Genomic DNA, 72,089 nt, shown 5'->3' with positions numbered 1-72,089 from the left:
CAGGCCAGGTCCCCAGCTGGGGGTGCACAAGAGGCAACCACACATTGATGTTTCTCTCACTCCCTTTCTCCCTTTCCTTCTCTCTAAAAATAAATAAATAAAATCTTAAAAAAAATACAAACTGCAGTGGATTAAAAACACATGTACTTAAAGTCAACTCAGAAGTTTTAAAACTGGTAAACAAAGAATCAAGCACTTATCTTGCTTTTCTGTAAAAACTGTACCACTGAGGAACCAAAGAGTAAGCGAAGGGTATCTTCTTTGTTTAAATGCTGCATAAGGGATGATAGGATTATATTGTCACGATCTGATAAGCCCTAAAGTATTAAAGGATCTAGGTATGGAATGTCAACACTTGTCATAAGAAAAAGAGAAACAACCAGACACGAAGAGCCTCCTGCTGGAAGAACACACCACTCCCCAGGAAGTACTATTGCAAAGACATTGAACCCAAATCTGAATCAGCCTCTAGTTCCAACAACCAAATTATAATAAATTGAAAGGAAAAGAGAAAGAAACACATTAAACTATGCCACCATAGAATTGCAATCAGCAAAATCAGAGTGTGAGAAACTTTCCAGGCCAAATGTTCTGCTGTATTCAATAAGCTAATTTCAATGAAAAAAAAATTTAGTGGGGCAGGGTTGTAGGATAGGAGACATAGGGTCTAAGAGATATATCAGTCAATTGCAGTGTTGACTTGATATAGATCCTAACTCAAATAAACCTTTTAAAAGTTATAACTTTAAGAAGTGGTTGGAAATTTGAACTCTGAGTAGATGTTTGATTACATTAAATAATTATTTCTAATTTTTCAGATATAGTCATGGAATTTAGGTGATTTTTTAGAGTCCTTATCTGTTAGAGTATATACTGAAATATTTATGGATAAAATTCTATGCTGTCTGGAATATGCTTCAAAATAATGCAGGAGTGGGATGTGGGTGGGTATAGATGAAATGGGATCGGTCAGATGAATACGCAAAGGTTATTTTTTTTAAAAAATTATTTATTTATTTATTTTGTCTGTTTGTTTATTTATTTTTTAGGGAGAGGGGAAAGGAGAAAGAGAGGAAGAGAAACATCACTGTGTGGTTGCCTCTCACTCTTGCCCCCAACTGGGGACCTGATGTGCAACCTAGTCATCTGCCCTGACTGGGAATCGAACCAGCGACACTTGGCTCACATAAAGGTTCTTTATGCTATCCTGTTTACTTTAGTGTATACTTAAGTTTTCCCATAATAGAAAGGTTAAAAAAAGAATGTGAAGGAACAACAATAAAATTTTAGCAATTATTTCCTCTATGCCCAGCCCCACATCCCCAGCTCAATGCTTTAATATAAAAAGACCCAAAGTAATAGTCCACTTGAGCAAACAAGACTCAGTTTTCAAATTCTTCTTTAATAGAGCTTTCCAGGCACATTTGCAATACAGTATTCCCTCACTTATCGCGGGTATTACTACGTTCTAGACCCCCACGCTCACCCCCCATGATAGGTGAAAATCTGCGAAGTAGGAACCTTACATTCATTTTAGTATTTACATATATTTTAAGGCTTTAAAACCCTTCCCACACACTTATAAACCGTTCCCAGTCTCTTATTAACCTTTCTCACTCCCTTGTTAACCTTTTCCACACTTTTATAAACACTACTTATGTTCTTAAATATATTCTACACTCTTAAACCTACGTAACTTTAACAACATATGTATACAGTACTGTAAAATTTTATATGGATACTCACCAGTGAAGTATACTACAACTTGAATGATGAAGAAGATGAATTAGCTGTGCAGTACTGATGACAATGAAGGTGATGAAGATGAGATGAATGTACTGCACAGCAAAGAAGAGCATTACAGCTCTTCTAAAGGCACCACTTCATCAGGCGCTTCTTCAGGTGAGGCAGTAGTATCTTCGGCCTCGTCCATAACTTCTACTTCTGCTAAAGGCGTAGGCATAACTGACCTCTTCGTTTGAGTGCTGAACATAGTTATGGGGAGTTGCTGGTGCTGCTTCTTCTTCTGATTTAGAATGTTTTTGTAAACTGACATGGCACTGTCAATTGAATTTGTAAACTGCAACAAATGAACCATATGGGGGTCCCATTCTTCAGCCACTTGTTGAAGTTCTTTGGCCATTCTGACCATGGTTGCAAGACAGTCAAATGTTAGGCCAACCTCCTCTTCTTCTTCAACCCTTTGTTCATCTTGTTCTTCGTCCTCTTCTTCAGTTGCTGACTTAGTCAGCTCCTCCAGATCTTCGTCCATCAATGGTTGAGAGTGCACATCGATCAGGATATTTATGGCTCCAGTAGTCATGTCACTGAAGCCCTCTCCTCCCAGTATTTTTGCCAACTCCATGGCCTTATCCACTGCAGAGTGACAGATTTCATCCGGAGAAAATCCCTTGTAATCATGGACCACTTCTGGCCACAGTTTTTTCCAGCTGGCATTCAAAGTCTCACTCTCCATCTCCTTTATGGCCTTTTAAATATTTTGGAGACATGATGTAATTGTGTACTCACACCAGTACGCCTTTAGTGAGAAGTCTTCATTCGAGTCCATAGCTTCAATGAGGTTTTGCAGGGAGTTTTGGGTGTAGAGCGCCTTAAAAGTGTGAATAATGCCTTGATCCATTGACTGAATGAGCGATGTGGTGTTCGGTGGCAAGAAGTCTATCTGGACACCATCATACATCAGGTCGTCAGCATGGCCTCCAGCATTGCCCATTATCAGAAGCACTTTGAAATCAAGGCCTTTCTCTGCCTGATCAACCTTAACCTCCAGGATAAAACATCGATGAAAGCAATCAGTTGTGAGGAGCTTCGTGATCCAGGCCTTAAAGTTGTGCATCCAGTACACAGGCAACAGATTCTTATTTTTGTTTTTTAGGGCCCTTGGGTTCTTGGACTTATAAATAAGCCCTGGCTTTATCATAAAGCCTGCAGCATTCCCACACATGATTAAAGTTACCCTATCTTTTGGGGCCTTGAAATCAGCGGCCTTTGCTTCTTCCTTCATAACGGAAGTGCGAGATGGCATCTGTTTTCAGAATAAGCCCATTTCATCCATGTTGAAAACTTGTTCAGGCTTATAGCTTCCTTCCTCAATGATGTCTTTGAATGTGTTGTTCACGTACTCCTCGGCTCCAGCTTTATCCACAGAGGCAGCCTCTCCATGCAGAGGAATGCTCTTAGGTCCAAAGTGTTTCTGAGATTTGTCAAACCAGCTCTTGCTGGCTCTGAATGGGGTTGGTCTGGTTGGAGAAGCACTTGAAGGTCCTGCTTCAGCATCATCGTCGTCGTTTTCTTCTTCATTCTCATCACCATCGTGATCATCCCTTTTTGCTGCTAAATGATCATATAGTTGCTTGGCTTTCGTCTGGATGGTGTTTGTATCCAGTGAGATATTATTTTTTCTACAATCTTTTATCCACACAGCTAACGTAGACTCCATCTTCACAATGATCTTATTATGGGAAGTAACCACCCTCTTTGCTGTTTTGTTGAAAGGTACTGATGCCGTTGACCTGATATTCTTCTCGTCCTTTATATTGCGAACTGTAGACTCGTTGATCTCATAATGGTGGCCCACAGATGCATAGCTTCTCCCTTCCTTCAACATGTCAAGAAATTCCACTTTATCTTTTATGGTAAGCATCTTCCTCTGGTGCTTGGATTCACTGCCAGAATTTGGGTGGCATCGTAGGGCTCGTAATAAATAAATTCAGTCTTTAAGGAAAATTTCACAAAACACAACACTGTAGAGCAAAACTACGCACAGCAATCGGAGGACGGAGTGAAGTGGACAAGGCGAGATGCTGAACATATGCACACAGTGTGGGAGAACAGACAGACTGATGCTACGGTTACTGAGCCAGTCAGTGCCCAGGATACACAAGACAATGTTCTGGTTGGTTGCCTTCCATCAATCAGCCAATCGTGTGCTGTGTACAATCTCACGTAGGCAAACGAGCTTGAGCGTACATCTCGTTTTCAGCATAATGTATGTGTTCATTTGCAAAAAAAATACATACTGTAAACAGTGTGCAGTATTTTATTTCGATTTAATATTCTTTTTTTTTTTCAGATTTAATGTGTTTTATTGATTAAAATATTACATTTGTGCCAATTTCCCTTCCCTCTGCTCCCCTCCACCCGGTGGCCCCCCTCCCTCCAGTTGTCCCCCCCTTTTAGATTATGTCCATTAGTTGTGCATACAGTTCCTCCCAACCTCTCTCCGTCTATTCCATTCCCTCCTACCTTGATCCCCAATTCCTATATCATCTCCCTCCCTTTCCCCATTCCCCCTCCCTGTTGACCTCCCCCCAATATGCTTCCCGTACCCACGGTTCCTTTTCCACTCTCGTTGCCTATTTAGTTTGCCTTTGTTTCATCTCCTTAGCTTCTGTTTTTTAAACCAGTCCCTTTAACATCTCATATAACAGTGGTTTGGATCTAATGAACTCTTTCAGTTTTATTTTGTCCTGGAAACACTTTCTCTGTCCTTCTATTCTGAATGACAATTTCGCTGGATAGAGTATTCGTGGTTGTAGGTTTTGGATTTTCATTACTTTGAATATTTCTTGCCAGTCCCTTCTTGCCTGTAGGGTTTCCCTTGAGAAGTCTGCTGATAGTCTAATTGGGACCCCTTTGTACATAATTCTTTTCTTCTCTCTTGCTGCTTTTAAGATTCTCTCTTTATCTTTAATTTTTGACATTTTGATTATAATGTGTCTTGGAGTGGTTCTCCCTGGGTCCAGTCTCTTGGGAATTCTCCTTGCTTCCTGGACCTGCAAGTCTATTCCCTTCCCCAAGTCTGGGAAGTTCTCCTTTATTATATTTTCACTCAATTTTTCAAGTTCTAGTTCATCTTCCTCATTCTCTGGCAAACCAATGATTCTTATGTTGGGCCTTTTATAGCTGTCCCAGAGGTTTCTGATCCTCTCATTGTTGCTTCCCATTTCCTCTCACTCCATTGGTTGACTGCTTGTTCCTTCTCCATATTCCAGTTTGTTGAAATGAACTCTGGATTTTTTTTCCTCACCATCTGTCTCGTATGCGGTTTTGTTCCTTTCGTTATGAAAGTTTTTCGCTTCTTTCTTATCTTTTTCCTGCTCTTTTGTGAATTCTGTAAGCCGCCTGATAACAATGGCCCAGAACTGAGCCTCTGACAGGTTTCTTATCTGTTCATCTGTCAGGTTCTCTATCTGCTGCCTGGTGAGCTGTGTCACCGGGATTTCTATAGTTGTCTGCCACATTTTGACAGATGCGTTTTGTTTTCTTGGGCCGGCTGTCGGGGGCAGTGCCTGTGTACTCGTAATGACCCAGCGACCGGCGCCGTTTGGCGTCACAAGTCAGCGACCGGCGCCTGTCTGCGACCTATTTCGCAGCCCTGTGGTGCTTTCTTTCTTTGGGGGCGGGGGTCCAAAATGGATTCACACAGTTATTCAGCTAGGAGACCGGGATCCGTCCTCCCGCCCCCCTGGGCCTCACTGTTCAAGGCGATGCGGTGGCCGCTCTCCCCAGCGCTGGGGTCGCCACTGCCAGGGGCTTGACTGCCACCGGGATTTTTCGCCCCCCCGCCGCTCCGCAAACAGCTTTGCCCTCTTTAACTCTTACCTGCCCGAATGGCACCGCTGGTTTATAACTTCATATGTTGGGCTTCCGTGTAGTTTTATTTTCTGGAATTTCTAGTTATCCTTTGTTTTGAAGTAGTTGTATTCCTCTCTAGTTGTAGAGGGAGACTTAGCGTGTCCGTCTAAGCCTCCATCTTGGCCGGAAGTCCCGATTTAATATTCTTTTAATGTTAGAATCATTTATTATTTTTATATATTTTTTGAAAATTTTTAGGCAAAAATCATTAAAATCATAAATACTACGCATATAAATACGTGTACAGTATCACAAAATCCTGCGATATAGCGAAAGACCCACGATAAATAATTAAATGTAATATTTTAAAAAATCCTCTGATACAGTGAGGCTGCAATAAGTGAACCACGATATAGAGAGGGACTACTGTAATGTTCTATTAATTCTTATGGAAATTAGATAGTCTAGATTTAACTCATCATTCAGATAACTAAACATGACTCTAATAAGTTAATGCTAATTATTTTGATTAAGCTTTTTCTAATTGTCTTATATCATTCCCTGTCATAGGAAATTGAGTTACAACTTAACTTTTTTTTTTGCATTGTACTTGTAATCCAGCCTGGGAGGCAATTTAATTATCTGGTGTTATTAGTGTAATTCAAGCTCTGTGACTTATTCTTTTATTCCATCTGGTGATATTCCTCTTTCCTCCTTCATGTTGTTGGCATGCCCCCTCCCCCATATTCATAACTGTAATCTGCTTACTGCTATTTATTTTACAATCCTCATCACAGTCTAACAGGGTGTCCTGGACCCAGTTAGCACTCAATAACCATTTAGTGAATTGGATTAAACCTGGGAAGAATGGAAGGGAGCCAGAGGAAATCAAATAATTAAGCTTATTAAGTCATTAACCTTAATTTTGCACACATCACTTAAGCAGCTGAGTGGAGTTTGGGACTCCATACCTGAGTTCCAAATGGTTGAGGTTGCCAGGAGTCTGGCTGCTGAATTAAATGGGGGATATGGCTCTATAATATATTAAAAGGTATGTTTGCAGGCACACATAATTGCTGCTAATTGGTACCGCAGGAAGTACAAAAGTAGCAAATTGATAAAGTCATTCTATTTCTACTTCTAATATAAAGAATAGCCCTTGATTACCTTAAGTACAGCCCCTATCTTCATTTTCATTTTGTAGATACCAGTGTATGAAAGTATTATCTGAGAAATTCCAAGGTACTTGTTGAAATCAAAACACATTTTTATAAAAGCAGAAGAAATATTCTGACTAAAACAAAGAATTAGTTAAATTGTGTGGCAGGAAAAAACAACCTATAATCTTCACTTAATTGATCTTTCCTACTAAAACATTTACCCTTTACCTATGAGATATATCTTAAGTGTATCTTTGGTAGACACTCAATTATTTCTCACTAAATATAGTTTTGCTCAGGCATAAAAACTGGAGTCATCTTAGATTCCTCTTGGCATCCAGTTTCATCCATCTCATCTTGTGGATTCAATCCCTTTATAAATCCTACCAATTACCTTTGAATTCCAGTGAAGCTGAAGCTACAGAGCCTGGGCAGGGTGATATGGAGGGTCTGCTGTTGCCCATGCAGCAGACCCCCCCCTCTCTTCGCAGCTGAAGGGTCCAAAGGAAAGACGGAGTCAATACAGCTTGGCTTCAGGTGCGCCGCAGGAGTTGCCAGTGTTGACTACAACGTCAAACCGCCTTAGGGACTCCGGCTCCGGATTTTCTGTCGGGGTTTACTCCCTTAGCCTTTCCCCTGAAGAGGTATGCCGCAAGGCAGCGGAGGTTTTTTGGAGTCAGAGTTTTCCTCCATATCACCCTGCCCAGGCTCTGTAGCTTCAGCTTCACTGGAGAGGACACTCCAGCATCATCGCAAGATGTTGATTCAACACGGGAGGAGACAGATACCGTGTCACTCCCGAGTCGGACTGCACAGCCATTCTCGGTGGTGCAGATAGACACTTAAGAAGCTACACCATCGTCTCTCGAGACGGACGGCTGCCGACGACGATGACGACCTTTGAATTACTTTCAAAATCCATCCGGAATCCAGCCGTCTCAATATGTCCGTTGCTATACCCAATTCCAATCACCACACTCCCTCTCCTGAGCTGAGTTTTAGCTCCTTATCTGGCCTCCTATTTCCACCACTATCTGTTCTGTATCTGTTAGCTGAGGTGATCTGTAAGAAGACAGTCTTATCAATGTTTTTTCCCTCCTCAGTATCTTCCAGTGGCTCCCACGACACAGCAGTCCTCTACTTGTCTACACAACCTGGCCCTTGCCTGCCTCTTGGAACCCATCTCCTCCACTCTCTCTCTCAGCTACTTTGCTCAAATCACATAGGTTTTCTTGATGCTCTTTAACACACAATAAATATTTGCTGAGTAAATGAAATACAATAGTTTCCAAATGAATGAATGAGTTCTATAATAATTAGTATAAACTATTATGTTAGCCGAGCTCAGGGCCAGTTGGTCTAAACTGGTGGCTCTCAGCTTCTACCTGGAATCAGAATCACCTGGAGGGCTTGTTAAAACTCTGATGGCTGGTTCCTACCCTAGAGTTTCTGATTCAGTGGATCTGGAATGGGCCTAAAAATTTGCATTTCTAGTAAATTGCTAAGGAGGCTAATGATGCTGGTCCAGGCACATACTTTGGCCTACATATTCCAACCTGAAAGGCCAGTTGACCATTCTGAGCAGAAATTTGGCAAATTTGACCTGTATTCCTATCTGTTCTTTGGATGAAAAAGATTAAGTGCAGAAAGATATGGAGAAAAAACCCTGAACCTCATTTTTGGACAGTTGGCCACAGGGTGGCCCTCTAGCCCCAGAAATGACTCCATTGGGCCCAAATTACAAGAGCTTTTGTCATTTGGAGAAGTTCTGAACTATTTCTGTGTGTGTGTGTGTGTGTATCTCTGTCTGTCTCTCTCTCTGTCTCTCTCGGTCTCCCTCTCTCTCTCTCTCTCTTAAAAAAGTGAATTTAGCTGCAGGACCAGTAATTTGCTGTTCACAAAAGACTGTCATGGGACATGTGGTGGCTTTGTCAGCAATGTAAGATTCCATGCTCTTTAGAAGTCACTACAGTTGCTCAGATGGAAATGACATGGGGAAAGGAGGTTTGAAAATTGAAAGATGAAAGGAGATCTCGTTGTGGCCAAGAAGGAAGTATACCCAGGATAAACATCCACCTCTGTGTCCATCATGCCATCCTGCACACAACAGACACCACTCACAGCCCTTCACACCCCTCCCAACCCCTCATGAACTGTGTGAGGAGAAGGGGCCCTTTTATTTGGGTGCCAGTTACCCTTCCCCAGCCTCTTCATCTCATGCCCAGGCAGGCAAGGGGCTCGTGCCCAGCAAGAGTGGGGGCAGAGACTGTGGGCTTGGGCATGCCACCTTCTTGGGCATGGCGTCGGTACCAGAAGAGGAGCTGGGCTGGCAGCTGGAGGGCCCGAAGCATGAGCACTGAGGAATGGGGGGACGGGAGGCAACATATGTGGACTTTATGTACGGCTCTTTCCTCTTCTCCCCTGCATACCTGTTCTCTTGCTTCTCTTTCTTTGGTGAGTGAAACCTGGTTTTATACATTAGTGGAGTTGAAGACACATCCAAGTGAGGATGTGCAGAAGTTAAATATTAGGTAAACAAGGTTATAAAATTCCTAATGACACTTTGTACATTAGACACACTTTTCAATAATACAGTTTTAGCAGTTTAAATGTGTTACTTACATGTGAGCAGGCAGTTGTTCTTTCTTTCCAATAAGGGTCTCTTTGAGGCAACAGCTTAACTGCTTTGGGTACTACTGGTAATCTAATCTTTGTTTCAGTTTTATTAAGTTTATGAGACCTGCGCTTCTTATCACAAATATCATTACTCTCATTTCTCTGTTCTCTTCTCATGTGAAAGAAAAAAAATAAAAAAGCAAAGGCAAGTACAATAAAACACTCACATGTCTATAAAACAAATACTGCTGGACTAAAAGGCTGACACCACGAAAACAGGCCCGTTGGCTGGAGTGTGGCAGTATGAGAGGGTTCGAAGTATTCATTCACTCATGGAAGTTTGCATTCGTCACATGACAGGCACTTAGGGAAATCCAGCCCTTGTCTGGAATAGGGGGAGGTGTCCTGTAAATGGGAGCTGTGACAGACCCTAACCGTTGGCACCTCAAGCCCTCGTCTAACTCCTCTACCTTCCTGAGCTATTTAAAGCCTGAAGAGACAGAACCCACTTTTCTGGACTTCCCCGAAGCTCTGAGGAACAGGGGCACCTGTGTGAAACTCAGAAGGTGAGGCTGGGAAGGTAGAAGTCAGGACTATACGGTAGAGCTACATTTCTAGGTCAGGTTGCAGTAGCTTGGCGGAGATTCCCACTACCTGGTTGCTGGCGTCCCAGGTGGTGGTGGGTAGGGGGGGGCGGGGGCGGCATAACAACAATGGGACTTCTGTTAGTCCAGTTCTTCTAGCGCTCAGAACTCTGAGCTGCATTGTTCATGGCTACTAGCAGCCCACCTGTTCCCTTATCCTCAGAAATTCTGTATGTTCCATACTAATACCCAGTAATCAATACTTTTGCTTTTTGTAACTAGAGTGGATTCTATTGTCTGCAACTTGGAATTCTTACTGATAGATTTCTCTCTCCAAATCAAAACTGTTCAGCCTGGGCTCAAGAAGATCTGTTGTGACATTATTCTCTTCAATTCCCCTGAAGTTGAGGCCTGTCTCCCATTATGCTCTCTTCTAGTTACTGTTCACAGGTTTGATCTCTTCTTCCCATGTGCTCTGATGTTTTTCAGTCAGAGGGGTTCCAGCACTCTTTACCTGATGGTTGATTTTGCCCTGATTCCTCATTCAGTTCCTTGAAGGTATTTATTTTAACATCCAGCTTTATACTCTTCTTTGGCATTTTTGTAGGACCAGTGGTTTCCTATTCACAAAAGGCTGCCTCATGGCACTGTGACTTGGATTTTATTTTTTTACAGCTATCACTGTGAGAACACAAACACCATGGGGAAGTAAACACATTGAGTTGCATTAACTCCAAATGGAGAAACAATGCACAAGTGCTCATTGGTGCAGAGCTTACAGCATGGCGTGCCATGAGAGCTCTCATCGGCCAAGGGCATACAATAATACTCCATCTACTGGCTAATGTGTATTGTAGGGGAAAAAATCTGTGTTAACTCTCTTCAATAATGTAACCTCTCATGTGAATGACACTACCAGCTTTAAATATAACAATACTAGGCCGGTATACTTTTATTGTACAAAAAGGCAGATGACAGGAAAGATAAATATAGGTACTGAAAACCACCTACAGATGTACCCACTAGACAGAGAGGAAACACCTGTGCTAAGAAAGGACATAAAGTGGATAATTGCAACTCTCATACCAAATGCCAGTGTGGGTGGGAAACCCCCACACAACCAAGCAATTCTTCAACACTAGCTAGGTGTCCTATGATTCAACGCAATTCTGACACTGCCTGGAGATAGCACCAGAGTCCACAGTTAAGGGCTTAGTCCTACAAGACTGCCTCCACTTAAGATGCCAATTGCAAGCTCAGGTAGGTTGTCACCTGTGCTTCTGACTAATTGACTATAAAACAGGGGTTCTCACAGCCCTCTACTTGGGTTTGATAAATTTACTGGAGTAGCTCACAGAACTCAGAAAGCCTATTTATTCACTAGATTACTGGTTTATTCTAATAGGACATAATTTAGGGACAGCCAGATGGAAGGGATGCAGAGGGCAAGGGCAAGAAGCCTTCACGCTGTCTCTGAAAGTGTTACTCTCCCCACACCTCCATGCGGTCACCAATGTGTTGACTCTGAGCCTCATCCTTTTGGGTTTTTATGAAGGCTTCATTACATAGGCATGATTGATTAAATTATGGTGATTAATTCAACCTCCAGCACCTAACCCAGGAGGTTAGGGGGTGGCACTGAAAGTTCCAACTTTCCAATCATTGTTGGTTTCCATGACAACCAGTCCCCTCTTTAGGTACTTTCTACAAGTCACCTCATTAACATACACTCAGTTATGGTTGAAAGGGGCTGGTTATAAATAACAAGACACCATTTTACCTTTATGGCTCTGAAGCAATTTTAGGAGCTGAGCACAGGAGGCCAAATATTGTAACAAAAGATGCCTCCATTGCTCTTATTGCTCAGGAAATTCCAAGGATTTGGGGAGATGTGAGCCAGGAACTGTGGACAAAGACCAAATATATATGAGAAATATATTTTTCTCATAAATCACAGTGTTGTACTAGCTCAGTGGTCCATAGCCTTGGCTGCACATTAGATTCACCTGGAACTTTAAAAAAAATGCAGATAATCAGGTTACAAACTAGGCTGATTGAATCAGAATCTCTGTGAGTAGGGCTCAGGCATTTTATTTAAACTCAGGTGATTCTACTGAGCCCTCAAGGTTGAGAACCACTCTGTGGGGCTTTCTACATTGTCCTATTTATTCTTGTGGCTATGGCTTTTTCTCCTTTCTCTGTGGGCATCTGAGGATTTAAGATGAAGTAACAACATAGGTTTTTCTAATAAGTAGCATTTGAGGCTGGAGGCCAGCTTCCTGTTCAAAAGCTATCTCTCTTACACAGGTCAGGCCTGTTTGGTGTGAACGGGAGCTGGACAAGGGTATGAACATATGGGGGAGGAACACACTTTCCTCTATCCTCAAGGTTCTTCTGGCTGGTTTAATAATCAAATAGACATGAGACAGATTAGCAAGAGAAAACAACCAAATTTAATATATAAATGTGTATGGGAACTCCACATACATGAGTCAGAAACCCCATATGCAAGAGGGGTTCAGAAATAGAAAAGGGGATTGAGGTATGTAAGAAATCCTGAGCTAGGGATGAGGTAATGTATGTTGGGGGCTTCAAAGGGTCATTGTAAGATGATAAGAACAGACATTTAGTAAATAGAAGTTTGCCATGTCCTGTAGATAGTAGTTAGAGGGAGAAGCCAACTTTGTACTGTGCCTAATGGTTAAGTCAACCCTGACATAGGTGGAGGAGGCCACCCTAACTTGGTCTCTGTCGTTCACAGTGCTTTCCTTTTGGAGCAGTGCCCAAGGGCCATACAAAAACAAGCAGTGGGCTGGACTTGACCCATGGTCTGTGGTTGGCTGATGCTTGTTTGCTTTAGAATCTAAAGTTTAGATGATCAAGATGAAATTAGCTGAGAGAATTTCCAATGGGTCATAGGACACCTAAGAAAAGACATGGTTACCCAAAGTGACTGGTAATCACTACAGAGAGTTAGATCTCCTGCCAGGCCCTGTCCCCCAGCCCCCATTTGTTTTCACTCATGTATGGAAAGGTACCTAAGATGTATGTGTACAATTTAATGAACTATCACTCAGCAAACACTCATCCAGATCAAGAGGTCTTTCTTTCCCCCTCCTAATTGCTGCCCCCTCTATCCCCCTGAAGAAGGTTACTAAATTGACTTCTAACTCTGAAGGCCAATTTTGTTGGTATAAATGAAATAATAGTACATATAGCATTGGGCCTTTGGTGTCTGGCTTCTTTCAGTCATGGCCATTGTTTTCTTGTGTTTCTGAAAGGACTGAAGCAGTGAACCACCGTTCACAAGATCCTGGGGCTTTCTTTTTGTCATGAGATTGGTTCTCTTAGAGTAGCGATTCTCAACATGTGGGTCACGACCCCTTTGGGGGTCGAATGACCCTTTCACAGGGTTGCCTAAGACCATCGGAAAACACATATATAATTACATATTGTTTTTGTGATTAATCACTATGCTTTAGTTATGGTTGGGGGTCACCACAACATGAGGAACTGTATTAAAATGTCATGGCATTAGGAAGGTTGAGAACCACTGTCTTAGAGAGTCTTGGCTGAAGGCAAGGAGGGCCTGTGAGCAATCCAGCCACCCAACCCAGGCTGCTCTGTGTGCTAGAGAGATAAGAAGAGATCCATTGATGCTACAAAGTGCCTAGCAACAAACCCAGATGCCTTATGACAGGCGTGCTCAGGAAAACCAACCTGAGCAGTGAAGTTGATTAAGGAGGTTCCTGTTGACCTCAAATAAACCCATTGCCTCTGAGACTCATTAGCCTCCACCTATTAAAAAGAAAAAAAATTTACAAGGCACATATATTTGAGTGTGAGTCAAGTCTTTTTACCGTAACTTACCTCCAGAACTCGGGGTGCCCTTTGCAGCAGTGAAGGCTGTGCTCTGCACAAGTCCAGGAGCATCACTGGCCCAGAATGCAACATGCACAGTGTTTCACAGGGAAATGCAGTGCAGTCAGCAGGGTGTTAGCTGAATCTGTTGCCTGGACCCAGACCACATTTTAATTTAGCATGTGGTCTAGATACAACAGATCTTCATTGCTTATACATATTTAGGGAGGAGTCTCTTCCAATTATTTAAGTGTTCTGAGTGTCCTGGTTAACCTCCTCTACGCCTTTTTTGACCCAACAGGCTAAAGTGATTGAGTCTGTATTTGGTGATTAATCTTATAGGATGTCTTTTAGGTGTGTAGGAGGAGAATGACTATAGTGGGAAGGTGGGCAGTGATTATTTTTGAACATCAATTCTCTTTATCTAGGATGTACTTATAAAAGGAAATAACTAGATATACATATATGAGATGTCCAGGATAGGCAAATTCATAGACAGAGCGTAGATCAGTGGTTACCAGAGGCCCTGGATTTCTTTTTGGGGTGATGAAACTCTTCTGGAATTACATTGTGGGTGGTTGCACAACTCTGAACACACTAAAAACCACTGAGTTATACATTTTAAAAGAGTGAATTTTGACCCGTCCCGCAGGTCGAGCAACGAGGACCCTAGAGGGGGAGTGAGGATGAAGAAGGGACAAGAGACACAAGGAGAGGAGACACGACAGTGCTCTGATCAAGTCTCATTTATTCTTAGTCAAAACAGCATTCTTATAGCTCAGGAGAAGAGGAATTTTTCATTCGGGGGGAACGCAGCTGCAGTTTGGGCGTTATCTGGTAGATATGAGTTAAACTGCAGGACAGCAATCCCAGGAACAGAAAGAGGGACGTTGCCCTAGTAAGGAGTAAACAACTATTATGGGATGGTGAGGCCATGCCAAGCAGAACTTTAGGATGTCAGTTAGTAAGACTTCAGTTGAGGAACTTTTTAGTTCCCCACAGGATTTTATGGTGTGTGGATTATATCTCAATAAAGTTATTATCTTAAAAAAAAGTGAAGAGATGGTGGATCTTTACTGACCTCATAATGCCCCTGTAACTATCCTTCCAAAGAAGGAACACTTCTGAGCTTTATGCCTGATTGTCTTTCTCTCTAAAGGCGGAGCCTGGGAACAGTTGTACCCTGGGACCTGATGTAAGTTCACCTGTTACAAACCACCATAGGAATCCCAAAGCTATCATCTTAGTCTCAGGCCTTGCTCTAAATTATCCTAAATCTGCTAAAATCCAGCCCAACACAGATAAATTGTTCCTAAAACAAAAAATTCAGGTTTGAGACCCCGATTTGATAAATTTTAGGATACTTAGCTCCAACTCTCTAAGAAAGATGAAAAACCAGTGAGGAATTATGACTGTTTTCCTTTAAGAGAGGGAAATTTTCTTTCAAGTGATTTAAGATTTTTCCCTTTCATTATGTACCGTCACTTACTGAGAGCCCCAAGTAAAGGGTCCGCAGGTGGAGGGCCCTGAGATTGGAAGGCTGGAAGGAACCACCAACCCCAGACTGACTTGGCCTCTCCTGAGTGTAATCAATAGGGGTTGAGCTTGGGCCAGGGGAGCAGGTTCCTCTCCAGAAGGCAGGGTGTTGCTGGGAGCTGCCTGCATGTTGAGTTGCAAATTGGGAGGATACAGCTAAAGAGACGAAAGCATGAGTGGAGAGCTTCTTTTATGAATAAGAACATTCAGGTGCATCCTGACAATTGCTTACAAGGCCTGGTTAAAGCAGTTGTCCCAACAGTTTTAGAACAAAGGTTCAAAATGTGCCCATTCCTGTACTACATGGCCACAGATCAGCAGAGGAGCCCAGTAGTTGAAATACACCTTCCTCTCCAAGGGGAAAAGGGATCAAACCTGAGCATGCCGCTTGTTGGGCCCGAATGCAAAGGGACACAGGTTGGTTGGGAAACTTTCCTGCCATTATGTGTCTGATTTGAGAGCCAATGGTGACAGCATGCTCCACGTACCAGGTGCTTTTCTGAGCATTTTACATATATTACCTCCTCTACTCTTCACAATATCCTCTGCCATTGGTACGATTATCATCCCTATTTTAAAGATGAGAGACTGAGGTACAGAGAGGTTACTGTGCCCAGGGTCACCAGCAAGAAGTGTCAAGCTGGGGCTGGACCCCACACAGTGTATGCTCCTCCTTGCTACATGGTTTATGCCATTCACAGATGTCATTGGAAGTTTCTCTGAACAGGCTCGGGTGACCCCACAGATCAGTGCTCTAACTGCTCACCTGGAAGAGGCAGCTCACAGAATTGTTCCTGTTGATATGGCTACACAACAGTTCAACACTGAATACTAATCTCAGCCTTCAAACACTGTCCATAGCAGTGAATCAGAGCAGCCACCCTCCAAAGTGGGAACCTAAATATCATTAGTAACAGGTCCCATCAGGCCCTTGATCTGGGCAAACTCCCTCCTCATCCCTTGCCTAGAAATCAAAACCAGTTTCTGTATAATATGAAGAGCTGGAAATGTCCAGGTCAGAAGGGGACTTGTTTCTTCAGAAGCCCCAGAGAGTGGAAACTATTCTCTAGTGTGAGCTTGTCAGATAATTTTATTATAAGAGGCTTCTAAATTCCCTAATTGTGCTGGAATGTAGTGTCACTGAAAATGAGATCATATGAAAGAATGGGCTGGGTGTGGTGTGACAATGGTAGAGGCATGATACAGGAACTTTCTGAATAGTTCTATGGAGCTTGACTCTTGGCTTATAGTAGATGAGAAGTTAAGGCCTGTTGACCTAGTTGTCCTGCCAAGACTTAACTTTATGGAGTATGTGGCAAAACTTCACTTAAAAAAAAATCCTCATCTAAGGATATTTTAAAAAATTGATTTGAGAGAGAGGAAAAGAGAGGGAAAGAGACATCAATTTGAGAGAGAAGCATCAATTGGTTGCCTCCCATATGTGCCCCGACAGGGGATTGAGACTGCAACCTTTTGATATATAGGATGATGCTTCAATTAACTGAGCCATTGGGCCAGGACAAAACTGCTCAGTTTTTTTGCAAGAGCCCTGCTAGTGTTGAATGGGAGATGTCCAGCAACAGCTGGATGTCACCTGATGCAAGCCAAACCAGTGATAACCCCAAAGCAGCTTTGCCTGCCTGAGTGGGCCTACCTTGCTCCAAGGGGTCATGCTGGCTAAAAGCTAGGAAAAAACCCGATTCAATCACCCACAGGTAATTTCCTAGTAAGAACCCCATCAACATATGCCATTTCAAAACTCAAGAAAGGAATAAAGGGACAGTAGATCCTAGTAGAAATACTGTATTCATTTTTGAAGACTGCTATGTTTAAGGCAAATGTCACACATACAAAACAGTCAGAGAGGAACAGTACTTGAACAGTATGTATGATGTGTTACAAGAGAAAAGTGAGGGAGACATATTCAATGAGAAAGTGGGATTTTCCCAAGCTGGGTCTCTCCTGGTATGATTCCTCCTGTGGACTGAGAAACAGGGAGTAAAACAGCACCTTCTCCCTCCCAGGGGAGGGGGAAGTGATCACCAGGGGATTTTATATGGAAGAGTGCTTCTTCAGGCCACGGCACTCTCTGTACTGCATTTCCAGATCCAGCAGGGACCATGTGCAGTCACTGGGTCTTATTGCTTAGCTCTCTGTTCTGCATTTTTTGAAATTTGTCATTAGAAACAGGAACATCTGATGCCAAAGTGACACAACTTGCAGTTAGTTCACCTCTATCCAAACTCAAACTTGCTTGGAGCTAAAACAACACACACACCCATATATGTGCATGTGTGTGCACATACAGCCACATATATGAAGAAGAGGGAAAGATGAAATATATTAAAGCCTGCAAAGTAATGAATGTTCATTTACAGTTGGGAATCAACAGAATTGTCTCCTCCTTTGAAAACAGAAAGGTATCCGCAGGGTCTAGTCAGAGGGTAGACTATTTCCAGGCACCTCTCAGCTCAGTTCCTGGTCACTCCAGTCTCCACAGGAGATGAGACTGGCTTCGCAGGTTTAAAAATTTGGAGGGAGCTGGGTCAGCTCTGTGCCCATGGCTGTTCCCCACCTACCACTTCTGCTCACACACAGGCCCGATTTTTAAACAGAGGAGCTTGACCATCTCTGTCCCATCTGCCCATACTCATTGCAATGGGATTCACATCTTAATGGTGTGTGTCCCCTGCAGAGCCTGGGTGACAGCAAAACCACAGCAACAGAGGAAACAAAGACACGAACGAGGGTGAAATCTGGGAGCTTTGATGGCCTGTGGAGCAGTGGCAGGAACAGTGCCCGGGTCTAGGAGTCACAGGGAAGTTGGGTGCCCAGAAATACAATGAAAGCGAGGTGGTTAATTCATGAACACTTGAAGGACTTCAGGAAGAGCCTGCCTTTGATGCTATCAAGGAACTACAAAAGGAATGGTATGGTCCAAGTGGCTAATGCACACAGAGAACAAAGCCCTGCTCATAAAAGCAGTCTTCACCAGGAGATTGAGGCCTCTGTGGAGAAAGGAATCACTTAGGTAAAAAAGAATAGCATAGGGGTGTTAGCACTTGATATCCAAGAACTGAAATGGCTGTCTTTACATATGCACTCAGTTTGTCTCACCAAATCCCTCTGAGGTAGGTAAGAGGCAGGTGACATCAGACTCATTTTACAGATGGGATAAAGTGAGGCCCGAGGACTCGCTCACTGCAGGCCACACCATGGATCCACACCAACAGCCCGAGTGACATGGACATCTGGTGCCTTGTCTTTCCTGTCACTGGTCACACTGGTCTTCTCTATAAGACCCCTCACTTTGATTCAAACCAAGTTAGTAGGTACCTGGAGGAACATGGACATCTGGCTTATAACTTTAAACTTTGATGTACTGGCAGAAATGAAAACCAAGTCCATGGAGATCAGCCAAAGCCGGGGGATCTGGAGACCTAGGAATGGGGGCAGCCCACCCCAGTTAGTGTGTGGGTTTGCATTTTAAAATTTTTAGTTTTTATTTACTTTTTATTTTTGCCAGAATGCAGTATTTTAAGGAGGGCTAGTTGAATTCAAATTATAGATTGATAAACCAACCAGGGTCCTGAATGTAATGATCACATCACGCCTCCCCAGAGGAAAAGGCTTCTCTCTATCCTGTCACCAAATCAGAGTGGATGGGGATAAAGCTAGAGTGTTGTCAGAGGCCCAGGTCACAGAAGATGAAAACTTCCCCAGGGCTGGGACGAGAATGGGGACAATTGCATGTGTGTGTCCATCCTGGTTAGGTTGCTTCCTCTTTCCCCTGCAGGCTGCATCCCCCCTCCTTTCTTTGAGCTCAGAGTTTACATTGTTACTTAATACCTCTGACCAGAGAACCCAGCAGCGCTAACACCACTAACACCGTCCTGATTATTTCTAACTTGACAAGGTGCAGCGCCTCCAGCTCACCAGCAACTTTGGAACCAGAAGCCAGCAGCACCTAGTTGTGGCACAAATTCTAACACCTTAAGTCCCCTCCCAGAGAACTCCAGCCAAGAATAAGAATTTGGGAATTTTTCCAATTACTACGGCTCACAAGGCAATGTGACAGATGACTGCAAACCCCCCAGGTTTGCCTGGAAAGCAACCAAGCAGAGTGACTGGGTGCAATGAAGGGCACATCTGCATTTTCCCAAGCTTTGACCACCAGGTCCCTGCGAGCCTGTTAGTTCCACCAGCCTGGCAGCTTGAGGGCGTGTTTCAAACAGAGCGTGGTGCACACACAGTTGCAGGATCAAACTGAATGTCAGTGTCCCAGTCCTCAGGACCCAGTACTGGTGGGGAAGCCCAATGCCTCTGCTGAGAAGTGATCCTCTAACCAGTGATTGGGCCAATGCCTTGCCCAGGTGGCTAAAGTCGGTGAGGGTGGTGGGCGCCGCCTTTGTCAGGTGGCTGAGCTGACAGTGGGTACCACCACTGGCGCCCAGCGCAATCACAGAACCGACTCCTTGGATTCCAGCTCTGAGGCACTGGCAGCAGGGCCAGCAGGATACCGATGTGTCACCAGAGGTGATGTCTCCTCTTCTGACTTGCAGTTGGGAATGGCTTCCACTTTCACCTCACATAGTTCCTGCTCCCCTTTCTTCATTGCCCTCTGATTCAGGTGGTGGAGAATGCCTGCACCCAGGGCGTCCCCTTCCACATTCACCACGGTGGTGGTACGGTCCCTGGTGGGAAAGGAAAGGTAGGCGTTATAGCCAGTGCCACTAGAGCTCCCAGGGGGCAGCCCCGTCACAGGAGGCTAAGGGCCACAGAGAAGCCGTGACCCTGAGGGGCCCTGCTGTTTCCTGGAGATCATGCTACTATGGGTATTAGGCCTCACTTTACTCTAAATGGACTTGCTTTCAGTATTTTTTTCTTATGAAAGGAATAGTATTATAGAAAACTTGAGGGGAAAAAGGTGAGTATGAAGAGGAAAAGGAGTCACCCACCCACACTTCACAACCTGAGTGAATCAGTACTAACATTTCTATCATTTCCTTCCAGTCTTCTTTCTAGGCATGTATTTTAGGTATAACAAACACCGTCACTAAAAATCACATAACTGGGATGGATGATAGTATAGGCACAGTTCTGTATGCAGCTTTTCTTCTTTCTTCTCATTTCAACACTGAATCTACTGAATATCAACCTCCATATGCATTCCATGGCCGCTGGCTACACCACCTCACAGAAAATAGCACTGTCCTTTCCAGAAGCTTGTCTTCCCATAGATTAGCTCAATAACCATCCTCCCTCCCTGGAACTCAGAGGAAGTATTGTGCCCATTTTTAAAGACATGGAAAAAATTGTGAACTTGCTGGAGGGCACTGCCATGGAGTCAGAGGCCACAGGGAGATGGAGGGCTCATGTGGCTTCAGGTCTCTCCTGGCAGCCCATCTGGTGCCCTAGTTCCCCATCTGGGCTGAGCACCCCTTAGACACCTGCCTTCCCCATGCAGATGAGCAAGGAGATGGATCCCTGACCCCTGACCCTTGGCTCTGGTCCAGTCCAACTCACCAGCTCAGGAACTGAGTTGTCTCTGATGAGTTGTCTGGACAATGCAGGTCTCCTGCACATTTCACCCTCATTGCTGAGCAGCCATGAGGATTCTGAGAAGCCCCTTCAAGTTTCCAGGGCTTAAGAGAAAAGGTTGGAAGCCACCCACCATTCCGAACCACTGTGGGCAGAGCCGAGCCTGGTGCCGAGCCCCAGTGTTGAGGCTTCCTTGTGCTGAGCCTGGCGAGCAGCATCTTTCTTCACTGATGCTCACTGAATGCTTTCCCATGTGCCTGGAGCTCTTCCACGCGCTGGGCATCTGCGAACTCAGTCTCTATCACAGCTCTGGTGTAGGTTCTATTACCATTCCCATTTCACAAGTGAGCAGACAAAGCACAGAACAGTCCTATCACATGACTAGTAAGTGGCAAAGTTGGGATCTGAACCCAGGTCCCTGGGCTCTAGGGCTCATTTTCTTATCCATATGCTCTACTGTCCAACACTAGTACCTCAGCTGACCTTCCCTGTAAAACAGGTATTGTTCACACCTGAAAAGGGAGTCGTGCAACTCAAGGAATCAACACTCAGACAATGTTTTGTGTCTTTACAGGAGCCCTGCTGAAAGTGATCTGGATTGCACCTTCTTCCTAACATCTCCTCCCCTGAGCCTAAGCCAAGGCATTCCCATTAGCTAGGTTTATCTTCTCTCCCCTCATAGAAATTATTCTTTGGACATTTCAGGTCAAGGACTATCATCCTTGAAGGCTCACAGAAGCAATGGCTATGACTCCCATGTAGACAAGAACTTGCAGATTTTTGTGACCCTTGGGCCTGTGCTGGGGGCCCAGCCTGGGCCTTAGACCCACACTTTCCTGGATGCTCCAAACAAGTTCATGGTAATGATATTTCATGCTCATTCACAGACCTCTGACTGTTATAGTATTTAATTTTTCCTGGCTCTAAATTTTGTCTCTGGCCAGCTCAACTGTGGGCTCCTTCACATGGCAAGGAGCATGTCTGAAGTTTCTCAACATGCCTCAGGTCCAGTGGAGTGCCAAGCTCCTGGGAGCTCAACACTGAGTTTCCTCTGTTTGATGCCCTTAGCACTTGCTACTTACACAATCCAGTCCACAGCCAGGATCAGAGAGAGATCATTAGTGGGCAGCCCAATGGCCTCCAGGATAATGGCGATGGTGAGGACCCCTCCCGCTGGCACGCCTGCTGCTCCAACACTGGACGCCGTGGCCGTCACTCTAGGGGAAGGCACAGCAGGGTCAGCCCTTAGCACGGTGCAAGGAGGGAGCCACAGAGAAATGCCGAGCGTGGCAGCCAGGGCTTGGGAACCGAAAACCACATAACCCTAATTCTGCCAGATAAGCCACTCTGAGTAATTAACTCATGCTGTCCTCATTTCATAAACGAGACGCCAGAGTCCTAGTGAAACTGGTGATTATGAGGTTTTTCAAAGGAAATCACAAGAAACATCTCGAGTTTTGACCCAGTCCTAAAGAGGAAAGAAAGAGTAATGAACTTACAGAATCGTGAAGATCTGTCCTGCTTTCAAATCTACGTTGTTGAGCTGGGCAATGAACACTGCGGCCACACACTGGAAGATGGCTGCCCCGTCCATGTTCATGGTGGCCCCGATGGGGAGAATGAACCTGCTGATCCTCTTGTCTACACCATTGTTTTCTTCAATACACTTTATCATAGAGGGAAGGGTGGCTGAGCTAGAAATGGAAAAACAGCCAACTGTGAAAACAGTCCTTCCAAGGGTAACCTCTTACTCAGCTCAGACCCCAGAAGAGAACTATGGGCACCATTCTAGTTTCTGTTTCTCCCCTTGAAAGAAAAGAAAAATCAGAATTCTTTCAAAATTTCTGTCACACATGGGGTTTTGTCAATTCCTAAGATATTCAAAATCTGACTCTCTAGATTTACCTGCTATGTTATTTGCCTGGATATACCTGTTCCAAATTTCTCAAGAACCACACATTGCCTTGTGGTACAAGATGCTCTCAAGAAAACAAAGAGCTACTGATGCCATATGTGCATGTCCCATAATTTCCCCCCTCAAAAGTATGAGGCAAACTATTATTTTTTTTCCCCTTTTAGGCCAAGAATCAGAAATGGCTCTGAGAATTTGGAAGGAGTAACTGTGTTCATAGATAACTGAATAAAAGAGACCTGTTCTTTCCAGTTGCCTCTGTGGGCTTCACAGAGGGTGACTAGTGCAGCTGAGAAGTAGGTTTGTTTCTGCCTAAGGCAAAGAAATTGATGTCCCTAATTCTTTTTACCACCACTACCTCATCATATGAATACCCCTACAGGATGTGAGGGAACATGCAGCAGAGAGGCAAAATCTAAACGTGAGAATGAAACAATGTGCTGCCATCCTTTGAAAGTTTTTTTTTTTTAAGTATATTTTATTAATTATATTGTTACAATGGTTTCAATCTTCCTCCTTTGCTCCCCTCCCCCAACAACCCCCCCCCCAAAAGTTTTCTTTAATGTATTTGGAAAGCCCATTTTGGAGGAAAGATTTCCAATAACACCATGGTGCATCTTTTGTGCTAAATTAGAAAATCCTGGAGAGCTGGACGTGTATCCCTCGCCATGATGCCTTGGTCTTATTTTCTAATTCATGCATCCAGAGGGAGAACTGAATAGGTATCATTCTAGAAACTTCCCTACAATGTGATTTGAGTTAAGTGGCTGCCTCCTTTTACTCAGGCAAAGGTCTTATAAATTAGGGTGAAGACCCACAGTTCCTATGAGCTAAATAATGATCAGGTTTACCACCAAGGAGATGAGGTAATTCCTCATTCTGACCACCTTGGGAATCTGTTTTTGTAAGAGCTATGGGGCTGGTAATACAAAACATAAGGTAAGACCAATTTAGAGTTTTCAAAGAATTAAAATATGTTAAGATTCCAGTTGTGTATCTACCATTGGGCTCACATGGTTTCATATGAACATAGCTCGGAGATGTCAAGGGCACCCGAAACCCACTCACCTGGAACAGGTGGCAAATGCTGTCGCAAATGGTGTGAGGAGGCCCAGGAGGAACCTGAATGGGTTTTTTCGTGTGAAAACAAAATAAGTAAGTGGTAGAACAATTCCTCCATGAATAAAATGGCCCAATATAGATGTGAGGATATATTTCCCAAGGCTGGTCACCAGCACGATGATGTCCTTCATTTCCACGATCTTGCTTCCAACCAGGAACATGATGCCCACGGGTACATACCTAGGGCATGAGCACAGGGTCCTTGTCAGTAAGAGTGATGTGATGAAGGGGCTGGGAGGTGCAGGCCCTTCATGACCTAACACAGCCACTTTCTTCTAGGCAGTCTTCATCTCCCCCTAGGATGACCCTAAGGAATAGAAAGGGATGGGACCATTTTACAGGCAATGAACTCAGTAAAATTAACATGATACATTACCATGGGTAATGGAGTCAAGACCAGAACTCAGACTTCTTTCCCCTTGGATATATTATGTTCTTAAGAGATGGATGCCACCAACCACATGGGCTCCCAAGAGAAAGGGCAAAGAACCGTTCAAGATCAAAGCCTCTGGGAATGCATTTTGTTCTGAGAACTTAGAAACACAAGACTAACACCTATTTTGCAGAACTGAGACAATGCTGGGACTTTGTGAGGTTTTAAATTCTTTGTGATTTGGAAAATATGATTCCATGGGAAAAAGTCATTAACAATGACCCTCTGGGAACACTCCTGGAGAGTGATGATTTTTTTTAAATGGCAGGATGAAAAGAAGGAAGGGAGGGAGTAAACTAGAGGGACTACAAAGAACTAAAGTCAGTTGTTTTGAAGTTAATATATATATTGAGGAAGAATTTTTAACCATTGACTTCTGGGATAAATTTTAATTATATAGATACTACTGTCACATAGTTCAAATTTCAAAGGTACACAGGGTGAGTAGTGTAAAGTCTCCCTTTCACCTGTCCCCCAACCACCAACCAATCTCCTTCCCTGGAGAAGGCCAATGTCACAGCTTTCTTGAGTTTTCTCATCAGCATTACTAATTTATTAAGTTTTCTTTTCTGTATTATTAATTTTAAGTTCCATAGTAACACATGAATATATTCTCCTTTCAAAAAATTAAAACATTATTGATTAGGACAAAATCCTATTTTTACATACTACCCTCAAGCCAGACCCCTCCTCAGATAACCATTCCTACTTTCTATGCATTTATTCATTTTTAAAATTGATTTGAGAGAGAGAAAAGCAGAGATTTGTTTCATTATTTATGGATTCATTGGTTGACTTTCTCTTTCTTTCTTTCTTTCTTTCTTTCTTTCTTTCTTTCTTTCTTTCTTTCTTTGTCTTTCTTTCTTTCTTTCTTTCTTTCTTTCTTTCTTTCTTTCTTTCAGGTTTTTAGAAAGAGGAGAAGGGAGGGAGAAAGAGAAGAGAAATATTGATCGACTGTCTCTTGCACACACCAAGCTGGGACATGGCCCACAACCCAGGGCATGTGCCCCACCCAGGAATTGAACTAGAGACCTTTCAGTTCACAGGCAGATGCTCAATTCACTGAGCCACACCAGCCAGGACAATTGGTTGATTTTTATATATGCCCTGACCAGGGGTCAAACCTGCAAGCTTGGTGTATTGGGATGACACTCTGAACAACTGAGCTACCTGGTCAGGGCACACTTAATATGCATTTAGACACATAGGTATGCACTTAAATCTGTATGTCTATTTTTAACCTCACATTATGTCTTTTGAGATATTTTCATATAAATAATAGACATCTACATTAGTATGTTTTTTATCAAGGTAAAATGAAGAACATACAATTTGTAATTTTAATCATTTTAAGTGTACATTTTTAGTGGCATTAAGTACTTTCATATTATTATATAACTATCACCACTATCCATCTCCAGAACATTTTTATCATCTCAAACCAAAACCTTGTATTTATTAAACAATAACCCCCACAACCACCCACCCCTGTCCTGGTAACCACTGTTATACTTCCTGTCTCTATGAATTTGACTATTACAGGTATTGCTTATAAATGGAATTATATAATAATATTTGCATTTTTGTGTTTGGCTTATTTCACTTAGCATGTCTGAGATTCATTCATGTTGTAGCACGTGTCAGAATCTCATTCCTTCTTATAGCTGAATAATATTCCATTGTGTGTATATACCACATTTTGTTTATCTATTTGTCAATGGACATTTTGCTATTTCTACTTTTACTTTATTACTTTAAAATATTATCCTCAGAACCAAAATACTATAGTTTTTTTGCTATTGCCCTGCTGATGGTCATTAAAATTGCTCCTAGAATTTCATCATTAAAAACAAGGCTGCACACAGGCCTCTTTGTGCCCACAGGCCTTTGTGTTCTAGGGAGAGACATCAAAAAGTGGAAGTGCTGAGTTCTAAAGTGTGCATATTTTACATTTTAGCAGATACTAACAAACGGTTCTCTAAAGTGTCTGTTCCAATTCACATTCCCACTAGCTGTCCAAAAGAATAATCCTTTCTCGTCCAGGCATGACTTTGCCCCCAGGGATATGTGGCAAAGTCTGGACATAATTTTGTTGTCATAGCTTTGGGCAGGGGGTGCCACTGGGATACCACTAAATATTCTACAGTGCACAAGATAGCCCTCCACAACAAAGAATGATCCAGCCCACAATGCCATAGTTCTGCTGTTGGGAAACTCTACCCTCATCCTTACCAGTGCCTGATAAAACCAAAATTTTCATGTCCCTGAATAACCTGGTTATTTAGGTTTCCTCTTTTATAAATTGCCTGCTCACATACTTTTTCTAGTTTCTAATAGTTCATCAGTCTTTTTTCTTTTTCAGTAACCAGAACTCTATATTAGTGTTTCTCAAACTATCTTTGGTAGAGATTTTATGTATTTATATTTAAAGAGAGGAGGAGGGAGGGAGAAAGAGAGGAAGAGAAACATCGATGTGTGAGATACACATCTATCAGTTGCCAATCACATACTCCAAACTGGGGACCTCACCCACAACCTGGGCATGTGACCTGACTGGGAATTGACTGGTGACCTTTTGGTTCGCAGGCTGACGCTCAATCTACTGAGCCACACCAGCCAGGGTATGAACCAATAGTCTTATAAAAGACAATAAAAATAAAATATTAGAATAATGATCACATGTTTGGGTGTTGCAGCAATATAAAATTGCTACAAAAGTTTCTAAATACTTATTCTCAATTTCCCTATAAATATAATTGCAGATAGAAAAACAGTTGGCAAAGCCCTGGCTACTGTGGCTCAGTGGATTGAGCATCGGCCTGCGAGCCAAATGTCGCTGGTTTGATTCCCAGTCAGGGGACACGACTAGGTTGCACGTCAGGTCCCCAGTTGGGGGTGCGAGTGAGAGGCAACCACACAGTGATGTTTCTCTCCCTCTCTTTCTCCTTTCCCCTCTTTCTAAAAATAAATAAATAAATGAATTATTTAAAAAAAGAAAGAAAAGAAAAACAATTGGTGAGCTGGTACCAGTCCTTTGGATACTAATACTTTGAGATTGTGTGTATATGTATATACATATACATACTATATGCAAAACCCTGGCTGGTTTGGCTCAGTGGATTGAGCGTCGGCCTGCGAGTGTCGCTGGTTCGATCTTCCAGTCAGGGCACATCAGAGAAGGAAAACTCTGACTCCAAAAAACCTCCGCTGCCTTGCGGCATACCTCTTCAGGGGAAAGGCTAAGGGAGTAAACCCCGACAGAAAATCCGGAGCCGGAGTCCCTAAGGCGGTTTGACGTTGTAGTCAACACCGGCAACTCCTGCGGCGCACCTGAAGCCAAGCTGTATTGACTCCGTCTTTCCCTTGGACCCTTCAGCTGCGAAGAGAGGGGGGATCTGCTGCATGGGCAACAGCAGACCCTCCATATTACCCTGCCCAGGCTCTGTAGCTTCAGCTTCACTGGAGAGGACACTCCAGCGTCATCGTAAGATGTCGATTCAACACGGGAGGAGACAGATACCGTGTCACTCCCGAGTTGGACTGCACAGCCATTCTTGGCGGTGCAGATAGACTCTTAAGAAGCTACACCATCGTCTCTCGAGACGGACGGCTGCCGACGACTATATGCAAATACATATAATTTTCCCCACAAAGTGTCTTGTTTTTTGACTATGTTCAAGGTATCTTTGCATACAAATATTTTATATTTTGATGTAGTTAAATTTAGCAGCTTTATGTGGCTTTCAATTTTTGTGTTTTGTTTAGGAAGTCCTTCTCTACCCCAATATTTTCTTCTAATACTTTTAGAGGACTCCTTCCTTCTTTCTGCTTCCTCCCTAGAGAGTTCAATACATGGGCTGGCACTATGAGTTTTACTGGAACATAGCCAGACTCATTCAATTACAAATTGTCTATGGTTGCTTCTGTCCTATAATAGCCGACAGAGTTAGGTAGTTGCGAGAGAGACTATATAGCCTGCAAAGTTTTCTGACCCTGTATTTAATCCACTGAGAAGTTATTTCTGTGAATAGTGCAGGTGAGGCTGGTGCTTTGATATTGAAGTAGGTAGTTAGTGAAGGAAAGAAAAAAAAGCAAAAAGAGCTACTGCTGAAGATCCCTCCCAACCTGGTTGAGATCCTTTAACCAGTTAACATTTTAAACCCCAGTTATGTATGAGATGCACATTCTGGGCAACAGATCTCCCACTGCAGTTAGACACTCAGCAGGGGATTTTATTAATTAATTCATTTAACTACTCACCCAAAAATATGTTTATTGATTTTAGAGAGAGAGGAATGGGGAGAGGGGAAGAGAAAGAAACATTAATGTGAGAAACATCGATTGGTTGCCTCCTCTACATGCCCTGATCAGAGATCGAACACACAACCTTTTGGTTTAAGGGATGATGCTCCAACCTACTGAGCCACCAGGTCAGGGCTCAGCAGGGAATCTTGGACTGAAAAAATAAGCCAGGAAAAGAACATGGACTGTGATGAAAATATTTTTTCCTTTCTGTAACTATTTCTCTCCCAAGAACAACAGTCATATGAATGGAGTTTCATGTTTGCAATGGTTAAGTCAGACTCTGGAATGTTTGGTTGAGCAAAATAAACACCAACAGTGGGGGCTTTGGACCTGGCCTCCCACTTAATTACAAACTTTCCTACCAAATTTCAGGCTTCTCTCCCAAAATCAGTCCAGGTGCCATTCCAGTACCACCAAGAAAGAGAAGTTCTGAGATATTTAAGAGTTGACAACGAGGAAAATGTGTTGTACATGAAAGGATAACCTAGTTTCTCAGCAATGAATAGGTTTGGCCACAGAAGTTTGGCCTGAGTGAAACAGCAGGATGAAGCTAATGACGAACTGCTGCTGGAATTGGTATGATTTTTGAGAGGTTACTTTGAGGGATCAGGTCAAATTTTTGCCAAAAATCAATGTAATAATTTTTTTATTAAACAATTATACTTCCATTGCTATTACATACAGAAACATTTATGTTAACAAAAAGAAAAGGCAATTCCAAGATTATATGCCCAGGGTGAAGATGGATCTATATTCCATGTTGTGAAATATGATTGTAAGAGGCCCTTTGAAGCTCAAAGTCTATTGTTTTTAAGATAAATAAGCCTATTTTACATAGCAGATAACAAATGTATGGAATTCATTGCTTGAATTGGGCATCACATTTATAATGGGATGATAGTGGGGACCCACATATAGATCTCTGATGACAGAATCATAAGTGGTCACTGTGAATGCTGAGGGGATAACTGGTAACTGTGGTATATGCCTGAGGTCCTGGACAAGAGGAGAAACTGCCTCCACCTCCATCACACCCTGTACCAGGACTGACCTGTGGTGCATCAACCACATATAGAGCCCTGGGCTAAGTGGTGACCTAGAACATCAGAGTCAGACTCTTTTATGGATGGCAGGAGAAATAAGAGGGAGAATAGGCGGTGGGGAGGGGGGCACTACTCACCACATAATCCACGACACCAGCACCATCGTAGCCTCGTTGAAGGCATTGAAGAAACGAATAAGCTCTTCTCCTTCAGAGCCCAATTTCTTTAGGGCCACTCCTAACACCAGGGCAAAAAGGACCAGCCCTAAAATGTTCATCCCTTCGATCTCGGTGCCAATGGGGATCTGCAGGATCAGAGTAAACATAGGGTCCAAGTTTACAACAGACGATAGAGAACTAAAGATGCATTTCCTTTGTGCCTCCACCAGGCTGAAACACTATGCCTAGAATGAGAAAAGGTTCATATTTTCTTTAACCTTCAGCGATTTCACAAATCAAGGAGTAGGAAAGTCAAGAGGAGATGGAGTCTAAGGATATAAGAAGCCATCAAAAATTTTACCTAGTTGTTAATCTAAAAGCTATTCAAAACTGGTTTAGGTTGAAGAAGAAAGCAGTGAGCTCCCTGATACTGAATATATTCAAGTAGAGGTTGGACAATCACTTCAAAGGGTTGCTTTTAAAAGAAGAGCTGGTTGGTGAAAAGAACCTTCAGATCAAGAGTCAATGATCGTAACTTCACCTCCTAAATGTCAACAGGTGCTTTGTTGCTAGGCTGTTATGATGGCTTCTTAGCTGACAAATTTCCTAAAAGATGTTTCAGGATTAACATAGATATTTTCAGGATATTTGTCCCTAAATCACTGACTTTAAATGTATAGATAAAATGTATTCTTTATTTTTTCCAGTACTGCTGAATCTTACTACTGAGAGCATAAATTAGATGGTCACTTTATTCCATCAAAATACATTATGAACAGGAAACATATGTCAGCGTGGTAGAAACAGAAAGAGCATTTTCACCATAGTTCTAGTCCCAGCTCTGATATTAAATAACTTCTCTGAGCTTCAGGTTCTTCAACTGCCAGATGAAGTGATCTGGACTAAATTAGTAGATTTTTCTGTTGTGGAACTTTTCCTTCAATCAAAGAACGACTGACAGCACTCAGAGCCTGTCAGTCCTGGGGTGGTATACGTGTGGGGGTGGGAAAAGAGCAAAGTGCTGCCTTTTTCCCACAACAGTTCTGTGGCTGGGCTGAATAATCCTTGAGGTCCCTCGTTCCTTCCTGCTCTCATGACCTAGCCCAGTGTCTGGCAAACAACCGGTACTCAAAAAAAAAAAAAAAAAAAAAAAAAAAAGGTGTGAATGAATACTGTCTAGAATAAGTTAAGCCCCTAAAACAATTTCTATGTGTAGGGGTAGGTTAAATCACCTGTGAATTATATATCAGGATTGCAGAAGGTATGTTATAAAATATCTTTGAAGAAAGGGGACATTAGTTCCACTTCAATGAAATAGATCCACTAAAGATTCCCAAACTACAGACACTGGCCTTTTGCCATGTTGGTGAATAACCAGAGAAGCACATCCAACATGTGTACTTCAAACAGTCCACACGAACCCCAAGTTTTCAGCCCTGCTGAGAGAAAGGTGCACCATGTATGCTTCAATTAAGAAGCATTATTTGCTTTATACATATTTGTCACAAGTGATCTTACAAAGAACTTTACCTTTTCCACAGTTATGTTCCCAGTGTTGTTGCCGTGGGGCCTCTCTTTATAATCAGTTGCATACTGTGAACGAGAGAAAGAAAAACCTACTGTCAGTTCACAGGGGAACCGAGAGGACTGCTGGGCCTCTTGCTGTCCTGTCATTATTCACTCCGAGTGTTGGGGGCATTGATCTATTGGCTGGCCTGGCGAGAACTCTGAAAACTGTACAACAGTAACTTAAAACCAAGGCAGCATATACTCCAAGAGGCCTCTGGGTTATTTAGGGACCCAAGGACACAGGGAGAATTTATGTCTTTTGGACAATGGTTTGTAGGTCTGCCCAATTTCATGCTGATAGTTTGATATTTCAAACAGCTGATGGAGCATATTATTTGGAGAACCTAAGTATTAATTCCATAATGCCCAAATTCACTTTTCTATGTGTCATTTTATTTTTATCCATTTATTTATGCTCCACTTTGTTCCAGAACTTGTTTGAGCATTGACTGCTTTTCAGAATCGGTTTCAAATTGGCTCAAGCCTCCACTCTCCAAAGCCAAGGATGTCAGGGAAGATGGAGTTTCCTGCCTGAGTCTTGTGGGAGACCCACCTCTCAGAAAACACTCTCCAGCCTCGGCTCTACAGTTCACTTCACACATTTCCGCACAATGCACACAGGTGTCTCCCTGTGCCAGCATGCACTATGGAGCGCAATCTGTTACGGAACACCATTCCTGACCTCTTCTATGGACACTTGGCTTCTGAACTGTGAAGAGCAGCCCATTAGGAGGTACAGACCTGGAGGCCTGCTTTGTGAGAGCCTTTGAGGAGCCTGGGTCTCCTTCAGCTTTGATTTACCAAACTTTCAGACAGGCACAGGGGTTTAGTGGGGCTGTGATCAAAGGTGGCAGGAAAAACAAAACCCACCTCACATGTGACACGCACTGAAACCTCATAAACCTGTTCTTTAAAAAAAATTTTTTTTCTTTATTGTTTGATTTTAGAGAGGTGGTGGTGGGGAGGAAAGATACACACACACGCACACACACAATTAATTTATCTTTCCACTTATTTACGCACTCATTGGTTGATTCTCGTATGTGCCCTGATGGGGGATGGCACCCACAACCCTGGTGTATGGGGACCATGATCTGACCAACTGAGCTACCTGGTCAGGGCTTTTCAAAAAAATTTTATTGATTGATTTGAGAGAGAGAGAGTAACCTTTTCTTTTTCTCCTACCTCATATTATATATACAAGCCACAGCTGTGCTTACATGCAGATTTGTTTCTTTTTTTAAAGAGGCTGTAAGTAGAAACAGAAAAGTCTGCTTTAAAAGAACAATCAGATTAGTCAATTTAATCTAGCCTTTATATTTCTTCTCTGTGTAAAGCATAGCCACAGGATGTTACTTGCTAAAATCAGGGAAAACTAGAAACTACCTGAATGTCCATCAATAAGAGACCAATGTAGTAAAATTATGGTACACTCATACAGTGGAATACAGGCAATGACATTGTGCAGAGGATATTTCCTAACATAAGAAAATCTTCACAATATATTGCTTTAAAAAAAGTTTGCAAATGGTATGTGAAGTATGTGTACATACTAACAATATGTGTAGCATAATGATTTTTAAAACGTGAGCATGCATAGAAAAAACAGATATGAAGGATATATACTAAAATGTTCATGGGTAGCTCTGGGTGGTGAATATGGGTAAGTTTTATTTTATTTTCCTCTACTTTTTGTACTTTAGTTTTTATTTTTTTGCAATGAGCATATATTACCTTTGTAATCAGGAAAAATAATTGTACTTGAAATATTCTAAAATATTTGAGAGCCCCAAAATGTGATTTGAGGGTACTTCTCAGGTGATGTAAAAAAGATATTAGAACCACTAGGATATTTTTTTTAAATGTTGAATTTTTTGTTTTATTTCATCCCAGAGGCCCATCTATAAAACTTAGACTAATGTTACCAAGTTTCGTTAACAACACTATCTCTCCCTGTTCCACCTTACCTAATTCTAGAGCAATAATTTATACATCCCTACCCCCATCAAAGTTTCACATTTTTAGCAAAGCATCAAGCCTTACCGTTCGGAAAGCTGCAACCACAAGATTTGAGGGAAACAGGTTTCTGTTGGAAAAGGAAGCATTTCATCAGTATTCTTAAAATTCAGCACTCAAAGTACCCACTTTAAGATGTCCATTCCTGACAGCCTAACACACGGTATTCTTCCTCTCTCTGCCTCTAGCAATTATTGTGGTCTTCTGCTTGTCCAAACACCCCAATATGCCTTGGCTCCTGGGTAACAGTAGATACTTGAGTGTACCAATTCTCATCTCTTCTCCATCCTGGTACTCCTTGATATTTGGACTTACCTGTGGTTCCACAAATCAGAATAACTGCCGCACTTTCCTTTCCCTAAATTAAGCCCTATTCCCGTGGTTTCCAATGGGAAGTGGTGCTGCCCCCTAGTGAAATCCATGGGAGTATTTTTGTTGTGGCAGTAATGTGGAGGGGGGAATTCCAGGGGAAAGTGCCAGCCAGGTCCCAGCCATTCATTCTGCTAAGTGAAGCCAGGTCCTGTACAATAAATGGTCTCAAGGCCCTCATGCTTTCCAATCTCCTATATGACATACCTGCAGATGAAACCTTATAATTATCCGAGCCTAAACTAACACCCAAACAAGGTAGTTTTTGCATAATTTAAACATATAGTCATACCTCGGTACTCGTAGGCTTCAGAACTCATCAAACCCTGTACTCATCGCATTTTGACGAGAAAAAGTGTTTCAGCACTGGGCGCTTGCTCAGGACTCGTTGCACTTGTTAGGACTTGTATGAGTCATGACGCTGCCCCACAAGACAAAATGGTTCCTTGTTCGGTACTCATCAATTTCGGCACTCGTCACAAGTTCCAGAATGAATTAATGCCAAGTACCCAGGTACCACTGTATACTGAGTTTTCTAGGAATGCAACTACTGTGTAAAATATGTGATAATTATTTTTGGTTTTGTTCAGAATATTTCCAAGAACTGGTCATCTTCCTGGAAAAATCATAGCACCCACAGAAAATTGTAGGATTTGAGTCCTTAATTGCACACATGGTATTAAGTATCAGTCTGTATTTATAGTTGTGTCATTAACACTGAGTCTAAATTCAGAAGCAAGTACCTAACCACTTTGTTTTAGAGCATTTACATATTAAAATGCATTAGTCATAAACTACTCTGTCTTTTATATTAAAGTCATTAATGTTTTGAAATTATGCATGTAGGTAAATTCTATTTATTAATTTCATTTCATGATGAAGGATATAAAATAGTTGTTAAAAAGCAGGGCAACAGAGCTGATCAAGTTAAGCTATGTTTTAAAACCAAAGTCTATTCATGCAAACAGTTTTTACTGAGGGCTTCCTTTGGGTCAGGCTTTGTGCAGAGTTCTTAATATAAGAGAAAATCCCACTGACAGTCCATTTATTCTACCCACTTCCTGTAAGAATAAGTCTAGAAGAGAAAATGGCTCTGGATCATCCTTTATAATTTGTGCAAAGTATATGCACTAATTCTTACTTCTGTGGCTGAGTTATTTTCCTAACGTTAGAATCTCTAGGCAACTATTGGCAGTATGTATGGTTTCAGAGGGAGGCAAGTCTGAACTGTAACCCATCTTGGCAAGCAGAGTCTAAGATGGCCTGCTGGAAGCCACACCTTTGTGTAATACCCTCCCCTTGAGTGTGTGTGGGACCTCTGCCTTGCTTAATTTAGCCAGAAGAATAGAGCTAAGGGCCCGGACTGCTGTGGCTCAGTTGGAGTGGCAACCCATAACCTGAAGGTTGCAAGTTTTGATTCCTGGTCAGGGCACATAACTAGGTTGCAAGTTTGATCCCCTCTCTAAAAGCAACGAAAAAAAAATGTCCCATGAGGATAAGGAAAAAAAAAAAAGAGAGAGAGAGAGAGAGAATAGAGCCAAGGTAATGGAATGTCACTTGCTTGTACCTTTGAGAAGACTCCCTTTACTGCCTTCTGGGCTTGCATGTTTGATGAAACAAGCTGCTATGCTGGGCAGGCCCATGTGGCAAGAAACTGCGTGTGGCCTCTCGCCAGCAGCCAACTAGGAAGTGAGGCACCAGCGTAAGCCTCAAGGACCCAAATTCTGCCAATAACTGTGTGACCTCAGAAGTAAATCCATCCCAGGCGAGCCTTTGGAGGAGACCCCAGCTGTGGCCAACACCTTGATGGCAGCTTTGCAAGAGATTCTGAAGCAGAAGATTCAGCTAAGCCATGCCAAGATTCATGATCTTTTGTGAGATAATTAATGTGTGTGATTTTAAGCTGCTAAATTGTTGGCAAGTCATTAAATTTACACATTAGATACCTAATATACCAGCCAACAGGGTTAATGAGACCAAAAACAACTTGATTACACTCAGGGTGCATCCACAAGACAGCCAGCATGCAGAGACTGCAACACAGCATTTTCCAAACCTACTTTGCCTATGAAACCAGAATGGCTTTGAACATATAAAGAGAATACCAGCTAGTACACACCTGCATTTAAAGCAGACAAACTGCAATCTTCCGTTGAATTAACCATTACAAAATAGTGACCAGATATTTGAGTCCTATTTACATTTTTTTAAAAAAGTAATAAAAGACTAGCAACATGTATTGACTATTCCTTAGAGTACATAGATGAGTAGCAACTTTTATTTGCCTATTATTTCCATTACAAAGCACCTTTCTTACATGTGTCAAACTTGTGAGGTAGGTTTGGCATCTCATTTCCATTTGCTATACTAGTTAGGAGCAGAAATAGGTTCTGAGCCAAGGTTTCCCTGTTCAACATGCATCACATGACAACTCTCAACAGTTAAGGACTGAGCTGGCCACCAGGTTCTCTTCCTAAGAGGGCAGGGAACTTAAGGAAGGAGCTGGGTTAAAAGGCCTCCGTGTTCTGCGTGAGGAACAACTTCCCCTGGAAGTACCTTGTATCGTTCAGGGATTAGCAATATCCTCAGTCGGTGCAAGCACAGCCTTGCCCACAGCCTTGAAATGTACTCTCTTCCAAAGAGCACACACTATTTGTTTAAACCCTGCTAGCTGGCCTGCCTGATCTCTTTAGCATGAGCAATAGCCCAGTACTATCTCATGCAGAAGGAACACTGACCCTAACCCAGAACTTCTAGACCAAACAGCCATTGACAAACTGACCTGTTTTCAGACAGTCTAAGCATCTAGTCTACAAAATCCAGTGGGAACAGAGAGGTACAGACAGTACTAGAGGCAAAACAACAACTCCTGCCAAAAACATCAACTTCCTAAGAAGAAAACGATGTGTTCTGGCAGTTTCTTATAAAGTTAAACATACATTTACCATATGACCCAGCAATTCCATTCCTGGATATTTACCCAAGAGAAATGAAAATACATGTCTGCAAAAAGGGCCAGTATGCTTAACAGTCTTATTCATAATAGCCCCAAACTCAAATGTCTGCAAACAGATGAATGGATACATTATGATAAGTCCACACAATGGAATCCTACCAGGCAATAAAAAGAAATCAGCTACTGATATGTGCAACCCAGATAATCTCGACAACATTGTGCTGAGCAAAAGAAGCCAGACAAAGAAAAGTACATGCCGAATGATTTCATTAATATGAAACTAGCAAAAGCAAAACTAATCTATAGTCATAGAAAGGAAAACTTTCTATCCAAAACTTCCTGGGGTTAGGGGTGGAGAGTGGGGCATGCTGAGAAGGGTCATGGGTGACAGAAATGTTTAGTATCTGGATTGTGGTGATGGTTAAATGAGTTATCTATTTGTCAAAACTCACTGAACTTTATACCTAAAATGGGTGCATTTCACTGTATGTGAATCATAAGTCAAAATCCTTAAAAGGTTAAAAAATTACAGTGCTCACTGCAAAGGAGATCTTACAATTAAAAAAAAAAAACACATTCAGTGAGATGACTGAACTTTCTTTAGGTTATACAGCTCAGCTCTCGGATAGTAATCCCTAGGAAGGGATTGCGTGGGGGCAGTGAGTTGAAGCTCATGCACCCACAAAATCATTTTCCTTTCCCTTGATCCCTCTGGTTGTCACAGACCAGGGATAGGAGCAGTCCCCTATCCCTGTCCATACCAAGAGGCAAGAAATTGAGGCTGTGGGATTAAAGCAAAACATCTGACAGATCGTGTCTTTGGTATTATATCTAAAAAGTCATTGCCGTATCTGAAGTCACCTAGGTTTTTTCCTATGCTATCTTCTAGTTTTATAGTTTTGTATTTTATATTTAGGTCTGTGATCCATCTTGAGTTAATTTTTGTGAAGGGTGCAAGGTCTGTATCCAGATTCATCTTTTTTGTACATGGACATCCAACTGTTCTGGCACCATTTATAGAAAAGATAATCTTTGTGCCATTGTATTGCCTTTACTCCTTTGTCAAAGATCAGTTGACTATATTCACAAGAGTCTATTCTTGGCTCTCTCTTCTGTTCCATTGATCTATTTGCCTCTTCTTTTGCCAATAGCACACTGTCTGGATTATGATGGCTTTCTCATAAGTCTTATTATAGTCAGGGAGTGTCATTCCTACAACGTTGTTCTCTCTGCACTCTTCTTGTCCCTCTCTACTTTAACCAGAGATGCTGTTGTGAAATCTGGATTTTTCTCACTCCTGAGCTCTCTTGTATCCAGGGATCAGCTGCTTGTGATGCAAGCAGTTTTGCTCCCCAGTGCTCTGCCTTCGGGCATTTTCCCCCAATGCCTTACATTCACACAAAAACTTTGTGGGCTTTCAAAATAAGGAATATTTGAGCTGGAAGGAATCTTAGTGGTGACAAAGTTCAACCCCCTCATTTAGCACATGGTGATGCCAAGGCCCAGAGACATTAAGTTGAGACATCTGCCATTCATGCTCCAGTTAGACCAATACCATCAGAGAGAACTTTCTATATTTGTGCTAATACAGTAGTCATATGGCTATTGAGCACTTGAAATATGGCTAGTGTTCTGGAGGATCTGAATTAAAAAAAAATTTTCATTGAAAATGTAAGTTATATATTTAAATTTAAATAGCCACTTGTGGCTAGTGTCTGTCATATTAGACAGTGCTGATCTGCAGCCCTGAAACCCAGCGTCTGGAAATCAGAAAGCCCAAATGCTACTGTTGCAGAGCACTCAACTTCACTGGCTGTTAGGGTGCTTTTAACTACTGAGATCTTTATCTTCTTCAAATTCTCAGATATTTCCTCTTTCTGTTATTTGATCCTGAGAAATTTACTTGGATTACATAACACCAGATATACATTAGACCCAAGTTTCTCAAACATTAGTAGTCTGTGAAATTAAATGTATTGGCTCTAACCAGCATTTTATAAAAGATGTAATACATAGGACAGAATGGAAAATGTCAGCGTTTCAAATGTTGTTGTGAGAAACTGGTGTTTCAGGCTGTGTGTGTGGGGTTCAGGGTGCATATGTATGGATGCCATAATTTTAAATGTATTTCTTCTTTCTCGTTCCCCAGGCATCTTGGTGGCTGCTCTTGGTCGCGGGCCAAGCTGCACCTGAGGCAGGAAGATGGTGGCTGCAAAGAAGACGAAAAAGTTGCTGGAATTGATCAATCTAGGCTCCAACTTGTTATGAAGAGTGGAAAGTGTGTGCTAGGGTACCAGCACATTCTGAAGATGATTAGAGAGAGTAAAGTGAGACTGGTCATCCTCGCCAACAACTGCACAGCCTTGAGAAAACCTGAAACAGCTTGCTATGCCATGTTGGCTAAAACTGGTATCCATCACTACCATGCAATAGTAGTTAGTTGGGCCCAGCATGTGGAAAATACTAGAATATTCACACCAGCTGTCATTGATGCAGGTGATTTCTGGTATCGTTAGAAGCATGCCAGAACAGACTGGTGAGAAGTAACTCATGCAAAATTTTTCTTTAAAGAACTGATCAGAACTTGGATTAAAAAAAAAATTTTTTTTTTCTTATAGTGGGTTAAAGTCAAAAACATTTGCAAAAATGCCAAGACCATACTACTGAATCCAGAGATGCAAATCAGAACAAACTGGGAGAGCATGAATGGACATGACTTTCCAGTGCTATAGGAATCTCTGGATACATTACTTAAAGCAAAACAAAACAAAACAAAACAAAAAACCCCTGGTCTGGCCCTGGCTGGTATGGTTCAGAGGGTTGAGGGCCAGCCTGCAAACTGAAACGTCGCTGATTTGATTCCCAGTCAGGGCACATGCCTGGGTTGTGGGCCAGGGCCCAACTTGGAGGTGTGCAAGAGGCAACCGATCGATGTTTCTCTTGCACATCAATGTTTCTCTCCCTCTCTTTCTCCCTCCCTCTCCTTTGCTCTAAAATCTGATATGAGCTGAGGCTGAACTGGCACCAGCAGAGCTTTAGTTAGCAGTACTGTACAGATGCAAGCAGCTCATGGGATGAAAAACTTCATAATGTTCTTTCTTTCCACATCTACTACTATTTATTCTTCTCATTCTATTGTGAAGGGTGGTAGCATTCCCCTATTCTACATGAGAAGAATGTAAAACAATTTACTTTTGCTTAGATATATTTTTTGTTCCAGAGTATTTCCTTTAGGTTCAAAAATTCTTTACTAAATTTATGAAAATTTCAAAGACTTTTCAGAACAGGATATGGCTCACGATATATACACCTGATATTTATTATTCCTTGTGTTTATTTTTAGTCAGTTAACAGGGATGTGCTCCTCCTGATCTTGGGAGCCCCCACAAGGCCGGGAGCTAAGGCAGGGCCGGGATCACACTACTGTAACAGTGGGGAGTGGGGGAGTAATCTACCCTCTTTTGAAGGTCCCTGTGATACAGAGAAAAAGGACAACATTTATTCTCTGTATCGAGTAGTCTGACAGGCTGGGACACATTAGAATGTTAGCAAGATACTCAAATATTAACTCTTTTACTCCTCATAACAAGTCTAGGGGGTAGATATTATAATTAGTCCCATTTTACAGAAAATGAAACAGACACCAAGAGGCTAAATGACCTGTCCATCCAGCTAGTAAGTGGTAGAACTGGATTCAAACCCAGGTAATTGAGTTCAGTGTCTGCTCTTAGTCATGTGGGTACGCTGCCTCTCTGGGTGCATATTCTTCTCCATGCCTGAACTATTCAGGTAGTCTCCTGGGTAGAAGAAGGAATGGTGTCAAGTTAAAACCTTTTTCTTAAAAATTATAATTTAAATTATAAGCTACCATTTTAGTGAGTAGTTTGGCTGAGAAACCTCCATTAATTTGGATCCTTGTCAGATTTGCTAAGAGTCTTCATTTTGCCAAGAGAATAGACAAACACAAGCACAGATCAAACAACCTGCCAAGGCCAGTATTTAAAAGAAATTATTCACTAGTCACTCTCTTGAGTGTGATCTAGGGACAAATATTAGATCTCAGTCTCCAATAGGTTTCTTTGTACCTACTGAAGAAATGTGTGCTTTGCAGCTTCAGAAGGAAAGTCCCTCACGCCTCCCTTGGTGAAGGGAAAGGCTCATAGCATAGTCCACTGCTGATAAAATTAGCACAAGAAAAAACTTCTAGAAAATTGGGCAACAGACAAAACCTCAATTGTGTGTAGGCAGCACATGGCAGCACCCTGCTAGACTTCTGCAAAAGACAATGGCCCAGGGCCATTCTTCCGGTTGCCGGTGCAGCCAGAGCATGGGTCCAGGAACTTTTCCTACCTGCCTCTTTTGCAGGTAAGTCTTTGGTTTTCCATTAGAAAACTACAATTTTTAGCATCCAGATGAATGTTTAGAAGCTGTCTGCTTCAGTCCTTTCCATTTACAGCTGAGGTCACCTCTGGAGACCATAAAAAGGTAATATAGGGAGAAAAGAAACTAGGAGTCACAGAGCACACATGAGAATTTCTGCCCATTTCAGAATGAAAGGCTCTTCTGTGTTTAATTTGGACTTTTCTCCATTTCCAAATTTCCTATAGTGTTGATGATATTAGTTCAAAATAGTCAGTCACTATTCATTTCTTTTTCTCCAGGCTCCTCCACGTGGTTCCCAGTATACCTAAAGACTACATTATCTGCAAGTCACCTGAGTTCCCCAAATATTCTTTTATTCCCCATTTACTCTCATTTTTTCAAACTATAATAATAGGGCTATCCCCATTAGCTGTGAATGGAGAAAACCCCATTCGCTCTGTAACACTGTGCCGTTCATAACAACAACAAGCATATATTGGGCTAGTATGTCCTGTTCTAAGAGCTTTACAGACAAAACTCATTTAACCCCCAAAACAATCCTACTTTCATGATCCCCATTATGCAGATGAAGAAGCCAGGGCACAGAAAGTTATGGGCATGCCGTAGGACTCATAATCAATAAGCATTGTTAGGGTCTAAGAACTTCCACAATGATTGAGTTCCTGATAAGCTGTTTCTGTCTCTTTTGATGCCAAAACCATTTCATTTTGGATAAAAAGTCACGACTCAATCATTTGGGTCACACCCAGTTCTGAGAGGCCTGTGTTGTTCCAGGTCCTCAGGCTGCTCAGGAGGCTCTCTATGACTTGCCACCTGACAGTTGCTATCCACTGTCGCTTCTCAGCTATCAAAGTGTCTGCTGCTAGTGCCAGCACTTCATACCCACTCCCCAGTCTACTTTGTTATTTTGAATCCATTGTGTGGTGGGAAATCAAACCACTTGGTAATGGCATTCTGAATATTCTAAAAGGCATAATGAATATCCATTGGCTTCTTTTCTTTCTGACTTGTAGTTACAACTTAAAAAAACAAATTAGAAATTGTGGCAGAGAGCCCTTGTGGGATTTGGGGGAACTCCACGACCAGGAAAGGTCATGGACTTTAGCAAAGTTTGCACTACACTTAGTCATCAGAGGCTTTTTTTTTTTTAAATTATTTGTTTGTTTCTTTTATTTTTAGAGAGAGGGGAAAGGAGAAAGAGAGGGAGAGAAGCATCACTGTGTGGTTGCCTCTCACTTGCGCCCCCAACTGGGGACCTGATGTGCAACCTAGTAATGTGCCCTGACTGGGAATCGAACCAACGACACTTGGCTCGCAGGCCAATGCTCAATCCACTGAGCCACAGCAACCAGGGCTCATCAGAGGCTTTTTCCACTCCTTCCAGGTGTTTAAGTTGTGGGCAGTTACCAGGTGAGGGCCTGATGGATAATTGAGGTGTTTACTGGCAGATTCTTATTTCATTCACATGCCCACAGGCAGAAAGTACTCTGCCTTGCCTTTGCCAAGGAATATGCCCAGAGTCACATAAAATCAATATCTGCGAGGTTTCTTTGATGGAAGCAATTTGAAAATTTCTACACAGAGTATTCCCGTACCCAGGAAATATTTCCATGTGGCTCGGGACTGCTTCCTCTCACAAGCTGCTCAGTGTGAAAGCGAAGTCTGAGCAGCTACACATACACTGTCCTTCACCAAACGGGGGTCATCTCCTCTTTTTAGAGGAAGTAGGCATCTGCCTTGACCCAATGAAATCTTTATCTGCTTCCTCTTTTGGATCAGAGCAAATATTTCTGAGACTGTGAAACTAGACTAGCAGCGTGGTGTCATTACTGTGGCATGTTGACTTGGGGGACAGGAGAATGGGAGAAAGGGAGCCCTGAACTGTGGGGCACAGACACCCATGGTTCTTCTAATCCCTCCTTTGGTAAACTATTGTGTGACCTAGAGCAAATCACTTAATCCCTCTATGGCTCAATATCCTCAGTCATTAAAGGGGATCATACCACCTGCACTACCTTTATCTGGGAGCTGCTGGATTAAATATTTGCCTGTTGGAAGCATTATGAAACACTACCTATCCCCAACAAGCCACGACAAAGGTTCTTTTAGACCTTCCCTGTATCTGCAGCCCAAGTCACTGAAAAGTCTCCACCTACACTGACCGTAAGTCATGATGTTGGGTCACCATTCACTAAAGAAGCAGGAGCTAAAGGGGCTTGTATCTGAAGCTAGAAGGCCATGATCAGGAAATAAGAAATATCTTCTGGGGCTAGTGGTAATAAGGTAACTCCTCATATCACCCTACCCTGTGTTTTCTGGTCACTTCCCCTCTCTTGGAGATGAGAATGCTACTGAGTCTCCCTATGGGGGTACAACCAGCAGGACAGAGCTGTGTATCCACACTCCCTCCCTGCGCTGCTGATCCTGCAAACAAGAATTTTTTAACCCCCATAACCGCCTTCTCTCCATAGATAGCTGACAGATATACTGAAGAGCCAAAGGCCCTCTCAACCTCATTAGATTATTTTCAACACCCCCCTAAAAGCGAGTTCACAAACTTTGAGGATCTCAGAAGACTACAAATATCAAGCTGCCAGACACTAAACAAAGGCTATGATGTCACCAAAGTCCTAATAGGCCACCTCTACATGTCTTTTTAGTAAGAACTTTCTGGTCCACCTCGTCAGAGGAGATTTTTATTTTTCAGTGTAATGCCTTAGACTTTTTTGGTTGTTGTTGCTGTAGTTTCAAATGAACGTTCTTTCTCTTAAGTGGTAGACAGTCGTCACATTTTCCAGAGGGAGAAATGGAAACAGCACGAAGTCAGTCAAGTCATTTTGCCCAGAGTTTGCTGTTTTTCTCAGCCTTAGCAATTGAGGAGTTTTGCCTCAGTGACTAAAGACAAAACATACCTCTCCAAGGCTCCAAATCGGAAACCTGGAGCAGGAGCCAGCTGATCTCACTCAGCTGCACTTGGCCAGGTCAGTAAATGCCTCCAGCCCACCATGTCCCCATCTGTGAACTCTGGGCTAATGGAGAAAGCAGGAGAGGCTGGTTTGGGTAATCCACAGAAACGACACTACATCTCCAGGGATGAAAGGCAACTTGTAAGAATCCAGAAAGCAGGCAAAGCTAAGTGAAGTTGCTTCTCTTTCCCTCTCCTCGAGAACTCTCACCTTTCCACAAATAAAGCCTCTTGAAACTCACAATACTCTACAGTGGTCCTGACTACAGGGGTTCCAAGTACCCATGAAAGGCTTGTCTGGGCAATGGACCCCACACAACTAACTCTAGCCTTGTTACCCTTGGGTCCTCCGACAGCTCTTCAAAAAATTGCCGGCTTCCTCCCAGCCAAAGGGCTGAAACAGAGAAGGCCACAGATTACAGGCCACGATGGCCTACCAGGCAAAATTTAACCAATGCTCCTAGAAGCTCTCAGGCATTGTGGGGGTGAAAATGGGGTGAAGACATCCAGGAGTGGTTAGAACATAGCCAGAGACTGAAAGGAGTCAAGTACCGATGAGACTGCTGCCTCTGCCCTACTGCACGCTCACACCTAAGGGTAGGACTGGCTCTTGCTAAAAGATGTGGCCCTGCTCCTTTAGACTGTCCAGTGCACCAAGACTGATGTTTGGAAAGGTGTGGTCAGCATGCAAAGACTCCAGACGTTACTTTGATATTTTAAAAACGTTAAAGGCCACCAGCAGCCAATTAAGAATTAACTCTTAGGAGTATATGAAGGTGTGTGTTTAGGAATAAACTGGAGTGTATTGGAGAGCTGGCGTCTCCACTGCGGTGGGGGATAGTTACCTGGCCAGGTCGAGGAAAGAATCCACTGTCTCTTTGGGGACCGGAGTGGGGCCCGACTCCTCTAGCCCAAGGTCTCTGGACTGAAGGTTCTGTGCGCCAGACCCAGGCTTGATGATGAACGCCAACGCGACCGCGAGCGCCGATGCGCCTAGCGTGGTGAGGCCGAAGTAGGCGATGGCGATGCCACCCAGGCGCCCGAGAGAGCTGGCGTCCAGAGAGGCGGCGCCCGACACCAGACTGCAGACCACCAGCGGCAGGATGATCATGCGTAGCATGCGGAGCAGCATCTCTCCGGGGAAGGCCAGATAAATGACCTGCGTGCGGTTAAGCCCGAGCCCGCGCAGCGCCGCGCCCAGGCCAGCACCTGCCACCACGCCGAACACAGTGAGCAGCACGAGCGCGTGGTGCCTCAGAAAGCCGGCGCAGCGCCGTGCGCGTCCTGCCGCGGTCCCGGGCGCTCCAGGCCCCGCTGCAGGCCCAGCCTGGGCGCTGTCTAGGTAGCCGTTGGTCTCGCTGCTCTTCTCCATGGCGCTGCCCGCGACTCGGAGCTGAAGGAGATGAGGGACTTGGGCTCTAGTAAAAGACTGGGCTCTCAATGACTGTCTCAGCGGAGTTGGCGAGGTCCACTGGCTGTGCTGCGCGTGTTCTGGGAGCCGGTCCTCGGAAGACTACGGGTCTGGCCGCGGGAGCAGGTGAGGGGAGGGCCAGGAGAGGCGCTAGGGAGCGGGCTGGAGCCCAGCTTTCGCACAACAGCCGCGGGCTGGAGATAGATGATGCAACGCCGGAGCCTCCAGGTAGCAAGCTGCTGCTAAGAAGGGATTCGCCTGGGCCCGCCCCCTCCACAGCGATAGCCCCGCCCCCACCGGCTCTGGCCAATCAGTGCCCAGGATCCGCGGCCTCCGCCCCAAGCCACCACTCTTGGCCGCTGTTGTGGTGGGAGGGGAGGCAGGGTTGGGGGCGCTGCCCGAGTCGGTGGGGCGCAGATGGAGCCGGCCAATCCTCGCGTCCGCAGCCACCTCCCGCCCGCTCTGATGGGGGTGGGTTCGGGGCTGCCGCTGGGATGGGCGATCTGAGAGACAGCTCGGGCTCTTGGGCACCTGCCGGGGCCTCTCGGCTGGTCGAGGGCCCAGAAGAAGGTGGAACGCTGCCGCGTTCCTTGTCTCGACTGGGGGGTGGGGGCGGGGGTTCCTCCGGGGTTGGTGCTTTCGCACCGCACTGCCCGAGGTCGGACCGAGAACTTGCCGGTTTCTTGCGAAGGGACCACCGGGCGGTGAGAAGCCCCAGGGTTGGCTTCCCACCGCGTCCTCCTGCATAAAAACCCCCTCCTCTCAGAAAGTCCTGTCGGGTTTCATGAGGTAAAGCACTCCGGGGTGCCCAGCGCAGGCCCTGGCTCTGAGGCAAAGGGTGCGTGGATGGATCGAAGGATGGATGAATCAGGAAAGCCGTATCACAGGCTCATTAAGGACTCTGATACCTCTAAATAGAACCCGGATCCGTGGTGCCACCAAACCCAGTGCCTGGCCCCGCCACTGCGCACTCCGAAGAGGGTGGCTTGGATTCCCCTACCCTTGTCTGCGGTAAAGACGCAAAACTCTCCTAGAAGAAACAGAGCTCTTGCGCCACTGCTTTTCTACCACGTAACCTAGCTGAATTACTCAAGCCCCTAGATTTTAACCTCTTCCATCCCCCAGCGGTCTTGTGGAAACAGTGCGGACAGCTGTTTGGCCATCCTGTGAGGACGGTTCCTTGCTGTTCACATTGAATTCATTTCCTTTTTATTTCAACTTTTATTTAATCTTTGCTCTGGTCACAGCAGATATAGGAGAAAGCTCTGCAGAATCGTTTTACTTTGTCACATTGATTAGATTTGTATATTTTCTCACTTTTCTTTTGAAAAGAATTGTTTTTTCAAGACATTTGTGAAAGGGAAGTCTTTTTACATGTGGTTAACCTGAATTAAAGAGGAAGCCAATTACTATAGACCTCTTGCTGAAAAGGAGCCATGTAAAACAAGTCATGACAGATACCTGTGCAAATCAAAATGCTTTCCTAAGGAACTTGAAGGAGCTGTCCAAATTTGAGACAGTGAGGGTTTCCATTACTTGAAGCCAGCCAGCCAGTCATTGGTGGAACTTGTAGGGGTTTTGGGGAGAGAGAGGGTTACATATTTTTATCGCATTTTGCAAAATGCTGTTTGTTTCTCTTTGTGCACAGAATAAAGAGGAAATTCTAGACACACTCTATTTTGCCAATCAGCAACTTGCTCTGTTTTGACCACTGTTTTTGTGCAAGGACTCTCAAATCATGGTCCAGAAATGAATTTCCAGTTGCCTGCTTTACACCTCCACCTAGACATCCCACAGGCATCCCAACTCATCATGTCAAAAACTGACCTCACAGTTGCCTTCCTCAAGCCTGCTCATTCCTCTGAGTTCTGTTTCTGTTGCCGACATCATTGACCTCCAGTCACCCCTGCGTAAAATCTCAAAGTGACCTTGATTCTTCCTTCTCTAGTGTCTCCTCTCATCAATTGCCAAGCCCCACAAACACTCTTTTCACAATATTTATCACATCCACCCCTCCCATCCATTTCCACTGCTACCATACTTGGCTCAGTTTTCATTTCCTCACTTATCTTGACTATGGAATTGTTCTCCTAATTAGTCTTCCCACCTCTACTGTGCCTCTTGTTTCAACCATCTTATATTTTGCCTTCCCTCAGACTAATCTTCCTAATAAATAATTTACATGTTAGGATTAGGTTCGGGTTCCATCCAAGGCGGGGGGGGGGGTGACAACGGGGGGGTGGGCAATTCCCTTTCCCTTTAAGAACACTTCCTAAAAATCATATACACTGTTTCCTTTATATTTCATTAACCAGAATTTAGTCACATGGCCATACATTAGGAAATGTAATCTTTATTTTGCACAGGCATATACTCAGTTAAAAATTGAGGGCTTTTTTTTGGAGGGGTAGGAGGGTAGAAGGTGGTTAAATGGTAATGGAAAAAATACAATAAGAAACTATCTTTAAAATTGAGGCTTTTGTTACTAAAGAAGCAGGAAAGAATAACGCTGGAGGACAACTCCTTCATGTCACTTCTCGTTCAAAAGCTTCCTGTGGCTCTCACTGAATTAAGAATATGCTTTTCATCCTGGTATCCAAGACCCACCATGATCTGACCTCAGATCACTCTCCAGCCTTGTGACCCTTATTACTTCCGCATTTTCTTGCCTGTGTGTCCAATCCCAGTTTCAACACCACTTCTCTCCCAAGGCCTTTCTTAACCCCCTCTTGCTTGAACTCTGCTTGTTGCTCACAGCTTTGTGTGCTGTTCTGTGCACCCAGAGCTGTGCTAATAGTTAACCCTCAACTGGGAGTGGGCCACTCTCTGCATTATTGGCACTTTCATTGGATGTAAGTGTGGTACTAAGTGGGAGAGCAGTGTTGGAGGGTGCCTTATGCCAAACTGAATGTATCTGTTATTGAACAAGCAAAACCTCTCCTTAAGGAGGAGCTGGTCTCTCTGGGCTTCCATCAGGGACTACCTTGTAGCAGCTCTACCTACGTGTGACACAAAACAAGAAACAGGTGTCTGCTCCTGGCCTCCCAAAAATTGGTAAAGGGTTTCATTTTCGGCTTTCTTTTTCATAAAAAAATAATTTTATTTATTTATTTATTTATGTATTTATGTATGTATGTATTTATTTATTTTTAGAGAGAGAGGAAAGGAGAAAGAGAGGGAGAGAAACATCACTGTGTGGTTGCTTCTCACTTACGCCCCCAACTGGGGACCTGATGTGCAACCTAGTTATGTGCCCTGACTGGGAATCAAACCAGTGACACTTGGTTCGCAGGCCGACGTTCAATCCACTGAGCCACACCAGCCAGGGTTTCTCTTCTTTCTTTTTTAAGTTCCTCTCCTTTTGCTTTTCTATTACATTTCTTTTGTCTTTTCATAATTTTACATGCCTCCTGTTTGTGGGTATTTAGTACAAAAAATGATTGATTCCTGTATTTACATGCCTTCCCCCACATACTTAATACGTGTTCTCTTTGAATTCTAGATGTGTAAGTACCAAATTATAGAAAGACCTTAAAAGTGGCCCAGTCTCACCAGAGGCGGATTAAATTGGGTTCAGGCCCCGGGCGCAGAAGAAAATATTGGGCCCCTTAAAAAAAAGAAAAAGACAGGGGAAATAAAAATACATGTTAACCATATTTTATGCAGTGTAGTAATGAAACCAAACTTGGTGTCATTAGAAAAAGTGTAAAGTTGGGGTTTTGCGGGTCTCTTCAGAAATCGGGGCCCAGGGCACGCACCCGGTGTGCCTGCCGTTAAATCCGCCTCTGAGTCTGACACCACTCACTATCACCACCAGCGTTATATGATGCTTGAAGCTCTCAATAGGTTGGAGTATTGTTCAGCAAGTCTTTCTTCTCTCCCTTCTCTCACTTGGATGGGAGTGTACTTACCCCTTTGACTTTGAGCTTGACTACGTAGCATACTTGGCCAGTGAAATAAGTGGATATGAAGCAAGCAGAGGTGTCAAACTGTTTTTACAGTTGCGTTGCATTTGGGCTCATGCATACATGTCACCCAGCATACATGTCACCCAGCATACCTCAAACAGATGCTCTCCCTTCAGCCTGGCATCAGAACAAAGCAAGAATCCACCCTGCAGCCTTGGGCAAGCCCAGCTCCCTCACAGATTGAGGAAGAGCATCCCAGGCAATGTATAGACCCATGAGTAAGAAAAATAAATGCTGTTGAAACTCACCAAGTTTTGGAGTCAAATATATTGCATTTTTGCAGCAATAGCTAAGTAATAAAAATTCTCTCTTCAACATCTGTTCCAATTATCTATTACTGCGTAACAAACCACTCGAAAACACAGTGGCATAAAACAACAACCATCTTCTTATGCTTATATTTTGTAGGCCAGAAATTCAGAGAGGATAAGCAGGGGGTCTTATCTCTGTTTCATTTCATGATGATTGGAGCCTCAGTTGGGTTTTAATGGTTTAATGGCTGGAAATGGCTGGGGTAGCTGAACTAGGGCCATATGCCGTGGGGCTCAGTTCTGGCTCTCCTCTGGGTTCCTTGGTTCTTTTACACATTGCATCTACTGAGGCTGCAACGTCCAGCATGACTCTTTCATTCACAGAACTGGCACCTGGTCTAGTGTGGCTTGAGGAACTGAGGCTGGCTGTGCATCTCTCCCCTAGCCCTCTCTGGCTAGCTTGGGTTGCTCACAGCAGAGTGATCTCACTGTAGTGAAACTTCTTACCTAGTGGTTGATTTCTCTCAGAGTGAGTGTTCTAAGAAATCTGGAGATAAGCTGCAAGACTTCTTCTGACCTGGCCTCAGAAGTTCCAGAACATCACTTCTTTCACATTCTGTTAGTCAAGCAGGTCACTAAAGCTGGCCCAAATTCAAGGTAGGAGAATTAGACTCCACCTCTAAAAGGGAGGAGTAGCAAAGAATGTGCTTTGACCACCAATTACATCCTTAAAGCTTAAATGTGCATATGTTCTAGACCAGAGCTGCACATGTGTCACTACTTCCACAAGTGCCCTTGCTCACCCGGGACCCTAGGTGCTTCCTGGACCTGTATGTCCATCTCTTTCGCGAAATTTGGGAAGTTTTCCTCATTTTTTTCAATTCTTGCTTCCTCATTCTGTACTGGTTGACTGTTTTTTTCTTCCTTATGTTCCAAATCATTGACTTGAACCCTGATTTCCTTCCCTTCACCATTGGTTTTATGTGGATTCTCCTTTGTTTCACTTAGCATAGCCTTCACTTCTTCTGTTATGCGTTTGCCATACTCAAGCATATCTCTCAAGCCTGTGAGCAACTTTATCACCAGTGTTTTGAATTCTACATCTGTTAGGTTGTCTATCTCCTCATCTGTTAGGTTGGCTAGCTACTCGTCACTTAGTTCTCCCACTGGAACCTTGATCCATTCCCTCTTTTGGGCCATACTTCTCTGTCTCCTCATTCTGACAGGCTCCTGTGTTTGTTTGCCTCCACATCCCAGGTAGAGCTGTCACTCCTGTTACATTGTAAGGGGTGGAGCCTTAGTGATTCATCAGTACAGGGCAACCTGTTTCACAATGTTGTGGTGCTGTATGTGGGGAAGGTGTCTGAGAGGGAATAATGCCACTTGCCCAGTACTCGCCCCTTTTCCAGGCACCGCTCCCATTTCCACACTGAACTGGTGCCTCTCTAGCTGCTGCCCTGGCCATCATTCCCAGAGTGAGTGGGTCTGTGGACATTCTATGACCGTGGGGGCCCTTTAAACAAGTGGACTCTGCTGAGAGGCTGGCAGTTTCTGCCTCTGGCCCAACCCCCACTGGTCTGCACAGTCAGATGCAATGAGGTTTGATTTTCCCTGGTGCTGGGACCGTGAGCTTCGAGGTCCATTGAGGAGCTGGGAACACTCCTCAGGGTCCCTCCTGACTTTAAAACATGTGACTGAGCTTTCTGCCGGCCTGCCACTGCTGCCACTGCTGCCGCTGCTTCCACTGCCACCGCTGCTGCTGCCCCCCACACTGCGTCCTCTCTACCCCGGCTTCGCCTCGTCTACCTGTCTGGATGAGTATTTCTTCTTTATATCTTTGTTTGCTGAACTTCCATGCAGTTTGATTTTTTGGAACTTCTGGTTGTTTCTAGTTTTGAGGCAGTTGTATTCCTTCTTAGTTGTGGAGGGAGACGCAACGTGTCTGTCTACATCTGCCTCTATCTTGGCTGGAAGCACAATGTAACTTTTTAAAAATATATTTGCTTTTCAAATAGACTAGATTACTTAGTGAAGAGAGCAAGTAAAGTGAAAATCCAAAGTAATAAATAAGTTCTTTTTCTGCCGTGGTTGATGACTTAGTATACAGTGGCATCCAGGGAAAAAACAATGATGACTGTAATCTGTACTTTTCCCTCTAGCCCTCCTGCAGTGTCATCTGTACCCACCGGAAAGAAAAAAGGGGCCATGAAGTTGCCCTTAGAACCAAATGGTCAGGCATACACTTAGAAAAACAATTTGAGTCAACACTAACAGGGAATTTGGTCAGAGTGGGAGTAAAAGGCAGGAGGACACAGACATAAGGTGTCTGTCTCTGTGGTTTCAGAGAAGACCTAAAGCCCTGTTAACTGACATCTTCTTCTAAGGGACGAATGGTAAGATAGGAGCATTGAAAGACATGTGTTAAAAGATGGGAATATGTTAAGTTTGGTGTCTGTGTTTTGTGGGCAAGGGTTCTAAGAGTGGGAATTTAATTCAATGACACAACCAGATATTTACTGAGTTGCTTTGTAAGAGCAAATCACTTTGCAAAGCTCATAGACAGTAAAATACAGAAAAGAGGAGTATGGATTGCCTGGGGAGCTGATTAAAATGCATACTCTGAGCCTGGAGAGAGCCTAGGAACCTGCATTTCAACAAGCCAATTTCTCTCTCTTGCCTCCTCTACACCCCAGATTATTAAATCAAAAAGTATTTACAGGGCATTGAATTAACAGAGTTTAGAATTAAAGAGTAGTCCAAGATAAGGTCTAGGGCTAGGTCTTCAAAGCCTGTCAATCAAATCCTTCTTACTAAATACAGTGCTAAGAGGTAAGAAGCAGGTGGGATTAGAGGGGAGGGAGATTGGAAGGGTAGAGAAGAAATGGATATCAATTTTAATGAGTTATAGTTCTCCCCCAAATTTATTATGCCTAGCAAAGAATTCACTTGTCTGTTTGGGAAACAGCCAAGGACTCCTGAAAAGTTAATTAAACTTACAAGAATAACTCGGTGGTCCCCAAGCTTGACTCTCATCAGAGTCATCTAGAAAGTATTTTAAAAGGATAGATTCCAGGGCTCCAACCTGGGAAAATTTGTTTTTGTAACTCTGGGGTAGGACATCCATGTACTTTCTATTCTTCCAGCTAATAGATTAATGAGATATAATAACCAAATGCAATGGAATCTGGATTAAAAGAAAATGAAAGCATAATTTTGAGGCCATTAGGGAAATTTCATGTGCACTCTATGTTGAACTTAATGATGAGTTTCTCAGGTGTGGCAATGGTGTTCTGGATAATAGGACAATGGCCTTGTTCTTGGGAGAGGACAGAGAAGTAGTTAGTGGTGAAATGTCATGGTACTGGCACACTGCTCTTGGATGGCTTGGCAAAGGGAAATTCGTAAGTATCAAGAGAGATGCATGGGGAGGCATGATGCCAATGAATGGTAAAACTAGGTGAGGTCTAGATGCATGTTTACTGTTCCTGAAACTTTTCTGTAGACTCAAAAATTTTCAGAATCACAAAACGTTATTTTTTTACAAGAGAGAATAAATGATGGGAGGTGGTGGAAGGCTCTGTTCTTCATTTTGTTGCACAACAGATTTGAGCAACCTTAACAGAAAAGTATGGGTTCCAGAAGCTTGGTGTTGGGAGAGGCCACTGTGGGCTAGAACTGTGGTTCTCCATTCATTTTCCACTAGGATACGCATGACAAATGATGCTTATACACAGTGTCCATAGCCACAGGCTTAGATGTAATTCCTGGCTTCCCACCTGTAACATGACAGATTTTCCTCCTGCTTAAGAAAAAAATGTTGGCCTGCAAGTAAGTGACGTTATCATAGAGATAACTTTGACTTCATTCAAATTTATTTTTTAAATAATAGTGCCCTAATTTCTGTACTTTTGTGTGAAAGGGTTTTGAAAATTCAATAAGTCACTCTGATGTACAAAGAAAACATAGATTATTTGCTATCTGTAACTGATCTAATCTTTGTTATGGGCAGTCAAAGCACTGGGTCGTTGCAGGGAGGAGAAAATGGCTTTTAGTTGATGGTGAATGTGATAAAAGTCTTTTTTTTTTCAGTTTTGTAAAAAATAAATAAATAAATAAAAGTACTTCTTTTTTTTTTTTTTTTATCCTCTCCTGAGGACATTTTTTTTCATTGCTTTTAGAGCAAGGAAGGGGGAAGGGGGGTGGGTAGAGAGAAACATTGATGTGAGAAACATCAGTTGATTGCCGTCTTGTGTGCATGTGCCCTGACCAGGTATTGAACCTGCAACCTGCATATATGCCCTGACTGGGAATCAAACCCTCAACTTTTCAGTCTATGGGATGACACTCCACACTGGCCAGGGCTGTTTTTCAATTTAAATAGCCTAATGTGGATACCTTAAAGTCTTTTGATAAATACTCAGAATTTCAGACTTCCTCTCTATTAATAAGTGACTCTATAATGTGATTATAGAAAAATTTAAGAGAAGTTATAATGAAAAAGAACTAAGAGTGGTGCTAATAAGAAAAATACATGGACATTGTGATTGATTATGAAAATGGTTTCCTACTTCATCTGTCCCTGTATCCTTATCCTTTGTCATGTTACTTTTTAGGGTTCTCCAGCTCAATCTGGGCTCAGTCATATGATTTTCTTTAGCCAATGGGTATAGCTGACCTGAGGCAAGCAGAGGTTTGAAATAGGCCTATACATTGATGGGGCTTTTCTCCTGCACCTGTGCCATTGTCCTCAGAACAGGCCTGGGCTGACCTGCTGGCAGAAGAGAGACTGTGGGGTTCAGCTGAATCCTCAGTTATCAAAGCGGAGGTCATCCTAAATCAACCCTTGGCCAGTCAGCACAAGCCCAGAGAAGATAAACAGAGCTGTCTAGCTAAAACATGTCCTGCCCTGAATGTGAGCAATAGGAAGTTATTTTTGTGTGCCATGGAGGTTTCGTGGCTCGTTGTTGCTCTGTTAGTCCAAGTCCTCTAAGAAGCAGATGCCAAGATGGGATAAAACGAACAAGGATTTTATTCAGAAAATACCTATATGAGAGAAAATAGGAGGGAGCTGTGAGCTTGGAAGGCAATGCAAGTCTTACCCCAAGCAAAGGAGCGGGGTGGGGAAAAATTGGGTAGAAATGTCCTAGACTGTCGTGCAAGCTAAGGAAGGTTCATTAAAATTACTGGGGAAGTCAGCTTTCAGAGGAGTCTGCAGACTTTCACGGATAGGTCTGAGGAAGTATTCCCAACTACACTCATCCATCAGCTGGGAGCAACCTGTGGGAAGTGGGGCCTGGGCACAAACTTGGCAGTGGATTTCAGAGCACACTAATTGGCCATTTAGTTTGATTAGCATGTGAAGTTTTTTTTTTTTCTTTCTCATGGTGGTCATAGTTGCAGTGTTCTTGTGGTAAGACTTAACTGAAAGAGGTACAGAGGCTCTACTTATAGAACAGCAGTTCTTAATGTGGAGGGTGCTGCCTCCTAGGGGGGCATTTTGGAAATGTGTATGGGTATTTCTTGGCTGTCATCACAATTGAGGGGGTGTCACTGGCATTTAGTGGGCATTGTCCAAAGATGCTAGATGTCCTGCAAATCACTGGACCATCCTGCACAACAAATCATCCGTGTTATTCACAAATTTTCAATGTCCTATGTGGTGTCCACAAGGGAACTAATCTGTGTAAAATTGTCTGAAAAAAATTATCTGAGTCAAGACATAATTCTGTTTACATAGAAACATCCTTTTTTTTTTTTGCCCCAAATAAACTTACACTACGTTTCTAAGATTATAGATGCTGTGGACATTGACGAAAGATTGTTCTGTTTCAAATTTTACTAAGCATTGATTATCAATACTAAGAAATCATTCCACCAAGCAACACTGCTTGTGGTATTTGAATCGCCAATACAATGCTCCTGAGGTGGTCTACAGTTGTGGCTGTAGCAACCATGTGCAAGGTGCAAATGCCTGATTATTGTATTATATTCTCTGTGTGATCATTCCCAGGTACTTACTCCAGTAAAACGTATATTATTTTATTATACTGATTTTCCTGAAATTTACCTCAGCATTCCTTTTTTGTCCCCACCCAAGCTAACAATTTTTTTCTGACATTCTTAGGTTATTAATTCTCTCATGCACACTCACCACAGGTAAAGTTACTATATTATTTATGAACTTCATTTAAGGATGCAAGAAGGTGCTAGGTCTGACATGGTTAAGAATGAAGGCCATAAAGAGAAAGGAAATGTACACCTGTGTTCATAGATGCATCATTTACAATAGCCCAAAAGGTGGAGGTACCCCAAGTGTCCACTGACAGATGCTAGGATAAACTAAATGTGGTATATGTATATGTATACATAACAGAGTCAGAGAAGGAAAACTCTGATTCCAAAAAACCTCCACTGCCTTGCGGCATACCTCTTCAGGGGAAAGGCTAAGGGAGTAAACCCCGACAGAAAATCCGGAGCCGGAGTCCCTAAGGCGGTTTGACGTTGTAGTCAATACCGGCAACTCCTGCAGCGCACCTGAAGCCAAGCTGTATTGACTCCGTCTTTCCCTTGGACCCTTCAGCTGCGAAGAGAGGGGGGGTCTGCTGCATGGGCAACAGCAGACCCTCCATATCACCCTGCCCAGGCTCTGTAGCTTCAGCTTCACTGGAGAGGACACTCCAGCGTCATCGCAAGATGTTGATTCAACACGGGAGGAGACAGATACCGTGTCACTCCTGAGTCGGACTGCACAGCCATTCTCGGCGGTGCAGATAGACTCTTAAGAAGCTACACCATCGTCTCTCGAGACAGACGGCTGCCGACGACATAACAGAGTATTAAAAAACCTTAAGAAGGAAGGAAATTCTGACACATTCTACAACAATGGTGAACCTTGAAGACATTATACTAAGTGAAATAAGCCAGACACAAAGAGAGGTACTGTATGGCTTCACAAATTTACCTAGAGTAGGCAGATTTGTAGAGACAGAATATAGATTGGTGGTTGCTGGAAGCTGGGGAAGGAGAGATAGTGAGTTGTTTAATGGGTATAGATTTTCAGTTTTGCAAGATGAAAGGAGTTCTGGAGATGGGTTGCACAACAATCTGAATATATTTAACACCATTGAACCGTATGTTTAGAAATGGTTAAGATGGTAAATTTTATGTTGTACATATTTTACCACAATAAAAGAAAGAGAGTAATCCAGATCAGACTCTGAGTAAAACATGAATGGATATTAGTGTGTAATAGTGTTCATTAACTTATATTGCTGTTTAGATACACAGCTTTATATGAATGTGTAGACATATTTCATATCATATTAAAATGGATAAGAAATGATACGATGCATGAAGAAACTGGTAACTCAGGCAATATTTTATCACAGAGCAAGAATTAAAAAGAAGCTTAAGCTGAATTTTAACTGGAAATTCTGAGTGCCCTCCTGACCTTTGCGTTGGTTGTTCATCTATCGTGGCCCCAGTCCAGCCCCCACTTCTCTGCTCTGTGATGTTGGAGCTGAGTCACATTTCCCTCATTCCTTTGCCAGACGCTTGCTTGGTTCTGGGAGGCACTGGTGGGAAATGTGAGGGCGGAAGAAAGGAAAGCAGGGCTTCTTTCCTGCTTCTACCTCCTGTCAGGAGCTAGCTGGCAGAAGCAGACAACTCTAGCTCCAGCTTCTAGCTTCTTTCTGCTGTCCCAACAGCAGCCTTACACAGCCTCTTGGGGGGTGTCAGTGTCTGTGGGGCCACACCTTCCTCAGCAGCCAGAGCTCATCTGGGGCTGAGCTGGAACTGTGGAGAGAGGTCTGGGAGTCTGTCCTGCTGAGTCCTCCTCTGCAGTCCTGGTTTCTATTAACTGTCCCTTCCCTTCTGCTCCCAACCCAGTGTCAACTGCTGGGTTATTAATCTTTCAGTTAGTAGTTTCTGGTTTACCTCGGCATTCCTTTTTTGTCCCCACTCCAGCTAATACTTTAAAAAAATGTTTTTAGTTTGTTAATTCTCTCATGCACACTCACAACAGGTAAGGTCATGGAAGAATCTTGACTCCTGTTGTGCTGTCTCCAGCTCACTTTCTGCAGCACCAACACTGGCCTCTGCAGCCCCCCTGACTTCCTTCAGCTTGTGCTTGTGTTCCTTTTGCTGTTTTCTTAAGATCTCCTTTTCATACAGGCCACATCTTACAAGTCTATGTTTGGGCTCATTTTTCTTTGCATAATCCAAGGAATCATAATCCATGCCAAAGCCCGTTGTCCTGCCACCACCAAAATGGGTTCTGAATCCAGTTTAAAAAATGACCTCTGGTGTGGTCTTATACATTTTGGCTCATTTTTCCTGAACTTCTGTCTTAGGTACTGTTGTCTTTCCAGGGTGAAGGGCATTGATGACCATTTGTTTCCACCAAAATATCTGTTGGTCATGATCTTCCTGATCTGGATAGTCACTGTGTCATTCATGATGGCGGCCGATCTTCAAGTAGCCAGGGAGGAAAAGAGCGCCAGCTAACACTTTTGTGATCAATCGCCTGCATTGTCTCTCTTCTGGTAGAAATTTCTGTTTTTCAACCTGAACCCTGACTAATGAAATCTTTTAAAGATCTATCATATCAACATATCAATAACGTGGTCTGGTAGTGATGTTGCCTCCACCTGTGCTCCTGGGGCACAATCTAGTGTGGGTCTCTGTAGCTGCTAGATTTTGGTCTCTACTATTATTTTCTACTACAAGGAACCAGGGCTCCTTGGAAAGTTGTTGACTTTATGGCTCTATCTTTGGAGCATAGAAAGTAGAAATGCTTTAGAAAATCTTATTTTGGTAAAAAAGTAAAATTTCTTGTAAAGATCTCTGGGACTCCCATTGGTCAGACTGTGACAACTTGAGCATTGAAAACAAAAAATTATTCTGTGGAAAACATGAGTACATGATGATATTCAAAAGAAGCAATTAAAATATAGTACATTCAAGGAAAGACAATTATGAGTTTCAAACAGTGTTTGTAGAAAATGCTCTTTATGCTAATGTAAATATATATCCACCACAGTCAGATTTTAGTTAGCACCTAAGTCGTCGTCGTCGTCGGCAGCCGTCCGTCTCAAGAGACGATGGGGTAGCTTCTTAAGAGCCTATCTGCACCGCCGAGAATGGCTGTGCAGTCCAACTCGGGAGTGACACGGTATCTGTCTCCTCCCGTGTTGAATCGACATCTTGCGATGATGCTGGAGTGTCCTCTCCAGTGAAGCTGAAGCTACAGAGCCTGGGCAGGGTGATATGGAGGGTCTGCTGTTGCCCATGCAGCAGACCCCCCCTCTCTTCGCAGCTGAAGGATCCAAGGGAAAGACGGAGTCAATACAGCTTGGCTTCAGGTGCGCCGCAGGAGTTGCCGGTGTTGACTACAACGTCGAACCGCCTTAGGGACTCCGGCTCCGGATTTTCTGTCGGGGTTTACTCCCTTAGCCTTTCCCCTGAAGAGGTATGCCGCAAGGCAGCGGAGGTTTTTTGGAGTCAGAGTTTTCCTTCTCTGATGTGCCCTGACTGGAAGATCGAACCAGCGACACTTAGCTCTCAGGCCGACGCTCAATCCACTGAGCCAAACCACCTAAGTACTGTCAGTAAAAACCAGGTAGTCAGAATTCAGTTTAGCCCAATAAATACTTGCTTGGGACAAGATCACCCCAGAAAGAGAACTCCGATCCTGTGTTCCAGTTCCAAATAGTAATTCATGGATTCCATAATTCAACCAATTTTTACAATGAATATTTATTGGGTGCCTATTATGTGCACTTGGGATATAACAGTGAATACTAAAACACAAAAAGATCTGTTCTTTATGCTTGCAGTTTAGCTAGAAGTTGTTAGTACCCAATAAGCCTAATAAAGAAGTAGATTATATAGTAAGTTAGAGGGTGGTAAATGCTATGGGGGAAAAAAAGAAAGAAAGAAAAAGCAGAACAGGGTAAAAAGAATGAGGAAATATACAAGTGGGCAGTTTGCAGTTTTAAATTGGTAGGCCTCATTGTGAAAGTGCGGTCTGAGCAAAAACTTGGAGGAGATGAAGTGGTTATCTGGGAAAAGAATACAGTATTCCCTCACTTATCGTGGGTATTACGTTCTAGACCCCCTCCCCCCATGATAGGTGAAAATCCGCAAAGTAGAAACCTTACATTTATTTTAGTATTTATATATATTTTAAGGCTTTATAAACCCTGCCCACACACTTATAAACCATTCCCAGTCCCTTATTAACCTTTCCCACTCCCTTATTAACCTTTTCCACACTTTTATAAACACTGCTTATGTTCTTAAACATGTTCTACACTCTTAAACCTATGTAACTTTAACAACATATGTATACAGTATCGCAAAATCCCACAATATAGTGAAAAATCTTTGATAAATAATTAAATACAATATTTTTTAAAATCCCACAATACAGTGAGGCTGCGATAAGTGAACTGCAATATAGAGAGGGACTACCGTATTCCAGGCACAGACCTTAGCCAAAGCAGAAGCTCTAACTTAGAAATGTATCTGGTGTGGTCAAGGATTAGAAGGAGGCCAGAGTGGTTGGAGTGAAATGGATAAAGGGCAGAGTAATAGGAGCTGTGGTGAGAGCGGTGTTGAGAGAGACACGTGGTGCAGGACCTTGTGGGTCATTATAAAGACTTTGGCTTTTATTGTGAGTGAAATAGAGAGCTTTTTCAGGGTTTGGGGTATGATTAAGCTGGTTTAACAATGATCAGTGCATTAAGAATGAGTCTGTAAAGGGGATACTAGAATTGAAGCAGCAAGACCTGTTGGGAGGATATTATAATTGTCCAAGTGAATGATGATGGTAATTTAGGTCAAGATGGAGGCTCAGGAGGGGAGGAATGGTCCAATTATTGATATATTTTGAAAACAGAGCCAAAGGTATTTGCTAATGGATTGGATATTGGAGGTGAGAGAAAGAGACAAGAGCAGGATGAAGCTGAGGTTTTCGGCCTATGCAACTAGAAGGATGAAATTGACATCCAAATGGGGTGGGGAAGGCTGAGTGCAACAGGGTTTTTAGGGAGGAAGAAAAGAAATTCAGTTGTGTGCTTCTTAGGTTTAAAATGTCTATCTAGATATCCCAGTGGAGCTGTTGAGTTAGTATCTGGAATCTGTGTCTGGAGTTCAGTAGAGAGGTGTAGGCTGATAAGTATTAGTCAGGATGGACAAGGCTAGGCTGCAGTAACAAACAATTGAAAAAACCTCACTGAATTAACGTGACAAAAGCTGATTTTTTGCATGTAGGTCTCTGTTCCATGTATTTTCTCTCTGGAATTCAGATTAATAGAAGCTCCGCTATCTGGACTATTGCAGTGAAGAGGAAAAAAAGAACTGGAGCATCTCACCCCCTCAACAAAAAGCTTCCACCTTGAAGTGGCCCCTGACTTCCACTTACATTTCTTTGGCTGAGGTAAGTCCATGACTGCAACCTCAGGAGGTGAAGAAGTATGATTCCCCTGTGTTTCTAGAAAGAGAAGAACCAGAGAGAGAAGTGAGGAACATTAATGCCTTCTACAGATGGAGATACATAACAGAAAGCCATAGGCACAGAAATGGCATTTAAAACCATAGGACTGGATGAGATAACTAGGAAGTGAGTGCAGATTGAGAAAAATGATCATGAGTCCATGATCTCAGTTGATACAATAAATTAGAGATGGCAGTTTTGTTCCCCTTAGTAACATGAATAATTTGTAATTCCAGGATGAAGTAATGAATCAACCGCATTGATATTTTAGGGTAAATTGTGCTTAAGTAAATACAATAGCAAGTTTAAAATTTTTGTGCTGCTTGGGTATGGTTTGTTCTTTATGAGGCTTTAAGTGATGAAGTCATTCTGATTTATTTATTAAATTTATAAATCTACTTTGATTTATGAGTCACTTGAGTGGTTTTACTTTTTAGATTTATAAGTCTGCTGTTTAGTGTTTGAAGTTCTTGGGAGAATCATGTTATATTTGTGACTGGTTTAAAATCTCTAAAAGAATTTGATTAATCAATGTAGTCAGTGTTAAGGGGGATATTAATCCATTAAATGTATAGGCTTGGTGAGAATAAATCAAAGAGAAAGTGAAAGTGAGTATTTTCATTTTAACACAAAAATTACTAGACTTATAAGTAAGTAAAATCTGTATGTTAAGCTTATAGGTTTTAGAAAAATATAGGTTCATAATCATTTACAAAATTAATAAAAACGTGAGTAACACCTGGTGTTTTTTTCACGTACAATAACATCCCATGAATGCTGAAAACACAACCAACTGTCCTCCTTCTGGTGCTCCTCACAATGGCACAGAGGGGCACCTGGGTGATCCTATGGTGATTTAGGGGCCCCTGGGGCACTTGCTGCCCCATCTCTGTGACTGTCTCTGGGCTAATGTCCAGCCCCTCCAATTGTTTGTAGCTGTCACTGTTCTTATTGGCCTATAATTGATTTTGATTATGTCTTTACTGATGGATTGGGACCGAAATAATCACTCAACATTTGGATCATGGTCATGTTCTATGCCATTTCTTTTGGTCTCAATGTCAGCACATGCTGAAGTTCTTTATCCTGACTTGAGGTCTCCTTTAGATAGCCAGCTCTCCCAATATCCCTGATTCTGCTCCTGGGCATGTGGGACCTTCTCAGAATAAGTGAACCAACAGTGAGGTCCTCCTGGCCAGGAGCCTGCTTTATTCATCCACCTATTTCTAGCATCTCGCAAGTTGCTGGGAGCACTGTAGACACTGCTGTGTAGTACAGGGACTTTTTGAACGGTGCAGCAGTGTGATGTGGTGGTTTGGTGGACTGTGTAGCAATATGGAGTTGTGGTTTGCTGAATGGTACAGCATATGGAGTGAGGAGTCAGACTGTGTTTATATCCTCCCAGGACAATTATTAGCTATGTGATCTTGGGCCAGTTACTTAGTCCTTCTGTGCCTCATTTTATCTTCTAGGAAACAGAGCTAACAGCTTTATCATATTGTTGAGAATTAAATGTGCTGTGTACCTAAAATAATTAGTACAGCCCCTGATACATTGCAGAATGTTTAATAAATATTAACTAAAATAATAATTATATAACATACTTTTATTATTATTTCATGTGGTTGAGTTCAGCTTCTTGAATGAGTTCATGTGTCAGAATAAAAGTAAGTGGAGGGGAAACAACACTCCAAGTCCTAATTCCATCCAAGAAAAAAGAATTTAAATTCTTGTTTCAATATTACAAAGAAGAATCCAGCAAAACCTTGCAATGTAACAGGCAGGTTAAACATTTTCTGGTGCACTTGTCAGATGTAATCCCTTATTTTCTTTTTCCTTCCCCTCGGATTCTGGTCTGGCTTTCCTGGTCTCCTGCTGCCTCTGACAGTGTTGGGGGTGAATCACCACCCACAGGAAGGCACTTTCAGAAGAGAGGGGGCTGGAAAATCCAAGCTGCACCATTAAAGACTATCACCAATGAACAGGAAGAGGCCTGGACAGTTGGCCCTGCTTGGCCCTTGGCAAGCCTTCTCCACCAGTTTGGCATGTTGTAGGAGTGGGCAGGTCATCCTGACTCCTCTCTACTCCTACACACTCCTCCCACACCCAGGGCCAGCGTAAAGGTCATACACTGCTATTTTGAATCTTCTCTGTGTTTAGGCTGCTCAAATCCAAGTTAATTGGGGACATGACTGTTAGAAACTGGAACCAGATTGCTGTCTTGGCATGAAAGGCAGAGGGATTGCATTTGGCAATATATGAGGAATGGTTAAATCTGCATGGAGCCAAGTCACCATCAGTAGCGATAAGTCATATTGATAATATATACCCTTAATATGATATTTTGTGTCATATATATACTTGTGTTTTAAATATTTTGTGTCTTTTAAAAGTCATCTGTCTCTCTATTGGAAATAGCCTTGTTGTGGCTGAAAGGTATATCAGACACAGCCTCCAGGCTTTGCTTTCAGTGTAGTGTGCTGTGAAAAGTCACACCTTGCCCAGATACATTGGAGCAAAGGGGCAAAGGATGTGAGCTCTAGGCTGTGTGACATTTGTGTCCTCTTAAATTGGACTACTCCAATTAGTGCTCATTGTTTCATATTGGGCACATCTGGATTTTTTTCCTTTTGAGTTAAATCTCACGTTGCTCATCTCCATTTTAAAGTATTCTGTTTTTGTGTTTGGTTCAGATACCATTTAGAACCCTAAGACCCTTCTTTTCATTTAAAGCTTTTTTATTTTGGCCATAGATCAAAGTTAAACATGTTAGTGTTGTATTACTGTTTAATATTAAATAAACATTAATGAATGAACATATGATGTCACAGTATGTGACATTTATGATAGTCAATCAATAGGTGATGTACATGGGTATGCAATAGGATTGCATTTGGTTGCATGTAACAGGAATCTGACATTGATGGCTTAAATAAATAGGTTTTATTCCATCACACCAAGGAATCTGGAGATGAGCAGACCAAGGCTCATACAGTGACACTATGATGTCATCAAGGACCCCAACTCTGTCTGACTCCTTGGGTCACCATCCTTAACATGTGACTTTTGTTCTCACAGTCATGAGTTGAATGTAGTAACTCCAGATGTCAGAAATGTGTCTCAGGCAAAAGAAAGACAAAAACAAGAGGCAAAAGGTGCAAAGTAGCTGAGTCTTTTTCCCTTTCACCAGGAAGACATCTTTCTGAAAGTCCACTTACTACACATCCCCTTACATTTCACCCAAACTCCGTTACATGGCCATTACTAGCCACAAAGGAGCTGAGAAAAATCAAATCTTGTAGCTGGGGCTTGGGCACCCTGAACAAAATTAGGGTTCTACTGGTAAGGAAGGCAGGGAGAGTGGACGCTGTGTATGTGATTTCAGGGATGGCTGCCATGAGCATACAAGTCAGTTGGTAAATGCTGCTCTTGCCTCAAAGGACAGAGCCAATGTCCTCCAGGTATTGCTCCACCTGTCCTGGATTATTATATAATTAATAATTAATATAATATAATTACTAATTATGTAATTCTATTATATGATTGAAATATTATGTTTTAATTCTGTAATTATATTATAGAATTGATATATTATATTTTAATTATATCTTATAATTATAATTATGTATTATATAGTTATGTTAATTAATACAATTACTATAATATAGTTATATTAATTACGTAGTTAAATTAGGTAGATTATGATATAATTATATATTTAAAATATCAATATTTGTTTAGTTGATTTTTTACATATATATGTTTCTACAATAAATTTTGGTAGGGAAAAAATAGCATCACCATCAATTATTTTCATGGAATAAATATTAAATTTCTATAGAGCACAGTTTAGGGAATTCTAGCCTAAGTCAGAAATAACCCATTCCAAATGACAGATATATTTTACATTTAAAAAAACCCAAAACTTACCTTAAGATTTCTTTAACTCATACCCTCTCTTAGATCGAAAATATTAATTTTATTTAAATTTATAAACCTATTTATATGAATTTAGGATTACAAACTTCCATTTCAAAATTTCAAATGGATAAATAGTAATACATCATACACCTCCTGGGTAACTCCTCTGAAAACAAGAACATGCACTGGGTAATGTGACTCCTTTTAGTGTCTGCTTCATTGTTTGGGCATTTTCCCTGCCACTGTCACGGTCTTCCTTTCCTCTCTCTCTACTGACACTGGCCCACATGCTGAGTGAAATGAATCATTCTTTCCTGCATTCAATTCTGAATGACTTCAATTTTAAAAAAATGATTGTAGAGAGAGGGTAAAGAAGGGAGAAAGAGAAGGAGAGAAACATCGATTTGCTAGAGATACATCAATCGGTTGCCTCTCACATGCCCCCAACCAGGGACCTGGCCCGCAACCCAGGCATGTGCCCTGACTGGGAAACGAACAGGTGACCTTTTGGTTCACAGGCTGGTGCTCAATCCATGGACCGCACCAGCCAGGGCTGAATGACTTCATTTTTAAATGTAAAAAATAATGCCTGTTATGAAAATAATACAAGCTCATTGTAAAAAATAAAGAAAATCACACATGTTTTAGCTAACACAAATTTCCTTTCACAGATAACTATTAACATTAGTTATATTCCTGCAGAATTTTTAAATGTATGTATACATATAATATGTAAAAATGTACACAAAAGATATGTTTGAGTGTCTGCACAACAATCCCATTTTGTCGAAGAAATTCAAATTATTATTTAAGCCTTTCAATCAAGAAAAGGCTCATGCTGAAATTCTGGCCAATAAGACTAGAGAAGTCAGCTGGGGGTTTCTGGGAAAGGCTCCTCTCATCACTAAGCAGAGACAGCCACTTTCCTCTGCTGGATGTTGCCTTATCTTCTGAACTGGAGGTGCAGAACCATTTCCACCATTGTGTCTGTGAAAGAGTGAGCCAGAAAACCAAGGTGACATGTTGCATACAGACTTCTTGTAAGGGCACGATGGCAAATATTCTCATTTTTTGTCAAATAAGCCAGGTTTTTCTGTGTTTTGCAGCTAAACACATCATAATTGATAGACTATATATTTTTTGTTATTATTATAGAAATGGAATCTCATTATCTGGGTTGATCATCTTGTCCTTATTTGTGGCTTTCCAGGTCTTAAAACTGAGTCCTGAATCCCAGGAACCCCCCTTCAGCCCCCGAAAAGCCTGAACATTGAACATCCTACATTATAAATACTTCTGCAATGTTTTTTTCCCACTTAATATACCTTATGTATCTTTAATATTGATGTATAAACACCTATGTTATTAACTTGGGGGGGTTAGAATTCCTTTGGATGGGCCATTTCACTAACTTGTTGGGGGGCCTGGAAATGATACATGAAGCACTTAGAACAGCTCCTGGCACTGAGTGAGCATTGTGTAAATATTTGGTATTCTCATTTTTGATACAATTCCAGAATAAACTATCTGGTTTCCTAAGATGTACCAAATCAGAGAAAAATAGTAAATAAGAAAGTGTATAATGGTTTACAGACACCTTGTTATTTTAAGTTCATTCTGAAAGGAAGTGGACAAATGTGCCTGATGGAAATCAAAAGTATTTCTCAGCTGCCTCAAAGAAAGAGTGCATCTGGGGTCCAACAGTGGTTGCATTATTATTCCCCTCCACTTTGCCCTCACTCTATTTTCTAGTTGTTTTTTTTTTGTTTTTTTTTTAACAGTCAGGCTTCTGGCTAAGATGGAGGCATAGGTAGATATACTTTGCTTCCTTGTACAACCATAAGAAGGATTACATCTACCTCAAAACAAAAAACAACCAGAACTGCCAGAAAATCAAACTGCATGGAAGTCCAACAAACAAAGATATAAAGAAGCAGTACTCATCCAGATAGGTAGGAGGTGCGGAGACAGGGAGCTGGAGTGGAGAGAATGCAATGTGGTGGTGGCAAGGCAGTGGTGGTGGCAAGGCAGTGGCTGTGGCCGGAAAGAAGAATGAGCAGTCACACACTATAAAAGCCAGGAGGGACACCTGGGGAGTGATCCCAGTCCCAGGCCAGAGTGCCAGGAAAATAAAGCCTCATTACTTCTGGCTATGAAAGCCAGTGGGGGTTGGGGAGGTGGAAGGAACTGCCAGTCTCTCAGGAGAGTCAGTTTAGAGGGCCCCAATGGTCCTAGAATGTATGCAAACCCATGCACTCTGGAAACCATCACCAGGGCAACAGTTAGAGGGTGTCAGTTGCATATGGGAAGCAGGTGAAATGACTGGGAAAGGGGTGAGTGCTGAGCAAGCGGCATTGTTTCCTCTCAGACCCCTCTCCCACATACAGCACCACAAGGCTGTGAAACAGGTTACCCAATACTGACAAATACCTAAGGCTCCACCCTTTACAATGTAACAGATGGGACGGCTCCATCTAATACACAGAGGCAAACACAGAAGGCTTTTAAGATGAGGAGACAGAAATATGACCCAAAAGAGGGAGCAGATCAAGGCTCTAGAGGGAGAACTAAGCAAGAAGGAGATAGCCAACCTAACAGATGCAGAGTTCAAAGACTGGTGGTAACGATGCTCAGAGATATGGTTGAGTATGGCAAATGCCTAAGGGAAGAAGTGAAGGCTACACTAAGTGAAATGAAGAAAAATCCACGTGAAACCAATAGTGAAAGGAAGGAAGCCAGGGTTCAGATCAATGTATTGGAACCTAAGGAAGAAATAAACAGTCAACCAGTACACAATGAAGAAATAAAAATTGAAAAAAATGAGGAGAGAACTAGGAACCTCTGGGACAACTTTAAACGTGCCGATATCCGAATCACAGGGGTGCCAGAAGGAGAAGAGGAAGAGCAAGAAATTGAAAACTTATTTGAGAAAATAATAAAGGAAAATTTCCCTAATTTGGCAAAGGAAATAGACATACAAGTCCAGGAAGCACAGAGAATCCCAAACAAGCTAGACCCAAAGAGGACCATAGCAAAACGCATCATATTAAAATGCTGAAGTTTAAAGATAAAGAGAGAACTTAAAAGCAGCAAGAGGAGAGAAGAGAGTTACTGACAAAGGAGTTGCCATAAGACTATCAGCTGGTTTCTCAAAAGAAACTTTACAGGCAAGAAGGGACTGGCAAGAAGTATTCAAAGTAATGAAAAGCAAGGACTTACAACCAAGATTAGTCTATCCAGCAAAGCTATCATTTAGAATGGAAGGGCAGATAAAGTGCTTCCTAGACAAGATAAAGCTAAAGGAGTTCATCATCACCAAGCCCTTATTATATGAAATGTTAAATGGACTTATTTAAAAACAAGAAGAAGATAAAAACTATGAACAGTAAAATGACAACAAACACAACTATTAACAGATGAATCTAAAAAAATAAAAATAAACTAAGCAAACAACTAGAACAGGAACAGAGCCATAAATATGGATATCATATGGAAAGTTATCAGTGGGGAAGGGGAAAGGGGAGAAGGGGGGAAATGATGCAGGGGTCAAGAAGCATAACTGGTAGGTGTAAAATAGACAGTGGGGTGTTAAGAATAGTAAAGGGAGAAGCCAAGGAACTTACATGCACGACCCATGGACGTGAACTAAGAGAGGGGGGTATTGATGGAGAGAAGGAGAGGAGCAAAAGGGAAAAAAATTTGAGACAATTATGATAGCATAAGCAATAAAATATACTTAAAAAAATAAAAAATAAATTCACTTTCGGATGCTTATCATAGAAAAGAGAACTTAAACTGAATAATGGCTCCCAAATATGTCTGAGTTCAAATCTCCAGAATCTGTGACTACATTACCTTGATAACAGAGGGTAATTGTAGCAGATGAAATTAGGTTGCTAACAGCTCACCTGAAAAGTGAGATTTTTCTGGAGTATACAGGTGGGCCCAATGTGATCACAAGGGCCCTTTCTTGTGAAAGAGGGAAACAGGAGACTGTCCAAATTACATCTCACTTCACATCCCTTCTCCAAGTGAGAGGCAAATGAAGCCTGGCAGTGTTGGGGCTCAGTTTGTGGTTCAGCACATTGATGGGTTTAGTCTAGTTTGGGGTTCAAGGCTTAGTCAAGTCCTTGCTTCGGCCTAGTGCTCTGTGCCCTGTGGGCCTTCCTGAAACTTGTTTTGCTGCCTGGCCCAGTGAAAACTGGCCCAGTGTGGACTGAAAGCTTTGGGTAGGAATGGAGAAAAGCTTCATATTTGGTTCCTTTCATATGAAGTGTTATTATTACTATCAGACTTCTCTGATGATGGGATGTGACTCTAAGTGGAGTGTTATGTTGACCAGGCATTATATTTCTTAACTTAGCAGTTGTAAAATACTGATGGCATTTTTAGCCAATAAGTTCTTGATTTCCATTGTTGATATTTTGGTTCTTAGCCTCCCTGAGGTATCTACAAAATCATTAATTTTTCAACTGTTATCTAATTATTATGCTTATTAATTTAAGAAGATTTGGATAAAGGTCCATCTTAACCTATTTTCTTCGTTATTTAGTTATCTTACCACATAAATTATCTCATGTTGACATGGAATCCTCTAAACCAGCAAACCTTTAGCCATTTTTACAACATGAACTACATATCAAAGCTATTAATAATAATGATTACCTTTCATTAGGGCCTTACAATGTACAAGGCACCAAGTTTTATATGACTTAGTTTTCTCAGCAATCCTATGTGAAAGACACCTTTAGGATCATTATATTATTGGTGAGGAAACTGAGTCTTAGAGAGCTTAATCTGTGCAAATCACACAGCTAATAGACAATGAAGCCAGGATTCAAATCTAGACCATCTAATTCTAGATCTATCCTCTTAATCACCCCTACTAACGATGCAGAATTTACCTGGCAGCTTATGAACACCAGCAAACTACAGCCCTTGGGCCAAATCCAGCCCTGCATCAGTGGGGACTGGCTAGCACTGCATCCCCCTTTGCCCCTGTTCCCCAGTCTGCTCCCAGTCTGCCTCCCTGGCCGATGGCCACACCCTTACTGCTGCTCAGGGGCCACTGGTCACCACCTACATGTTGGGGTAATGAGCAGTAGAATCTCAGTCTGGGAGTTGATGATTTGGCAAGTCACCTTGCTTCCAATGAGGTATTCCAGGTGACAAGGCCAGGTTTTCTAGGAGGTAGGAATCTGGGAGTTACCAAAGCAGAGTCAAACTGATAGTGTAGCAACCCAACACCCTTCCCTACTGCCAGGTCTCTCCCCCTTGGCCAGCAGCTCCCCCTTCCAAAATGTCTACATCAAAATGCCAAATGGGCACAAAGCTGCTCACCACTGGGGATGCCCCACCGCCACCTGGCAAACTGGAAGGGCAGAGACAGGAATTTTCCTTCTTGTTAAGTAATGGTCAGTGGACCATTCAGTATCATAAGGTGGGAGTAAGACAATCTACTTTGTGTGCCGTTTCTTCTTTCCTGAGGGAGGGTTGCCACATCCCTGGTTGATGGCAGACTCAATAGAGAAACTCAATATGTGGAGAGAACAAATAGCTGGGTATGGTTACGTTTCCTGTGGAAGCATTTACCTAGACTTTCTCCTCTCCCTCAATTTTTCTTTCAGAAGTGATAGCTGGTGGGTGGCTATGAGAGAAGGATCTAGGCATGCTGGCCAACTCCTTCTCTTTGGGAATGAACCCATGTTCGTGTCTGCACCGCATTATAACACATCCGTCCAGCTGGGCTTAAATAGGGAGTGTGTCTAATTCAGAGGTTAACCCTTCATAAGCCCTCCTGGCTACAGACCTTAGCTATGTTATCTTACTGGTTTTATAGGTAATAAGAGTAATCTTTTAATTCCATCTGCCAAACTCCTGTGTCTGCATCTCAAATAGTTCAAGATTCAGAAAGGTAGGAGTGAAAGGGTATTATTTCTTTGAGTTTCTAAAACACCAATAATTTCTATCTGTACATCAAAACTGTCCCCATTCTGTAAGGCCAAGACCAGATGCCATGCCAAACACGCTACCCCCTGAAATCAGACCTGATCTGTCCTGCTCCAGCCCCTTGCAGTCCTTCGTTGTCTCCCTTTCAGTCACTTGTCACATTTGGCTTGAGTTAGGTGTGTACTTGTTACACTTCACTGCTCCACGGCTTAGGTCATTCTCAGCTTTAATAGGGCCTTTAAAACAATCTAGATCTCCTTTTTACTTTCTAACTGACACCCCCAGACTGAGGATTATATGCCAAATTCAGACTCTCATGCACCAGCTGACAAAACGAACATTTCCAGCTCTCACACAGCAGAGTTCTATGCCAGCCAACTGCTCTGTTCTCCAGTTTCATCACTCTTTGTCAGCATGGCAGTTTGGGGACAATTATTTAGTATTTTATTATATTTGTGGTGATTATTTTATAAAACAAATGTAGAATTGAAAAATGGAAATGCTCATCCTGGTGATAAAAATAAAGAGCTCAAACTTGATTAAATTAAGGGAAAGATGGAAATTGTTAGCCATGCTGAATGCTAGAAATAGTTAACCTCAATTTAGATGTACTTTATTTATGGTTATTGACTTTTGTGTTTAACTGCGAAGGAAAAAAATGAACAAAAAAGTATGATATAGTGCATTAGTCAGGGTTCTCAAGAGAGAGAGAGAGAGAGGGAGAGAAAGAGGGGTTTATTTTAAGGTATTGGTATTGGCTAATGAGATTATGGAGACAGGCCACTCCAAAATCAAAATCTGCAGTTCAAGTCTGAATGCCACCTGCTGGCAAACTACTCTCTTGCTCAGGGAAGGTCAGTCATTTGTTCTTTGCAGGCCTTCAACTGATTAGATGAGGCCCACCCACACTATGGAGGGCAATATGCTTTACTTAAAGTCCACAGATCGCAGTGTTAATCTCATCT

General features: G+C 42.6%; 1 protein-coding gene across 1 annotated transcript; it reads right to left on the bottom strand.

The window, feature by feature from the left end:
* Positions 1-17,142: 17,142 nt before the first annotated feature.
* Positions 17,143-45,785, bottom strand: SLC1A4 (solute carrier family 1 member 4). Its single transcript, XM_090281397.1, has 8 exons — positions 44,973-45,785; positions 33,482-33,524; positions 31,400-31,462; positions 29,849-30,015; positions 23,877-24,110; positions 22,396-22,590; positions 21,979-22,113; positions 17,143-20,049 (listed from the first exon to the last, which is right to left on the bottom strand). The coding sequence occupies exons 1-8, from the start codon at positions 45,497-45,499 to the stop codon at positions 19,815-19,817; spliced, it is 1,599 nt and encodes a 532-aa protein (XP_090137523.1). The 5' UTR covers positions 45,500-45,785; the 3' UTR covers positions 17,143-19,814.
* Between the last annotated feature and the right edge of the window lie 26,304 nt (positions 45,786-72,089).

The sequence above is a fragment of the Furipterus horrens genome, unplaced genomic scaffold, assembly GCF_987537825.1.
Source record: "Furipterus horrens unplaced genomic scaffold, mFurHor1.1.pri manual_scaffold_6, whole genome shotgun sequence".
Taxonomy (NCBI): Eukaryota; Metazoa; Chordata; class Mammalia; order Chiroptera; family Furipteridae; genus Furipterus; species Furipterus horrens.
The sequence above is the reverse complement of the archived record's forward strand: the minus strand, read 5'-3'. Positions and strand labels throughout refer to the sequence as shown.

Bases quoted from the DNA above. Each gene is read 5' to 3' on its own strand.
- SLC1A4 (XM_090281397.1), bottom strand. From the start codon at position 45,499: ATGGAGAAGAGCAGCGAGACCAACGGCTACCTAGACAGCGCCCAGGCT. The intron at 22,591-23,876 runs GTGAGTGGGTTT...TTCCATTTCTAG, and splicing joins GCATTTGCCACCTGTTCCAG to CTCAGCCACCCTTCCCTCTA. The intron at 22,114-22,395 runs GTAAGTTCATTA...GCCTTCCCCTAG, and splicing joins GGACAGATCTTCACGATTCT to AGTGACGGCCACGGCGTCCA.